This window comes from Vicugna pacos, chromosome 25 (genome assembly GCF_048564905.1).
Source record: "Vicugna pacos chromosome 25, VicPac4, whole genome shotgun sequence".
NCBI lineage: Eukaryota > Metazoa > Chordata > Mammalia > Artiodactyla > Camelidae > Vicugna > Vicugna pacos.
The window spans coordinates 1135930-1205570 of NC_133011.1; the positions used below are offsets into that span (position 1 = coordinate 1135930).

Sequence of the window (69641 nt, forward strand, 5' to 3'; positions counted from 1 at the left end):
AAAACCCATCAAGGAGAACTCATACCTGGGGGAAAGGACACTCAACAGTGATGCAAGAAGGTGACAGAAGTCTCTGAACTAGTCGGGGGGGGTCAGGATTGGGCGGTCGGGGAGCTCTAACTTAATAACTGAAGGGTGAGTGCAAGCAGGAAGCAGGGCTCTGGCAAGCAGAACATTCAGAGGGCACAGAGTACACAAACTGAGCTACTGCTGAAGGGAGCAGAATGTGCCCCATGACATGAGGCAGCCAGGCAGGCTGGTGTGTGTGCCAGATGGGGAGGAGCTGCGGCAGATAAGGTCCCAGTGAGAGGCAGGGCCAGATGACTCAGGCCCTTGCAGATCCTGTGAGGTTTGTGGGTCCTCATCCCAAGGGCCAGGGCTTGGCCTGGAGCGTTGGTGGAGGCCAAGGTTTTGAGGCCGTCTGCCTAAAGGATAGATGAATAATTAAAGTAGATAGATTTTTTGTTTTTGAGAACAGAGACCATTATGAGCAGAATAAAAGATGTAAAGTTAGAAAAGAAAAGGGCAGAGGGCTCTTTAAGAGAAAAGCCAACTCTGGCCTCAGGCTGAAGGCTGTGTCACTTGCTAGATAAGGGGCTTTAGACAAGATTCTGTCCCAAACTTCTTCTAAAATCTGAAGACATTGTTAGTGCCACTCATACAGGGCTGTTCAGAGGATTAAATAAACTAACAGATATCACACATTGGATACAGTTCTTGGCATGTAGTAAGTGTATTTAATTAAAGAAAAAACAGAGGGAGGATATAGCTTAAATGGTAGAGCATGCACGAGATCCTGGGTTCAATCCCCAGTACCTCCTCTAAAAATAAATAAACCGAATTACCTCCCCATCATCGCCAAAATTTTTTTAAAATGCAATACTAATTTTTTTAAAAAACTTAAAGAAAAAAGAAAAGAAATAGAAGAATGAATGGAAGAAAGATAGACAGAATAGAAGTAGATTTTTGTCTATGTTTTCAATACTGAATTCCCAGTACCTTGAAGAGTGGCTGGCATAGACAGGCACCCGATAAATACTGGTTAAATAAATAAATGAATAAATGAGTGAAAAGAATCAGTATGGTTTATCCTAGAAGACAGTAGAAGAAAAATTTCAAAGATGACCATATTATGTCAAATGTGAAGATTCTTTTTTTTACACTTTACATATATGCTTTTGATTTTTGTTTATATTGCTCTGATTCTCGAAGAAGCTAGAACACATTTCTGTTTTATTTGCAATAAAACAATAATAATAATAAAGCAATATATTGCTCAAATGTATGGAGGAAGTAATAGCTCAGCTCACCTGAAGGCAGATTTCCTAGTGCCTAAGAGGCCGAGGGAAGGTCATTGGCCTTGGGTGTGAGAGTCAGGGTTGTTTTCAAGAGGGTGAGATGGACTGGCTGTGCTGAGGTCAGATGGTACTTCTTCCCTGACTGGTTCTAAGATCACTGAATTTAAGCTGTATTTTGCCTCTAGCATTGGGAGGCTAGGAATGAGATCTCTACCACTGTTCTTTAAGAAACAAAAAACAAAAATAAATAAACTAGAATAGAATAGAATAGAATAATAAAATAAATAAATAAATAAAATGAAATAAAATAACATAAAATAAAATTCCTTACAGCCTTACAGGCTGTTTGTGCAGGTAAGTCGTGGACTGGATCATAAGTAGATGTCATTGTATTGACAAATGCTATGTGAAATTCCTAGCTGAGCCCTTTCTTGTTTAATAGGGTTGGTCTAAATTAAATTGGTATATCCTCGTGATGGTTCTTCTGAGGTGAATAAAACACATCCGGTTTGTTTTGCTGACACAGTCATATTTTGGTGCACCCTCTCCTGTATTTTTACCCTAACTCGATTCTCTGACTCATTTAAGGGTTGCATGGCTCCAAATCTTTTAGTTAATGTCCTCACCGCCTGCCATCATCCGTCTCTGATAATCTACTCCGTATGTATCCTGCCTTCTCTGACAGTACAGGATCCTCTGCCTCTGACCATCCCTCGCCGCTCACCTTTCCTAACTTCTCTTGGCATCGTGGCTTTGAGCTCCTGAAACCGTCTCTCCAGGGCATCCATATTTTCTTTCTTAGCCTGAGTCTTTTTCAACAAGGCTCTCAGCTCTCTTTGGCCCCATCCTTGCCTCAGCTTTGGGGATTCAATCTCAGCCCACTCTGTAATAAAAGAAAAAAAAAAAACCAGCCAGGACAAGCCTCAAAAGCAACTGACACAGCCCTCTTCTTCCTGCCCGTGGTTTTCAAAAGGATCTCTGCTGGTTTTCATTTCAGCAGTTGCATCCTGCATTTTTATTGTTCCTTTTCCCCTGAGGCTGTATTGACCATTCCCTGAGCTAAGGCTATCTAACGTCCTCTGTAGACACAGCCTCAGCTTTTGCTGGCTGGGTAAGGGGTGCCCACATCCAACGTGCCTCTGGGCTTCTGTGGAAGGAATTCAAAGAGAAAGCTTGCAGTGGAGGAGGCTTCCTGTGAGTGAGAAGCAAGGGTTTCTAAGACACTGACGGGTGCAGTGGCAGAAAAGCTGGCGTGCTTCCCAGCACAGGAGCTCTGATCAGCATGTGTACCTGTTAACAAAAGTAAATTTATTCAGTCATGTTATATTTAAGAATTTTTTTTTAATGATTTGATGGGTCCAAGGACAAGAATGTATATGGTTCATATTTTCATTTCAAAGTCCCTGCACTCTAGGACTGGATAAGTAAGGGCCCACTATAGCTTCTGGGATAAATGAATACATGCCATGTCTTGTGTGAGATTTGCAGTCACTCTTGGAAGGAGGTGTTGTAAACTACACGCACACATTAAACATGAAGAATTCCAGATGTGAGCAAAAGCAAGGTGTAGAAATGGACTCTGTCTTAACTCCAGTTCTGGGTCTAGTGTGAGATGATGCTTCTGGTGTGCTCTGCAGCCCTCAGCAGGACCCTCATTTTCTTTCTGCAAATATGCAGGAATTACAAAATCTGGATTTGGGATCAGATATGAAAAACCACCCCACCCACAACCCTGGCCAAGAGTAGACTGTTAGGCAGTCCATAAATGGGGTTTAATTCTTTTTCCAAAATTTAAACAGCGTGAGAAAAGACCTATGATGTAAATTAGCCATAAAATTGTCTGCTAAAAAAACAAGGTTTACAGACTATATGAAATGAGCTGCAAATATGCCAGGATATAGGTTACAGAGTCGTAATTCAATTACACTGTCCCATGTGTGGGACACGCAGGAAGCTTGTAAGGTAAGATTAGGAATCTAATTCTGGTAGACTGTACTATAGACACTTTAAAAATATATTTTTTGTCTGAACTTTCTTTCCTCCTTCAAGTTTTCTAAAAAATATGTACGTGAATCATGCAACATCATTTTATGTTGAATATGTTTTAATTATACTAATTAAATCAAACATCAATAAATGATGAATTATGTCATCCTACTCCCGTCAAACCATTGTGTTTATGTAATTCACTGGTGAATTCCAATGTGTACATGAGCCCCAAGCACATAGTAGGTACTAAATGCATATTTGCTGAATAAATAAGTGATCAGAAAAACAACCAAAGTGCAATTTTAATTTTTTTCCTTTTTTATTTATTCAATCTTTTATTATTTTTTTAAATTAAAAGACAAACATTTAATTTAATGATAAATATTAATAAATGTGGTCTTCTTAATTAGACAGACTTCCATACACGTGCATTCTTTTTTAGTCCTGTTCTATGACGGATGGGTTTATGAACCTTTTCTTTTCCAACTCATGTCCTAATACTCAAAGTCAGATACTGCATTTTCTTTGTTAAATTGACAGATTCACACTCACAATGAGCTTGCTTACAGATTGCTTCAAATGAATAAATGAACTACTCCGCAGTCATAACTTTTTTTTAATTTACATCTGTAATTTAAGTTTGATGGAGAAATGCCATTCAACAAAAAGCAGCTATCATACATTCAGTGCTCAAGCTAGGTCACCCACTAATTATGTGTTTGCTAGTTTTTTTTTTTAAAACACTTTTTTGTTTCATTCAATTTTTAGTTCAGCATAACTGGGACTCATCCTAAATTAAATTTTTAGAAAAGCACTTCCAAAAGAATATAAGGATCGCATCTCTCCCAAGTGTGTTACTGACATCTAAGCCTCAGTGGAAAGAGCTGAATCTCAGAAGGTTAGTTCCATTGTTTATTAACTTGACTGGCAAATTACAGAAGAATATCTGGGGAACAGGATTCTCAGAAGGGCCAGGTCCCCAAGAAACCCAGAGTTACTGAAAGGAGATGTCTGCTCAACCCCGAACCAAACTCCAGCTGAAGATGGCAAATTCCTGCCCGCATGGAAAAAGCACAGTCCGCATTTGGGTTACAGGAAAGCAAGGCAGATCCTGGAGCAGGAACAATTTAGGGCCCTCCATCCTGGGGAGACTGGCAGGTAGGAGGGATTCGTGTGGACAGGCGTGAAGTTTTCCAGAAAGAAATCCTCATGCTCTGTGTGTTAGTGTCAATGACACAAATTTTGTTACTTTGGTTGCTGTGGGTGTAGATGCTGAATTCTAAAAATTACTCCTCACTAAGGCAATTTCAGCCTTTGCTAATGCTGATCTATATGGAAACAAAGTAAATGGTCTTGCCCAAGTTATTCAGCATATCAAACTGTAATAACTGAAAAGTAACCAAAAACGAAGTTTTAAGACGCCAAAGTCCATTTGGTTGACTCTAGGCAAGATGGCATGCACGAACAATAACATTCTTGATCATGTAATTCATGTATATAATTTATACAAAAAGCTAACATTAGATCTGAGGCTACACTGGTTATTCTGGTACTGAAGTAAACTCAGCACAGCATTTTAGGAATCAGATTTTTTTTTAGTCCAATGTAAGTAAAGTAATTCTAGCAATTGGAAATAATCAGTGAATATTCAGTGTTTCGATAGGTAGTGAGTTCCTCATTACTGGAGGTATTTAAGCAAAGAATGGTGATTAATAAGGTTCAGTTTCCTTGTGCACTTGCAGGTGCATTATGGGAGGGATTTTAGACGGCGAGGAAATTGGGCCAAATGCCTTGCAAACTTAGTCAATCATAAAACAACGCTGTTTTGCTTTCCTGTGGTCTCCCAAAGCAGGCCCTCATTGCTCTCCATGTTTAAATTATTTTTTTAATCTACCCATTGTTTATTTTAAATTGAGTCCCGTGGGAATATACTTAACAAAAAATGAGAGAAAGATTGGAGAAGGAATGGGAGGAGAGAATAAATAACGCTTACTTATTCTCTGCAAAAGCTTTGGCATTTTTTTCCCCTTTCTAACGCCTTAAGAAATCACATACCATACAGTTCAACATATATATAAGACAAATCCAGTAATGTGCTCCAGGTAACAAATGCACAGATTTTCAGATTTTGTTAAAATACCGTTTTTTACTCTATATGAATTTTTCATGGTCAAATGAAGAACGATATTCCTGGTGATTTTACCCAAGTATGAGAGGAGGAAACAGACCACAGCAAAAATAGTGAACTGAAATGCAAAGCAATGAGTTAGCAGAGCGGTGGAACCCTGAGTGTGAATAAGCTCCTTGTTTGGCTACATTGTTCTATTCACTGGGCGTGTCCATGGGCTTTGAGCAGAGGAAAGGCATACATACTCTGTTCTAAAAGGTTCACTCTGGCTGCTTTATTGAGTGTTTACTGAAGAACAGGTGCCTGTGGAGGGGCTGCGAAGAGACTATTGAACCATGCAGGAGAGAGGAAGTGGAATTTTTTTTCCCCTGGAAAGACACAATGTTGTTGTTAAATGGTGATCAGCTTCTGGATACATTTTCTGGTGGAGCCAGGTGATTTTGTTGAGAAATCAGATCCTAGTTCTGAGAGAAACAGGAATCAAATTCAAAATTTCTGGCCTGAGACAGTGGGAGGATGGAGTGGTCTAATGAGATGGGGTGCGGTAAGGCAGAAATGCAGACTAGTTTGTGTTGCTTCACATGTTGATTGCACATGTCAGTGTGCCTTTCAAATAGGGCAGTTGTTTACATAAGGCTTATATCTGAGCTTAATTCACACATTAGGGTGCTGAAGGCCAAGTGATGGCACTTGAAGTCAAGAGACTGCATGAAACCATGAGGGAAGTGAAGTAGATTGAGAAGTATTTAGCCTCAAGGTCATTTGCAGGTTAGAGGATGTAGAGATGCTAGAAAAAGCATGGATAAATTGTGAAAAGACAAGGCTGCAGTGGAACTCAGAGAGCACGTAGTTGTGCACGTTAATTGACAAGAGCATACCCAGGAAGAGGGAAGGATCAACTGTGCAATGCTGACAACACATCAAGAAGACTGGGAATGAGAATGTACGATTGATTGGAGGGCAATGGTGCAGCAGAGTGGTTTTGGTGTAGTGGTGAAGGAAAAAACATAATTCAGTGGATTCAAGTGGGCATACAAATAGCTAGGGAAGACAACACTTTTAAGAAGGGAAGGAGCAAATTAGGGGTTGGGGATTAACAGGCACACGTTACTGTATATAAAGTAGCTAAACAACAAGGACCTACTCTATAGCACAGGGTACTATATTCAATTACTTATAATAACATAATGGAAAAAAAAATCTGAAAAAAGATATATATAATTGAATCATTTTGCTGTACACCTGAAACTAATATTGTAAATCAACTACACTTTAATAAAAAAAATTTAATAAAAAATAAATTTGAAAAAAGAAAAAAAGGGAAGGAATGAAAATGAACAGACAAATGCAGGTAGAATTTGGAGACTAGAATAGAATCAAGACCTTTTTTCTCTGTTTTGTTTGTTTGTTTGTTGTTTTTAAGGGAGAGAAAAGCAGCCTGCTGATATGCTGAGGAAATGATGCAACAGAGAGGGGGCTGTTGTTGATTCAGGGGAGTAAGAGGCTGGAATGCCTGCAATGGCTTCCACCGTGTGGGAGGGTGCGGGACTTAAAGCATGTGTGGAGGGGTTTGCCTCAAGCTGGTATACACTGTGTATTCAGAGGAAGATGTAGGAAGCAGATACAAGGGAACTAAAGGTGGTAGGTAGTTGGATATTTCCATTGGAGGATCTCAGTTTTTGTTGTTACTGTTGCTTTTTAATAATAGATCTCTTGCTGAGGGTATAGATACACAACAAGGATGTGTTAGCCGCTTGAAAAGAAGAGAACTCATAGAAAACAATCACGGAGGAAATCATTAGCGTAAACAGATGAAGGGACTGCCGAATGGTTGCTCCGGGCATTAAGGACACGCGGGAGTTCATTGGTTGTGAGTTTAAAGTGGCTACGTTATGTGTTGTCTCCCACATTTTTTTACTGTGTGGCGGCTCATGTATGGTACATGGATGCTGACTTTTATCAGAACTGGGTTTGACAATGAATTAAGTGAAAGCAAAGGAGAGATTTATTGTTGAGTGTACACAGGAAGGAATGATTACAGTGGTTGAGTATGGCATCCAACTGACAAGAAAGGACAGCAATTGAGGTGCAGATTAGCTCAGCACAGGGCTTCACACACACCCACAGCCATACACACACGTGCACACAGAGAGCAGGTGATCCATTAATATTGTCTGAGAGGAGAGTGAATAAACCCTCATAGGAGTTATGCTGTGTCTGATTTTTTCAGACAAAGCGCACACACGAGAGAAGAAAGATATTTGCCTCCATATGTGCCTTTTCTCTTTTTTTTTTTAGCTTTATTGTGACTGTTGCTAAATTTGATTTCAATCAGAGTCCTTTTGGGCCTATGTCTTTGGTCCTGAGACCTCTTCTAGAATTTAGAGGACCCCACAAATGGAATTTGCTGAAGTTCTTTCCAAGCCCTAATTATCCACGTTTAGCTTCTGGTATCAAAATGTATTCTTTAAAAGCAAGATTAAATTCTGTATTCGCTTCTCTAAAATGTGGTACATAAATATCCAAATTAAGTTAAATATTAGTCTCTGAAGTTCCAAACACCCATAGTTATAAATATTTTTATGACTTGTGTACAGTACTTTTCCAAAATGTTTTCCGCCCTCCACAGGCAATGAAGTCCCCAAATGTGTCCACTGTTACTGAATTTCAGCTACTAGGATTCCAGAACCTTCTTGAGTGGCAGACCTTGCTCTTTGCGATCTTTTTATTCATCTACTTCCTCACGTCACAGGGAATATTGTCATTATTGCAGTGGTGAGCCAGGAGAAGCGACTGCACTCACCTATGTACACATTCCTCAAACACCTCTCCTTTCTGGAGATTGGGTACACATCCACCACTGTGCCCCTTCTCCTGGCCAACCTGCTCTCCCAGCGCCAAGCCATCTCCTTCCCGGCCTGTATAGCACAACTCTACTTCTTTGTGTTCTTCGGGGCTATCGAGTGCTTCCTTCTCGCCATGATGGCCTATGACAGATATCTGGCCATTTGTAGCCCACTGCACTACTGTTTCCTGATGAGTCCTGAGATCGGTACCAAGTTGGTGGCCATCTCCTGGCTGACAGGGCTTGGCACAGGATTTCTGCCCTCCCTGATGATTTCCAAGTTGGATTTTTGTGGACCCAACCAGATCAATCATTTCTTCTGTGACCTCCCACCCCTCATGCAGCTCTCATGTTCCAGCGTTTATATCACCGAGATGGTCATCTTTATCCTGTCAATTGCTGTGCTGTGCATTTGCTTTTTTCTTACACTTGTATCCTATGCTTTTATTGTGTCCTCCATATTGAGGATTCCTTCAGCCTCTGGCCGAATGAAGACCTTTTCCACGTGTGCCTCTCATTTGGCTGTTGTCACCATCTACTATGGAACCATGATCTCCATGTACATTCGCCCCAGTGCTCACCTGTCACCTGAAATCAACAAGATAATTTCCATCTTCTACACCGTGGTCACCCCATTGCTGAACCCTGTGATCTACAGCTTGAGGAACAAAGACTTCAAAGAGGCTGTTAGAAGAGCCATGAGAAGGAATCGTGGCATCTGTGGAGCAAGAGGGAAGGGAAGTTTCTTTGTTAGATAAAGAAGATCAACACAGAATACAAAGTGGATCAAGTTCAGGGATAAGTGAGTGGCAGGTTCAGAGCCTTCAAAGCTGAATGTCATCACCAGCACTACATTAAATCCCACAAATCATAAGAAAACAGCTTCTTCATGGCCCGTTGCCAGCAGTTGCTCAGAAGAAAAATTGCCTCTATCAAAACATTTTGGGGACACTTTTGCCCTGGACACTTTCTTTCACCATCTGATGGGAATCGGATTGTGTAATTCCAGGGCATAATGATTACATACACATTATTTTCAGATTCCTATTTCTGAGTTCATAAAGCCTGGATACAGAAAGTTAGGCATCTTTTAAGTATGGTTTAGAGACTGGCCTTGTAAACTCAGTTCTTGGTGCTATTTATGCTTGTTGAGTATCTGTGGAATGAATGAATGGAAAAAAGAAAAGATAAATGGTTTATGCGTTAACCTAAATCATCTTTTAGTGACAAGAATAAACAGGGACTTTTGAAGTGCCAAAGATTTAGTATAATAAATTCGAGTTTTTGTCATTGTTTACTGAAATTCTAGGAAAGGAAAGAAAGATGGAAGGGAGGGAGAGGAAGAGGGCATGGAGGATGGGGAGGGACAGGTAGAAAGAGAAGGAGAGGGAGAGGGGAAAAGACAAAAAGAAGGAAAGAAGGGAGGGAAGAAGGAAGAGAGAGAGGGATAAGGAAAGGAAACGGAAAGGAAAGGAAGGGAAGGGAGAGGAAAGGGAGGGAAAGAAAAATCCAGAGTACTGTATGCTCTTGTGAGCCCTGGGAGTCAAAGCTGCACATTAAAAGGCTTAAAACACTCATACTTTTTAAATGTAGCCACTATTAAGACCTCTACAAATCCTGCCTACTATTCCATTCCTTAATTCTACAAATATTTCCAATCCCATGGTGTATGCTAGCCCCCTTGCTGCAATCTGGGTTACTCAGGGAATGGCTGAGGAAGACGTTGCCTTAATGGAGCCTGCAGTCTTAAAGGAGAGAGGAATATGTCCTGAGTCATCAAAGGAATAATTGATTTCTTCATATCTCTTTATATTGCCTGTGAAATAAAAATGTACGCTTGTGCATGAACATAGAAAAATAAGGTCAAAATCAAAAAAGAAAGTTAACAAAACTTTCCATTTTTTTGTAGTGCTTTAACCTATGCTTCAAGGATAAGGAGAATAAGAATGGAAATAGTGGTCCAGGCAGAGAACACAGCATGAAACGTGGAAGCAGCCAGGGGAAGCCAGGGATGGAGGAATTAGATGAGTCTGGAGAGAAAGGCAAGAGCTAGTCCGTGCGGGTCATTAACAGTCCTGCAGGGTTTTGGATTTTGCACTGAGAACAATGATTAATTATCAAAAGGTATCCATTTGGAAATGACATGATATATTTTGCACTTGCAATTCTCCCTACTGTTTAGAGAAAAGACTGAAAGAGAGCAAAGATTTGCTAGAGCCATAGCAGTAATCCACAGGAAAGAAGAGATTGGTCTGGTCTAGATTTAATGATGCGACCCATCACAGGAAATGTCTCACAGGTGATGAGATCAGGAGTGGAAAACCGGGACCCATTTATTCCTGTGCAGTGGCACCAGTTTGTAGTCTCTTCACAGACTTGTGACGTGCTCCACATCTACCCCTGAGCTTCAGGGGCAGGTGCACTTTGACCCTTTAGCTCATAAAGTTTCTTCTCACCACATGTCCTTGGCTCTTTTAACCCTTCTCCTTCCAGCCCTCACGTTCACACTTCCTCCTGTAACTCGACTTGTGAGGACTGTTGTTGGTCCTTAGCATATCCATCAGTTTCAAATGTTGGGTAGAAGGAAAGTGATGCATTGGAAACCGAGATAAGACAGGAAATGGGTGATATAAACAGGAGAACGTCATCGGTCTGGACCTTGTGGACGAGTACCAAAAACAATCAAATGTCTACCTCGTAAACGTTTGTCTCTGATTAGTATATTGACTGTGCTTTATATTTAACCAGACTTCAGTTATCTTACCAAAAGCGCCTTTCTAATTTTAAACTTGATAGGTGCCTGGCTTTGCATGTAGGGAGGAAAAGATTACTGATTTACATATGAGAGACGTCCAAAAAAATAATGACAAGTGGATCCTTGGATGTATAGATCTGGAGCTCAGAGAAGTCACCTGACTGAAAGTTACAAATTAGAAAGTTTTCAACATATAGATCACATTTGAAAATATGGAAATAGATAAATTTCTCAGGAAGAGAGTAAAAACCAAAAAATAGTGAATGACAGAGCATGGAGGAATTTTAAAACATAATTTTTAAGAGAAGAACTTGAAAAGGGAATAGGAAAATCACAGAGATGGAAGGACGTTTGTGAGTTTGTTGCATAAATTCTAAGGGAAGAGAATGTTCTGGAAAGAAGAGGCATTGAGCAGGAAAGGTGAGGATTAAGACATTTTCCTCAAAGTTCTCAATACAGAGATAGGGCCCTGTTGTCCTGGGAAGGGCAGCATATTTGGACTGGGAAGAGAGTGTACACCAAACTGATTACAGCAGAGGAGGAACTAACTTCTAAGGAACTAAATTGAGTTGTGTGTGTGTTTCTCAGGGCAAAACAATTACCCTGAGAAATGCAATTGTGAAAGAATGAGATAAATAAATGTACCTATATTGGTGGAGTCATTGTACTTTTGTAAGATGTTAAGATCTTAGCATCCAATTAAGTTTGAATTCTTGTAGTAAGGGTCCACTAGTAAGCAAACATTTTAAGGAATGAGTATAGAATGTGATAACTGACAGCTTGAGGTTGAAAAGTAAGAGATCTGGGGACAAATGTGACATGTGGTGATACCAGCATTCAATAAGGAAAGCATTTTGATTTACCATGAGAGGCAGAAGGGAGAAAATCATTTTAATCAGAAGACGATTCAAAGAAATAAAGTTAGGACCTGTACGAATTCCCACCAGAGCACTCATTTGCTTTATGTTTCCCAGACAAAGTCAACAGCTCTTGTTTATCATAAAGAATGGAGGCTAAGGTTTGAAGAACGTGGTAAGGCATTCCAGACTCATTTTGTAAAATGGGACTGATAGCTGATGGAAGACAGATGGGCGGGTCTGTGAGCAGAAATGAGTGCCTGGTTGAAACGGGAGATCACCAATTTGTGACAGTGAGCTGCCTGTGTGTGCACTCTGCCTTGAGACCACTCAGCTGTTTAGCTCGGGCCCATATGGGGAAAGACAAGAGTCCCGTTAAGTGGGGTTTAGTTCTGTAGATGGAGCTGAAGACAAAGGCAAGGAAACAACGGACTTGGGACTCTCAGATTGTCAGCAAGAGAAACAAATATACAAGAAGGGAATAAAGCAAACATTGACTCGAAGTCCAAACTTAAAAAAAAAAAAGAAATGCAGTTGTAATAAGATTATTCGTACTGTGTGAATTAATAGGAAGTGATATATAGAAGTTTAGTGGCTTAAAATAGCAATGTAAGACAGGGTTTAGTTTTAGATCACCAAAAAAACAGCCAAAAGTATAAGAATAAGTGAGATAAATCAGATCATGAGAAGAAAGATGAGTTGGCCACAGGGCTGAGGGCAAGGATTCTGGGAGGAAAGAAAGTCATGATTCTAGTGTCGCCTGCACATGAAACGGAGTGGCCGGTAGGTTAGTGAACTGTCTCAATGAGGGGAGAGTGGGTTGTGTATTTCCTAAGCATGAGCCTTAAAGGATGTTTTTGTTTTGTTTGTTTGTTTTAAAAGGAGTGGAAGAACGGTATCCAGGGCAAAGCATTACATGGCAAGGAGTCTATCGTTCCACAGACTCACCCCGAATACAAGGGGTGGGAGACGTTAAATAATTCCACTTGAGAGAGTTAGGGCTCAGGTTCCATTCAGGCAAGGAAGAGGGGTAAGATTCATAAAGAAGTGATGGCTCAACAAGAAACATGAGTTCCAAAGGGAGGAATTCCTGTGACTGACCCAGAGCCATCAGAGCTTCTCAAGAACCCTCCTGGGGTGAGACGATCACATTTCTCTGAAAGTGTTACTCCAGCCTTGAGTGGAATCTGCCAGGTGAAATATCTCAGAGTCCCTGACTTTGATGAAAGTAGATTCAACACGTTTTACACTAAACACAATTTGATTCTCAGTTCCCTTTAAAACGGCCCCTAGACCGCTGTTATAAAGATAAAGGAGCCAAAATCACATGCTTGTTAATTACTTATGTTTATTCTCAGTTCAAGAGCTATGTGTTTTATATTTTAAGGAATCATTTCAGAAATTTGAGATTTCTTTGTCACAGCCTGGACCCAGAAAGTTGTATGGAAATATCAATAAAGTCTGTCGCTACTACTGAGAATAAATTTCTGCAATTCCATTTTACCAATGGAACCAAAAAATACATCATTTTTCTAATTGTTTAAAAAATAGAAGCATGTGATTGACTTGTATATTAAGTGTATAGATTGAAAAAGAATACCTTCACTCTGACATAAACATAACTTTTGTTTAAATATACCACCTTATTAGCAATTTAATAATCATAAAGAAAAGGACACATGCAAATAGAAGAAACAATCCATTTTTATTAAAATGATGGAAAATAGGCTTTATTAACTTTTTTTGTATTTACTCTCCTTTTTTTCTTTTTCAGTTTTATTAGGTAGAATTATTACAGTTTGCAATACACATTGTATTGTGTGTAAATACACATATACAGTATACTGCACTTTTTTTAGTTTACATATATGTACTGATCATTGTTTCTAAGAACAGATTAGAGCGTTAGCTTTTTAAACTTACATAGTTATCAAAGGAATAAAGCCATCTACAAATAAGAATCAACATAATATGATAATCCAGTCATAAAGGACAGTCAAATGTGCTTACACATGTTTAAGAAATCAATCATCTAAGTTATCAATAATAAGTAGTTCATTTGTGTCATTATTATTATTATATTTTAGATTCCTCATATAAATAATGTCACATGGCATTTTTCTTTCTCTTTCCGGCCCACTTCACTTAGAATGATGATCTTCAGGTCCATTCATATTGCTGCAAATGGCATTTTTGTTCTTTTTTATGGCTGAGTAGTGTTCCATTGTATATATGTACCATATCTTCTTACATCCAGTCATCTGTTTTGTTTTCATGTCTTGGCTGAAAGACTATGGCTGTCGTAAATAGTGCTGCATGAACCTTGGGGTGCACGTGTCTTTTTGAATTTTAGTTTTCTCCAGATATATACCCAGGAGAGGGATTGCTGGATCACATGATAAGTCTATTTTCAGCTTTTTAAGGAACCTCCATACTGTCCTCCATAGTGGCTACACCAATCTACACTCCTATCAACAGTGTAGGAGGATTCCCTTTTCTCCACACCCTCTCCAGCATCTGTCATTTGTAGACTTTTCAATGGTGGCCATTCTGGCTGATGTGAGGTGGTACCTCACTGTAGTTTTGATCTGCATTTCTCTGACAATTAACAATGCTGAGCAATTTTTTCTTGTGCCTATTGGCCATTTGTATGTCTTCATTGGAGAATTGCTTGTTTAGGTCTTCTGCCCATTTTGGGATTGGGAGAAAATATTTACAAATGATGCGACTGACAAGGGACTTATTTCCAAAATATACAAACAGCTCATTCACCTTAATATCAAAGAAACAAGTGACCCAATCCAAAAATGGGCAGAAGACCTAAACAAGCAATTCTCCAAATCATTAGATTGTATAAGAATTTTATTTTTAAAACACCAGAGGCACAGGAAAATAGAAATAATAATAATCACGTTATTTATATTTATCTACCTGTCAGTATGTGTATTACGAGTGTATTTTTAGACATAAGTTAATCACTATTAAGTGAACTTGGACAGGGATTAGAAATTAATGTATGTTTTACTAAATTTTTCCATTATGCAATAATATTAACTTTTAAATAGATACATGATAAAATAACTTTATTGCCAGATATGACATCTTTGCTGTAAAGATATCATTTTTGAGATCTTAAAGATCTTAAATTTGTTACCATGCCTACATATTTATTGAAGGTGTCCCTCAGGGAATCTTTAACTTTCTCATTTCGAAGACTGTAGGTAAAAGGATTCAGCATTGGTGTTACAATGGTATTTAGTACTGTGGCAAATTTGTTAACATTCATCGCATTGCCCTTTTTTGGACGGACGTAGATGAAGATGGAGCTTCCATAGTAAAGTGTTACGACTGTGATATGCGACACACAGGTGGAGAAAGCTTTCTGCCGTCCCTGGACAGAGGGAATTCTAAAGATTGTAATGATAATGTACGTGTAAGACAGTCCGGTCAGGAGCAAGGAACCCAGTAACAACACAGCAGAGGAGACAAAGTCAGCCAGTTCAGCCAGAGAGATATCCGCACAGACCAGCTTTAGCACAGGGGCACTGTCACAGAAAAAGTGATTGATTACATTTGGCCCACAAAAGGGCAGAGGAGCACTTAATATTGCTGATGCCAAAATTGACAAAAATGCACCCCCGTAAGATCCCAGAAGCAATGATACACATGTTTTCTTGCGTGTTAGTGGGTTGCAGATGGCAACGTACCGATCGAAGGACATGACAGCCAGGAGGAAGAATTCTGTGGATCCCAAGAGAAAGTAGAAGAAAGACTGTGCAAGGCACCCCATGAAGGATATTGCTTTGGTGAGAGAAAGTGTGTTGGCCAGCATCTTAGGCACCACTGTGGACATAATGGCAACCTCGAGAAAAGAAAGATTGGATACAAAGAAATACATGGGTGAATGCAGACGGTAGTCACCACACACCAAAAAGATAATCATGGTGTTGCCAATCAGAGACGTCACGTACATAAGCAGGAATGCAGAAGATAGAAGAATTTCTACTTCTTTTTCATTCTGAAATCCTAGAAGGATGAACTCAGTGACTGTGGTCTTGTTTATGTGATCCATAATGTTCTTACTTGCCCCTGGTATAATACAAAAGAGGAGGATATGATTCATTGTTTCATCTTAACTTTGGAAGTACCCTACCTATAGAAATTAAGTATATTTTATGGAATAATATTAACAAAGACAAATAGTTATTTTTCCAGTGTATAAACAGCTCCTGATATAAACTATGCAAGAGGTAAGAGGTCAAGTGTGACATTCACTCACAATAGTTGAATCAGATTGTCCCACAGTAGGAGTGTGACAACTGTCCTTTTGAAAGACTTGTGAACCTCCCCTCAGGGTAGGGAATCTAACAGTGAATTCAGCTCTTTGCAAGTCGTGTGAACAGGTAAGCAGAGTGTCCTTTGGGACAGATACATCCATTCAGATGCAAAGACATTTATTGAGAATGCTGGCAGACAGAATTGCAGTGGAGTCTAGGCATGTGCAAAAGGCTTTTTCGAGTTGATTTATTACAATTGAGAAGAAAAACATGTTAAAAAAAAACAACAACTAAACATGATTACGTAATAGGCTCATGACCCTGACTTACAGGTTCCAACCTCTATGTTGTCAAATTAACCATCATCAAGTCAGTCTCCTGTAATATCTATGCAGAGTCACATCTCATAGCAAATGAGGTATTCATGATTAAGATTAAGGTATTAAGGTATTTGAGATTAAGGTTAAGATTAATGAGGTCTTTCAAGATTAAAGGAAAAGGATTAAACATATGACTCTTGTTTGTCACTTGATTATATTTATCTTAAAATACAGATAAAGCGAATGATCAGCAAGAGGGGTAGAAAAATTGAACTTGGAGGTTTTACCTATTCCTAAGAGAAGAAGCAGAAGCAGAATTTTGTAGAGCTCACGCTAGGAATCTAGGGCCACAGGCACGGAGAAAACAGGAAACTTGTTAGAGAGAAGGAATTTTTTTACTTGCTGGCTCTGCTGGTATTTTGGGTAGGCAAAAGGAAAGGTTTGGATAAAGGACTAATGTCAAATCCCACATTATTAGACACATCAAAACTTGATATTGGTGTCGGAAGGGCAACTTCTATATAAGTGGGAATTTTTATTGCTACTTTTCAATAGATATAATGGATGAGTGTGGCAGGGCCACGAAATTTATATAACAGTTACATAACAGAGGGTTGGAAATAAGACAATACCTGTGTCTTTTAATTTAGCTTAAGTTTTTCTTTCTGATCATAAATATTTATTAACTTATTCATTCACTGACTTTTATCATTATCTATTTACTGCATCGTGAGGAAGCACTTAAAGACACAGATACATTTATGACTCATGCATGTTACACATTTTATGCTATGGGTAAGAGAAATAATTTGGATCCAAGTTAAACCCCTGTGATTCTTTATAATGCCCATTCTGAAGACAGTAACACAAAGTCAATATTTAAGCTAATACAAACTAAATTGGTGAATACAGTGACACGGTATGAGAGACTGCAACCAGTTTACTTTCTTACAACCATGCAAAGGAAAGGAAATACTGATGGATTTGATGGAGAAGGAAAAAAAATGGTGGAGTAAGGTATGTTACTTGAAAGAGGCTTTTTCGTGGTCTCATTAACTAGTTGGTTTGAATATGAGCAATTGATGTTTATCTTTTTTTAAAACTTTTTTATTGAGTTATAGTCACTTTACAACGTTGTGATGTTTATCTCGAGGGCACTAAGAATGCGAAGGCCAAAGCTAAGTGCTCAGATGGAAACAATAAAGATTTATTCAGTCAATTCCAAAATTTTGCCTTAAGGTTGGCAATAAGTGAAAAAGAGGAGAAAGGACAGGAGAAAAATCATCGTCTGGGGAAAATTAGAAAACAAAACAAAAGCAGCGTGAGCAAAGAATATCAGTTAAAAAGAATATTGTAAATGCTCCGCTTACCTGCTAAAACATACCTCAAAATGTTCATGAATGTTTAAGCACATGTTTTCTGAATATTCCTTCCTTGTAACTGCAGGATCTGGGCATCGTGCATGGGAGGAATCACATTTATTGATTATGTCCTTCTTCTGACAGTATCAGAAGTTACGAAACATAGTTTGGAGAATTACAACTATGGCTATAGGAGGGTTTAAAAGGACTTTGCGTGAGAGTGAACGATTCAAAACAGTGAGGTATTACTGCACATCTGTAGATTATGAGAATCTGGAAAAAGAAGGGAAGGCTGAGTTCATTATTGCTGCTTCCCTAGGGGTAGGGCTTCGAGAAGATCAATAGCCTCCAGAGAATAATTTATTTAAAAAAAAAACAACTCTAATTAAAAGAAAAGTAAAAATGTCCCAAATTAGAAGTGAGAACTTATAAACACAACTTCTTTAAGGAATACACTGAGCTTAAAAATCCTAGCAAAATCGTTAGAGACACTTTGGTCAAGAATCTGTCTTTTAATTGTTGTATGATGTCACATGCAGGCATCAGGTCGTGAGAAGGGTTTTGATGCTTAGCATCACCATTGCAGTAGTATAATCACCATCTGCATTTATTGAATACCGACTGTGTACTTGGTACCCTTCTAAAAATTGTGCTCACATTTTTTTAACTTTGTAAAAACCGTATGAGGTAGACTGTGTTATTACACTGACTTGTGCTATTTCACATAACTAATAAAGAAAAATATCAAAACGTCAGAGGATTCTAAAATATAAATTTATCTAATATAAAAAAATATTTAAATAATAAATTCCTTGCACGTTGAATATTTGGTACATATTTTCATTCACTGAGACATACATATAATCCATGCCATCAGAATCATATAAGTTGGTCAGCAATGAAAAAGACACACATAAAAAAAACAAAACTGCATATTATTATGGAGTAAATAAAAATATATTTTGGATGTAAAAACAGTTGATATAATGCACTCAAGAGAAAATTCCAGTAAACAGATGTCCAGATTACAAGTCAGTGGTGAACTGCTTATTAAAACAGAAATTTTACATAGAAATTATCCAAGCAATTCACATCATCCTTCTGGCAGGCATCTTCCTGGTCAGATAAAAATCCAGGATATATCTTTTTGTTTGGATTGAACATCTAACATTTATTCTCATATAATTTTCCCCATTTTTGCCTTTAGGATGAATTAGCAAATCTCGATATTGTTCTTGATTTTTTTTGTTTTTTCCTTTTTTTCTGCTATATTCTGCCACATTTCCTGTCTCCCTTCCCTCATGGTCCACTTGCAACTTTATTGGATTTTACTTATTTCTTTATGTAGCCTAGGCTGTTTTTCAAATGATGGTTGACCCATTTAAAATATCCTCTTCCTGCAATACTCTTACTACACCCACCCATCTACTCCAATTCAAAAATCTGTGTATTCCTATAATTTGAGTTTAATCATTTTTCTTCTGAGCACATTACCAGCTTCTCAGCTATGATGAATTACCTTCTGTATAAAGTTATTGCATTTTTCTTGTTTTTGGAATGTTTGTAATACTTTCTATTAGTTATGCTATATTTTCCTTCAGCTAATCAAACCAGTCCACAAAATCAGGGAATATGTTTGTCTTCCACATGTTGTATCTCAAATATTAAGTCCATTTTTTGACTTGTGGCAGCAAGTTAGTAATCATGTGTTGAATGGATAAATGAATACATGGATAAAAAATGCGAGAAACAAAATAAATGGGAAAAGAAATCTAGGTCCATTCTGTAGATGTCGAGTTTTTGGTGCCTGTGATGCAACCGAGTTTGCATTTGATTTATGCAGAAAATATACACATTTGGAATTTATGTCAGAATAGAAGTTGGAGAGTTCATGAAAATATCCATGGCAATTGAAGTCGTGGGCACTGAATAGGTTAACAATTCAATTCTGACATTACTTACGTGGAGTTAGCTTCAGTTTACATAGGTTAAGGGCTTAGACCCACAAGACTGCCTCACTCCATCTCAGAGGCCAATCACAAAATAGTGCATTACTCACACTTCTGTGTGTTTTGGATATAAATTGGGAGTGAACTTGACCACTTCAAGTTTGATAATTTCTTAGAATGGCGCACAGTAAATAGTTACTGAAATATTTCGCACTGACTGTTAACTTTTCTAGTAAGAGTATTGTAGCTCTGGTTTTAGAACTTCTTCATCTTTTAGAGATACGTCATGAAATACAAATGGGTGAAATGGTACTAGGTCTCAGGTTTTCTTTAAAATTAGCTTAGGTTGTGGCCAAGTGAGTGATGCAGGTGAAAACTTTTTAGAGCTACCTACTTGAAATGGGCCGATAAACACACGGGGATTACTGTCTTCATATGTTCTAATTTTTTCATAATAAAATGATGCTTTAAAATTATGGGTCAGGGTTACAGTTTCAGTTAAAATATAGTGAGGCTGACCCCTACCCATCTCTCCCAGTGAGTACAATTAAAAATCATGGAAAGAACATGGATGTGAGGGCTCTGAAAAGCAAATAGTAGCAGGTGGATTGGGAAAAATATATATATATATATTTTGAAGTGCCACCTAACAAGGATGCTTGTCCCTTTGTTTTCCTTCCAGGTTCTCCTAGCCTGGACAAAAAATAAAATACAGTAAGTAAGTGCCTATTGCCTAGAACTTCACACTGACAACTGCCAGAAGGAGCTCCAAAGGCAGCTATCCATTTCTGTGCTGAGAAGTGGAATAGGGAACTTTTCAGGTCAGAGTGAATTGGGGGGGGAAAACTTTTTTTTTTTCTTCTTCCCCAGCTTCTAGGCAATCCTGCAACCCCACAGTGACAACAGTGGCCAGGCAGTCACCCTAAATATAATAAAAGGAAAACGCTTCTCGCTACAGGAGCTGTGATCTCCATAGCATGGGAAGCAAGCATCCCTCCTGACCTTTCGCTTTACAGCCTCTCAAGCTTGGAAGGGAGGCAGACGCAGTCGTGCGGAGTGCATGTCAGAGCAAGACAACTAAAACCCCAGTTTCTAGTAAGAAACCCAGGAAATGACCCCTAAGAGCAGGAAGATGTAGGGGAAGCAGCTGAGGTAAGAAAGTTCAAGAAAGCCGTCCTAGTAATGTATGCATAAACTCCGAGACTCATCTCCAGGCTGCAGACACTTGCATCTGCATATAAAGAGCATATCCATGTCTTGGAGAACAAAAGTATGCAGTAGGAAGCCAGAGAGACCCCAAACTGTCCAGCACTGGTGTACACATAGGATATGTATCAAAAGCACTGGAAACTCTTTAAAATTGAACTGACATAGGAAGCAAAATCCATCCATCCATCCATCTATCTATCTATCTACACTTCAGAGTCCCATATTATGGAACTGATCAGAATACAATTCCAAATTTTGACACATAAAAGATAAGAAAATCTTAACATATCATAAAGAAAAGACAATAAACTTGATTTTAAAAAAGATTATTTAAAAGTGATAAAGAATAAGTCAGCTCAGTCTAAACAAACAGAAACACTTAACCAACACCATACCTTCTTTTCTGCTCATCCTCAGGCCGTAAGAAAGCAATGCTGCTGGGGCGGGGGTAGCTGTTCCTGATAAAACTAATGTTGTTATTTAAGGAAAACCAGAATGGACATTGGGTAGACATCTAGCAGTCTCTGCTAAATTCTCACATTCCTCAATTGAATAGTCGTAAGTTAGAAATATTTGTGCTTTTCCAGCCCCTGTACAAGATGAAGGTGTGAGGACAGACAACAGATTCTTTATCATACAATCCACCAGGTGTACGAAATAGCACGTGTAACATACATGTATGGATTAAAGAAAAAAGATCAGTATTTCATTTGAACCAAGATGTCATCAATTCAAGATATATCATTGTTTTATGTGCCCTTAAAAAGCTGGCAACTATATTAACTCAATATCTTATCCCTGCAAGTTTGTATTTTGTAATTATTAAGATAATCCTTCAGATTTGATTTTTAACACATATCACTCTTGTGAATATAAGAAAAGTAAAGTTACTACAATGAACTGGTTATGTCTGTAACAATGATAAATACAGAATTTAGGACCACCTGCTTTCAGAAGTGTTAAAAGGTGAAATTTAATTTCAGTGTCCATATACCCAACACCTTGTTTATGAAATAGGACATTCCAAACACTATTGAATCTTTTGTGTATATTTTCCAGATGACATCTCCTTTTTCACCATAGAGATACCTGATTTCCTTGAGACACTACCAACCATGGAATTGCTTTGTTTGGTCTCATTTTTGAACTGTTCAGTAACTCTTCTTGACATGCTTTGTTTAATCCAGCAGTAGGTGTGATTCATCCACACCAATGTGTATAGCTGTCAATGCTGTATCATATCCCACTGCACATATATACCACAATTTATTAATTCTTCAGTTGGTGAACCTTGGGAGATACTTCCTGGGCTTTGCTCCAAAATTCTCCTGGAATACATGTGTGAGTTTCCTCCGGGTATTGACTCCAGGATGTGGAACTGCTAAGTCTAGATGGTAAGCTTTTCTATCCCGAATACTACAAAATACTTCCTCTCCCTTCCCTGAATATCCTGAGTGTTCACAAGTCTTATTCTTCCTTAATTTATGGATCTGACATGACATATAATTCAGGGACCTTCAGAGGGAAGGGGAGGAGGAAAGACAGTTGGTAGTCCTTCCCATCCCACAGAATGTGACTTTCCATCCTAGCCTGGGCAACCAGAGGCAGACAGTGACGAAGGCAAAGAGCAGCGCTCTTGTGGGCTCTGTCGAGCAAAGGTGTGAGGTGGGGCTGTGGCAGGAAGGAGGACAGGGGTTTCAGGCTGCAACTCAGTTGATATCACAGAATGTTCTGGCGTCAATAATATGCTTTGGAATGAGCACATTCAAAATGACCATAGATTTCCTCGTGAAAAGAAAGGTCTTGTTTATTCAATACAAAAGGGAAGTTACCTGGAAACAGCTTGCTCCCCATGCCCTGGTGCCTCTTATGTTGGGCTTCCAAGGTTACTGCCCTGCCCCCCCCCTTTTTTACTGCCTCCTTACATAGTGGTCACAGTACCAGTGACTTCCCAGCCCCTCCAAGCTGTCCTCCTGCAAACCATCTCTCCCTCACCTACAGCACACTTCATTATTTCTTAGCAATGTGGACCCACCCTTTTTAACCATGGTGTCTCCAAATGTCCCCACCCCCCACCATGGGCACACTGTACTTCAGCCAAACTTGACTAATGCCTGTCTTTCAACCACATTTTCTCTTATCCTCTAGCATTGGTTCCGTGAAGGTGTTGCTCACATTGTTATCTCACGCTGTATGTACTTTTATTTCCTTGCCACCTCTTATCTCCCTATGGAGGCTGTGAACTCCCTCGGGGCTTTATTATTCACACAGGATGCGCACCCCACCCTGCCCTGTGCAGAGCGGAGAATCTGGCACACAGTCAGCACAGAGTCAATGTAGACTTAAAATAAAACTGAGTCACCAGACCCGTTCTGTTAAACCGGAACATCGTGAACTACAAAGAGGAAGTCAGATCTGCCCACACTGAGTGTGTTAGTGCTGGACCTGCTCGTCCTCTCTTGCTTCCCCACCTCTGTGAATTGCACTATCACCTGCCCAGACCGTCCAGCAGGAAACCTGGGGGTTACTTCATATTCTCCCCCGTCCCTCACTCCCTTGTTTAACTACTATGCTCTATGGAGTCCATGTCCATACCCTCTGTACATGTTATCATCTCTCCCTTCACGGCCATGGTCCCAAGTAACTTCTCTGATTCCAGGCTTCCTTCACTCCTTTGCGCAGTTATCACTGTAAGTATAGGTATGGGCAAATCACTTCTTGGCCCCAAACATCTCCCCAGGCCCCAGCCCATAACTGTCTGAGCATATCTGTCCTACTGCATCTCCTGCTGCTCCAAGTACCTTGAGCTGTGATCTTCCCGAACATACCCAACTGCCTTGCAGCCCCTGCCTAGGCTGTACCCCGCATCACAGCTTGCATTCCCCACTCTGCTTGTGTCTTTGTATACACCAGTTGTTAACACAGGTAAAAGACAAGTAGCAGGCATTAAAGAAAAGTAGTAGGCATTTATTTGAGGAAATGAGTTAACTGATCCGCTTCAGGAAAGTTATGTTTCTCCTGCCCTGAAACAGGTGAGTGATGACTTTTGAGATCCATTCTCATCCGTATCCTTGGTTTCCATGAATGGCGAACCTATGCTCCCTCCTAGGCTAGGATGAACCTTAGGAGAAGAGGAGGGACAAGGAAACCAGTCTCTGGATTATGGGACCCCATCTGGCCTAGTTTTAGGTCGGCTTCTCCTCAACTTCTGAGATACCCTGGAAAACAAGACAGAACAAATCTCGCTAAAACAAATACCGTCTAGTGCCAAGATTTTTATATATATAAACACCCTTTTCCAGTGAAAGAGTCAGACTTCCTTGGAGAAATGGTTGGCTGCAGGACTAGGCTAGGGAACTGATGAGGGCCGGCACGGAGGAGGTGAGAAACAAGACTTCCAACTGTTCTCCCCTGGGGAGCCCCCCTGCACGACGCAGTCGGTCTTGTCCATGCACGTCCCTCTCTTTATGGGGCTCGCAGATGTGGGAAAACCACACCAAGTTCATACTGCCCTTTTCTTATCACAGTGCCCGTTTGCCTGTGATAGCCCTGGTTTAGCGTTTGTAATTCTCCAGAGGAAGCGAAAAAGATAAGGAAACGGGAAAAGTCTGCAATCCCTTCGCCTGGACTGCGAGCTGCTGGAAGAGAGGTTAGTGCCTCATTGGTCCTAGTTCACCACACGCATCTGAGCACAGAGCATTTGAAAGTGAAATAAGAAACCAAAGCCAACAGAAAGGAGGGAGGGACATCTGGTCACCCACCTAGATTTGGCCCCTTTTCGGGTGGAGCTGAGGGTGGTGGGCTCCTCAGAGGAAGAGCCTTGTCCTCTTCTCCCTTTTACGTCCCCAAGTGCTTCTGCGCGATTTCGAGACTGATTTGTCTTCCCTGGAACTCCGGAGAAGAGTAGCCTTTTTGGTGTGTATCCTCTCCTGTTTCTTCCCGTGTGTAAGATCTTCGGCCTGGAGTTGAGACACCCTCCGGCCCACATCCTGTGCACTCAGATTGCTTCTGCTCTGCATGGTGGACACAGAGGGCCCCGCTCTGGGACCTTCAGCAGTCTTTGTGGCACGTCGGCTGATCACCTCTTCTCGGGCCATGTTCACGCTGCCCCGAGCGCTTACCACTGTTGCCCGAGATGCTGCCGCCCGGGATGCTGCCACGTGGTCAGGTTCTGAAGGTACCGGAATTAGGAAAGAGTGCTTTTTCCTAAGCAAATGTGTGTGTGAAGCATGCTGTTGGATCCCTTCCCCACCAGCATAAGCCAGAGAGGTGTCCTCAGACGGCTCAGCTACCATGGGAAGGCTCCTGACGCTGACCTGATCTTGGTCTACGTCTCCACAGAACTCCACAGCCTGTGCCAAGAGGAGAAACGGGGAAGCAAACAAGAAAATCAGTGACACGGAAAAGAGCTGTCACCTGTCTTCTTGAGGCTAAATCACTCAAGAGCTTATAATTAGAACCTTTGCGGTCAAGTCATCTCCCAGTGAATGCAGGAATCTCCTCTTTAGCCCCCCCCAACACTCCAGTTTTGCTTGGACAGTTCTGGTGCCCCTGTGGGCATCCCCACACTTTTACTTTATACATTTGTCTTAGCATTTCTGCAAAATAGATTCCTAAAAATCAGTCTGACAGTCAAGAGCTATGCTCATTTGAGCCACCCTCCCAAAGCACCCTGGCCCCTTCTCCGAGAGTCTCTACAAAGCCTTACTGCTGGACTCCGCTTATCCTCTGCGTCCAGCACAGGTATGTCCATCATGTCGCCAACTGGTTCAGCCTGGGTACCACTGTAAGCCTCCACCGGAGGTCTCAGAATGTACACCAGGTCTTCCCAGTGTGCAAACAGGTCTTCTTTTGTATCTGAAGGGGTGCACAGTTGTAGGTAAAAAGAGCGACCAGTGACAATCTTCAAGCAGATTTGTTGTTTCTCATAATTATAGATGGATAGCTTTACAAAGCTCAAAGGAAGCAGCCTGTGAGGAGCAAAGGAGTGCGGGGGTTAGGTGGGGATAAAGAGGAAGGAAGTGAGTCTCTTGGTCCAGCCAGAGTCCACTCCCTCTGTTAGAGGATTTACCGAATCCTGTCCGTTTGACCTCAGCTCTCATCTCCACCTCCCCATCACCGACAGGTGCAGCCCTAATTCTGAGAACATCACTGTGATGTTGTCATGTCTCAGTCCAACACCTGTATGGCTCCTACCAAAACCAGCAAGTGTTAAACCCTCACTTACTCTGCCATGCAAGATCCTCCCACTCACCGTATGTCCCCAGCTTGCTTTCTTGTCTTATTCCCACAACGCTCCTTACCTGGTCAATGGCCACTTTCCCCGTAAAGTCTTGGTGAACCCCTGTGGCTGTTTCTGGTCTCTTCTCCTCTGAATTCACACCACAGGTGCTAGTCATGCTGCTGAGACCCCTCTGTCACTGTGGGTTCTATGTTATGGTGAATTATGTACCTTGTGGTCTTATCCCCTCCATGTACTTCTAACAGGAAGAGACTAAAGCTCCTGGACTCACCTGGTCAGCTCCAAGCTCTCTGCCGACTTGAAGCCCCTTCCCTGTCTGTGTTTGTCATGTCTGGCATTGACTGCACAGCTCATCACTGGCCTTGCCAGCAGCATGACATCAGGAATTGTGAGGTTGGGGCTGCTGAATGTAATGCCCACTGTCACCATTTGTACTCTGTTGTGCACGTCAATCACTTCTCCTCTCTTGCTGACCTGTTGTTGGAAGAAAGAGGAAAGGAGCATTGTCTTATCTTCTCCCCTATCTGCTCCACTCCCGAATAAAGTGTCCAGCACAGTTCTTGGTGTGTGCAAACATTCAGAGGGCTGTTAGTTTTCCCACACATGTAATTCAAGCCCTGTACCACAGCTTAGCCCTGACTCACATCTCCCTCTCCAGTGTGACCTCCTAGAGAAGCCAGAATCTTCCTCAGCACATCTATGTGCCATGGTAACATAAACAGATGTCCATGTTCTTAGAAGACGCACGAAGGATTCAAGGGGTGAATAGCATAACGTGAACAACTCATCAAGAATAATGATTTGTACCTGTGTGCTTACTGCGTCTCCATCCTGCCTACACATGACAAGGAACTGAAACTCTGAAACACCCTGCTGTCTCGACTGACTGAGTCATCACACTAGGGTTTTGTGAGGTAGGCCCCAGGCATCAGTGATTTCAAAACTTTCCAGGTAATTCAGAGGAGCAGCCAAGGCTGAGAGCCGGTGATAGATGGAAAGCCATGGAGCAGCCTGGAGCCACTTGATACAACTGGGCATGTACATCTACTGAAACACAAAACAAAACGTTTCCGCTATCCGGTGGAGATGTCACTCAAAACATCTCTGCACACTCAGCATGTACTAGGTCTTCAATTAATTTTGGGGAAAAGCGTGGAAGGATGGAAGGAAGGGGGAACTATAAGAAAGAATCATGCAGAAGAGGGGGAGGAATGAGATCATTCACCTGGATAAAGTCACTTTCAAATACGGGCATTTGCTTGAATAGATCATACTCTCCCTTGTCCAGCTGCTGCTGCAGTTTCCCCTTGGAGCTGCTGAACATGGGTAACACGTGGCAGCTTTGGGAGCTGCCATAGGACAACATCATACTGCTGTCCATGGCCATCTTCTATGAAGACAGCTGAAAAGAGGAGGCAAGTCATCTCTTGCCATTGTTCCTTAGAAATTGTTTCCCCAACTGCCGCCCCTGGCACATAGAGTTAACCCCACACATCATGCATGCCATGTTGATTCAGACAAAAGGGGTCCTCTGGACAGATGCAACCTGTGCCCACATTTTGCTAGCAGGCAGCACCCCTGTTGGAATTGGAGCAAGGCTCCCTTTTCCTCCTGGCTCGGGTGGGCCGGCACCAGGATGACTGCACAATCGGATGAACAGGAATGCAGGCTGCATGGCAGACCCCTTACCCTCACCCCTCACCCCGCTGCTGCCTGCGAGCAGAGAACAGCTTGCCCAACCTTGTGGGCGTGGCCCTGCGGGCCCCTGACTGCCTCACAGAGCTCGGCGTTTAATTCCCCCTCCCTTCCTTGGCCCAGGACTAACACGTTCACTATTTTCAATGCGGGTTCGTTGCAGCTGGGAAAAGTGGCCATCGCGTCTCTCCCGGCAGAGGCAAGCGACCCTCACTCTGCCTCAGAGCTTTCTGGACGGCTTTCACCCTTGGGATGGCCTTTCCGTTTAGATCAGTGTCTGTCCCCCCTTCCCCATCCTGGTCGGGGTCCAGGTCCTGACGCTGGGACGCCCGCCTCACCGCACGAGGCGCCCTCCGCAGGCTGCGCGGCGCGTCAGGCCGGGAGCCGGATGGAGAGGCCGCGCCGAGCCGCTCCCGCGTCCCTGCCGCTCTCGCCCAGCAAAACCGCCCCCGTGTGTCTCCTGCAAACCTCCTCCAACTGCCGCCCGCCGCAACCACCTCCTCCCCCGGCGAGGGCCGCCTTTCAAACACCCCTGTCCTTTGTGACCTGGCGGGTCACACATCATTGTGTCCTCACCCCCACCGGCAGCCCACCCAAGGGCGCGGTCAGGATGAGCGGGGCCTGCCGCCTCCTGCGCCCCCCCCCCCGCCTTGGGCTGGGAGCTCTCTGACAGTAGACGGGGGCAGGACCACCTGCCCAAACCTAGACTCGTCGAGAGATGGGTCCGCTTTGGGCGATGAGACGGAGTGGCCGTGCACTGCCACTCTCCTATGCTTCGCTGCATGCAGGGGACAGGGATGGTGGCGGAGTGGTGTTCCCGCCTTGTCTCCTGCCCCCGTCCGTATGATGGCAGGGTCTTACCTCCCCATTCAAGGTCTGGTTTATGGGACAGCAACCCCACAGTGGAGCCCGAGAGCAAGCCCTCCTTACAGAGAGTGGGGAATCACAGGGAAACAGGCCAAGTAAATCCAGGGAGGCATGGCTTATGTTCCTGCTAAGGAACGGAGTATGAAAGCAGAACCAGCCCAGGCTCTGGCTCTGGCTGCTGACGAGCCAAAGCCCTTTACACGGGCTGCCACAGACCTCCGAGGCCTGAGGCTGCCTGTCGGTGAGGAGGGAAGTTGCTCCCACTGTGCCACTCCTTCCCCTTCGGTCAGCATCGCAGGCACACCTAGCTGGGGTGGAGGGTTGGGCAGGGTGACATTTTAGGAGCCGGGCCCCAGCATGACCACTTAACTTTCGGTTTCCTTGATTTCCTGTATTCTGGGACTCGGCCTTTGTTGACTGTTACTAGTCCCCAAAGTCTACTTGTTTCCTGTTTCAACATCACTGATATCTTTTAGCATCTGTATGATCAATGACCACGGGCTAACATAGAATGCCACATTACTCACTAAGTATAAGAATTTCAGTAACATAAATGTGTGTATTATGCTTCGTAGGTAGACTGTGAGTAATCACTCTCTAATGTAGGCAAGGAGCATAGATGTTTTTTGAATGAGACCACCTTGTAAGTATTAGATACGGAAATCCATCACTCATTTAAAATAAAACATACATTTATTGCAATAAGGAAACCAGCAGCAAGTAATTCTGATTGTAAAAGTTCTTAACTTCATGTGCAGAACAGTTATTTTTTAAAAATTACAAAATTCTATTGGATATGAATGTCTGTCAAGCAAATAAATCAACTAGTTTATAATGGTAAAAGCAAAATAATGGATAGTAGATTACATCATAATTCTAATATTTCCAGAAATATTTGTTGAACAGTAATTATAACATTACACTATACTTTAACTATGTGTTTATTTCTATGTATTTCATTACATAGAAGGCAAGGGAAGTTAAGAAAATGTCCCAGGGGGATAACCTGACTTTCTCATGATAAGTCTTAACAGAATATTTACTTTTGCCTAGAAAATTTTTAAAACAAGAAAACTCTGAATTTATGTAAAACACAAATAATATTATCAATCACTCAATGTAGACTTAAGTGTAGAAAAACTGAAGAAAGCACTTAAATTTGGGAAGAAAGAAAATACCTTCATTATTTATTACTTTCTCCCTAACTTTAGCTGAAGGTAAGCATCAACTTGTATCACAAGAACGCCTAAACTTGACCCCAGAAGCTTTACAGTTTGCTGAGTGGTCTGAGACATTTGCTTTCTATTCTATTCAAATATTCTAAACTTTAATCTCAAAATATGCATAATCAAATTTTAGTTCTAATTACATTTCAGATAATACTGACTTATTCTCAAACAGTTCACTGTATGATGGTGATAATCAGTTCTGAACTTGATTCAGCTCAAAATTGATTCTGATATAGAATACAGTGTACATTTGAAGGCCACCTTTGAATGGTTAGAAAAGATGATAAAATTTTGGTCTTTTGAATTTGTTGCGTTAACTTGCCACACTGTAACATTTTGCTTTAAATAGTTGACTTTGCTGCTTATAAATCATTTCAGTTGTTAATACGACTTCATAATACTGCTATAGTTACATCATCCAAACAAGTCATGAGATGTAATAATTCAATATACAAGTTGAATTAAGAAAATAAATTAAGACCATTTTAAAACATATATTGAGAAAACTTATTAATTGGCAACATTTTTATCAACTTTGTTTAATGTAAATAAAATATTTAAGTTAATAACACATTAAAAATGTCTCAAGGTTGTATGCATCTAAATACTTGATCAAATTAAAAAGGACTTGGTTGATTTCTGATTTCATCTCATTTTGATTTATGAAGTTAACTTACCTAGTTATTTCTTTTTGAATGGCCCAAGAGTAATTTATAGGTAGCATAAGTATAAGTGTTAAAGAATAACACATGCTAATAATTTTCCATATGATAAAAATTTGTTTCAAAAATTCTCAGTGTGGAAGAAGTCTATACATTTCAATAGTTTACATAGAAGGTAAATAAATATGTACCATATTTTAAAAAAATAACTAGAAAGAATCAAAAAGATTAAAAAGCAAAGTGTGGAAAATAATTGTTGACCGCAAATATTTGAAAAAGACCTAAGTAGAATTCGCAAAAATAGAAGCAAATTATTATTAAAATTAAAAATTCAGTGAAAGCTTAAAGATCAAACTGAGTCAATGGATTCATGAGAAAAAAATAATCAGAACATTTTATAGAAAAGGAAATAGAATTTTATACACACACATAGGTACACAAACCAACACACACACACACAAGTATAATAAGTTAGAGATACAGAGAATAAAGAAGGAAAGAGGAAATAAAAAGAAGTGGTCATTTGGTAATGGCTAACTTTTTAAAAAAAATTTGTAAAATATATCAATCCGTGTGTTCAGGAGAACAGTTTGCCTCATCTAGATAGAAATTAGCATACAAATTGAGTGTATGATATCTTTTAAAAAAACCCTCTAAATCCCCTGTTTATTCATATTCAGACTGTGTCCTGAAGTCTAAGCTCTCTGAACTTCATCAACAAGTTTACTGCTAATTCCAGGCTAAAGCCATTGGCAGTGAACTTCTGGCTAGATTTGGCCAATAGAGGGACTTGTACTAGAGTAGATAAAAAGAATTAAATTCTGCATAGGGTGTTAACTATTCAGTTCTCTTTTTGTAAAGGTGTCTCAGGCTGGAAGACTAGACTCCCCAATCAAAATACACAGAGTGGATAAGTGCATAAACAAAGAAACTAGGCCCAATTTTATTTTCTCTACAACAGAATTACTTCAGCCTTATGGACAAATAAAGGCTAAAAATCAAGGCATTGTAAGATATTCTATGAAAATGGAAATCAAAAGAGACAAACAATGCCATGTGATGAAAAAGGGATCCATTCATCAACAGGCTATAACAATTTAAAATATATTACAACCCAGTATCAGAGACCCTGAAGATATAAAGCGAATATTAACTAATATAAAGGGGGGGATATAAAACAATAGGATAATAGCAGATGGTTTCAATATACCACCTTCAACAACAGACAGATCATACAAACAGAAAATTAATAAGAAACCAGAAGGTTTGAACTACCCTTTAGTCCAAATGGGCCTAGCAGACATATACCAAGCATTGCTTCCAACAGCAGCAAATCCATATTTTTCTCGAGTGTACATGGAACATTCTCCCAAATAGGAGCACATGGTAGACCGCAAAACAAATCTTAAGACATTTATAAAAGCTAAAGTTATATTAAGCATCTTTTTCAATTACAGTGTTATGAAACTAGAAATCAATAAAAGGTATAGAATTGTAAAATTCACCAATATGTGGAAATTAAGCAGTACACTCTTACAGAAGAAATTAGGTCAAAAAAGGAGAAATCTTTGGACGAATGAAAATACAATATAGTAAAATTTACGGTATACAGCAAAAGCAGCTCTAAAAGAGAAGTTTTAAATAATAAATGCCATAGCTGAGATAAAAACCTAAAAATAAAAAACTAACTTTGTTTTTCAATGAACAAGACAAAGAAGAGCATATTAAACCCAAGTTAAGCAGACAGAAGTAAAAAATATCAGCAGAAATAAATAAAATAGACAATAGAAAATAACTGACACACTGAATTAATTATTTGAAAAGATAAAACCCACAAACCTTTAGCTACATGAACTAAGAAAATGCGAGTGAAGATTTAAATAAATAAAGTCCAGTTTTAAAGAGGAGAAATTACATCTGACCCCATAGAAATAAAATGAATGATAAAGGAAAATTATGAACTATTTTACACCAAAGAATGAGACAACCTAGGAGAAATGTATAAATTCCTAGAAATATTCAACCTACCACCTCTGAATCAAGACACGATAGAAAGACTGAACAAACCAATAACGAATAAACAGATTGAAGCAGTAATCAAAACTCCCAAGCAATGAAAGCTTAAGGACAGAAGGCTTCAAGGATGAATTCTACCAAATATTTAAAAGAAAAAAATCAATACCAAACCTTTTAAACTCTTACAAAAAATAGAAGAGGGAGGATTAACAAATGATAGTATAAGGCTAACATTAGCCTGATATTAAGACAAAAACACCAGAATAAAATAAAATGTTCCAATAACCTTGGAAATTTTATAGCATTTTCTTATTAAATTAAATAGGCACAGCACATAAATACTCAGCACGTGGGAAAAAGCCTTTCATGGTATGTGACACAAATGCTTATATAATGTGATTCCATATGGATGAAAACATAGAATAAGGAAGCTAGGCCATAAACGAAAAAAAAAGGAGAAAAGTAATTGCTTGGTTCTAAGGGAAGAATTAGCATGAGTGCATGGAGCATGAAGAAACTTTGTGGAGGAGAAAAGAATGCTGGGTTTCTTAACTGTGGTTGTAGTTACATGTGTGTATACATTTGTCAAAACTCATTGCTTATAATGAGTGTGTATTATGCTATGTCAGTTACAGCACTAAACGTTTATAAAAATTGTATTGTCTATTGCCCTAGGATAGAGTTACACAGTGTGATCACTATTAATACCTTGGATGAGAGATTTGATATCCTCAGATAAGCTTTCTCACCTGAGCATTTTTCATGCCCGTATCAATACATGAAACCAACATCCTATGTTACTGAGAAAAAAAGAGAGAGAGAAAGAAAACTCTCTCCACACATTTTGAAATATCTCTTAATGACTTCCCCTTCGTCATTTACCACTGGTTTACAATTTGTTTCTTTAGTGCGTTAAGTGTTTGATCTGCTCTGCATCTATGCAAATTATTGAGTTTATTTTATTTAACATATGTGATAACCAATGTTCAGAAACCAATAAACTGGACATTCTTTTTATTAAGTAATTTAAGCAAACTCAAAATTACTTTGCAAAGTCTCTTTCACTGCGTCTATGTGGATATCATCTATATTTATTTTATTCATTGTTCTAGGTTGTCATTTTCTTCTTCTGATACCACGGTTTGCCCTACTTTCATACTCTCTACACATATTCACTGAGTTGTAATATAAACATTTTGTGAAATGGCTAAATCTTGGTGTCTGGTTTAGTGGGCAGCATTGTTTTCCACACACACTCAGTAAGTCCTGTTTTAGTTGAGTTATTTGCTGTAAAGAGATGCCAAGCCAGCGTTGTTTTGTTTCTTCCTTTCTTTCTTTTGTTGGTTTTGTAGCCCTGTATTGGAAAGAAAGGCTTTTCAATTCTAACCTAGTTTGTACTTTTTATGCTGGAGAATCCTTTCTTCCGCTGTGGCTGAATCATTGAGAGATACAATTCTGAAATTACATTTTGAAAGGTGAATTTCATGGGCAGTGGCAGTTAATGAAGCCACCGAGGAGACTAGTTCCTGTGGAGATGTTTCAAATGCTTCCCACGCTTTACTTTTCCTTTGGCCCCAAGAGGAGAATACTCTGATTGTCACCAAAGGACAGTCCTCAGGGAATTTCTGTGGGTGTCTCAAGGTAGAGGACAGATCTCCAAAGCTCGAGGCTGATGAAACACTAACATTTCTCATCAGGGGGATCTCAGACCATGCCTTTCTCTGCATCCTGGTCACAGGGACAAACAAACTGAGGAAAAAAAAAAGTTTTGTGTTTATCTGTAGCATAGATGGTGTGTCACAGCCAAGGGCGTAACAGAGAGCTGATGTCTAAGCTTACTTCCCTTATGTAATGTGCTCTAATTCCTAGACATGTTGAAAAGGAGCATTTAAAGAAAATATCAGTAATAGCATTTAATTCCTGAAAAATAACCATTCCTGTGAGTATACCTGGGCAGATATAAGCAGCGCTGTTTCTCACTTTTCTAGAGAATGATAGAGTTACATGATAGCACTTTTAACGGTTTGGTTATTTCTGTAATCTGAGACAGCAGTCTTGTTCAGATACTCATTTGGCATTTAAGAAACGTTTCTATAGCTTATAAAATGAAACATTAAATAAATAAAAAATACATTTCTCCTTCTATTTCAATGTTATTTTATTTTATAAAAATGGTAAATAATAGGATATTAGTTTTCCTAGTATTCCGTTTCCTCCTCAAGCTATATATAGCTAGAGTGTGTATAATTATTTTTTTCTAAACACAGAATTAGGTAATTTGGGTATCTATTAGAAAAAGAAAAGTCATTTTCTTTTGGGGGATGGCATTCACTTGATTCTGTTGTCAAAGTTCTACTTATATTCCTTTCAAATAATTTTTCTTACTTTCTTTCTTTTTTCTTAATGCCAGGAGACTAATAGTATAATAGTACTAATAATAACTATAGTAGAAATAGTTATGTGATAACCTTTAGCATGACTAAATAGGATGTTATTAGATATATAGATGATAGCAATGAGTTACTTTGGATAAATGACCTTACATGAGTAATATAACTTAATGTTTTCTTATGAGGTCAGAGTACCAAACTCAGTAAATATATTTTTAAAAAGTTGTCCCAGTTATTTCCTTCGAATGGTTCTCTTAAATTACATATCCTAGGTCAATTTCTCCTCATATTTTGAAAACTATTTTTGAATAGTGGTAGAGCCAGCAAAAGCACAATTTTATTTGTGGTATTCAAAATAATGTGGTAAGAATGTTAGCATTTTGAGGGGATCAATATCAAAAGATTGGTTTAGTGGGACACATAAAATATTCCCTTGACCATACTAACCTAACCATTTAACCAGGTCTAAGTAATAATTTCTATGATGTATATCTTGAAAAGCTCTACTTTATCAACAGCACATCACAGGGAGCATGAATGTGGTGTCATAAAACTTATACACAGTTTTCTATAGAGGTTTATAATTCAAAACTTCCATAAACGTTTAATACAGGAATTTGTGGATTTGAACCACATTGCTTTCCTGTTACAATTCACCTACTTTTCCATTGTGATTCTACAAGAGATATAAAGTCTGTATTTTTACTGCCAGGCATTTTTTTTTAAATAGCAAAAATATACATTTTACATATAGAAGGACGTTTTTATCATGGGTGTTAAGATTTTTTTTCTATTGTATAATTTGCACTTATCAATTGGATATTTTGGTACCAAAACACATATATACATAAATACAACCATTAAAAACCCGTTTCTTTAAAAATAAGATTTTTTAAATTTTGTCAAGAACACTTATCATAACTATAGTTATAAATACTGTATTTTATACTTTAAAAGCTGTGTCTATTGAAAGACAGCTGGATTTATGACTTCAATATTATTTGCTGGATTGTTCTTAAACAGTGCAGGAGAAATGGATGCAATGATTCTGAAAACAAGCGAGCCAAGATTATAACAGGTGGAGGAATATTTATGAAAGAAAACTTTTCCTTGGGTGTTGAATTCACACTTTTTGTTTGCTTTCTGGAGATACATTTTGTTCATCTACCAATTTCCCACCAAGCTCTAAGTGATGGGGTACAGCAGGGTTCATAAAGTTAAAACTGTAGACAATTCTTTGCCTTCATAAGGCGACTAGTGTGGTCCAGGAGCTCCATTCTGAGAGCGCCCACCCCCATCCTCTGTTCTGCATGTGGTTTATGTCTTCACCAATCTCTAATGTCCAGGATGTGAAATCCTCAGTGATGGGACAATGGCATGTCCTTTCAATAGTCACATTTTATGTATTGTCTGGACTGTGGTCTTTTAAGACAACCTACCTGGGTACAATATATGCCCCATCATTTAAATTGATTTGACTAGGAAAAATATTTCGTTTCTCCATTTGCAAAGTGCATTATTAAATTATTTACCTTTGTAATTTTTTTATAACTCAAATAAACTAAATCATATAAAATATTTATGAAGATGCCAATTATGTTGTTTGGCAGACATTGACTTTTTACTATTCTTGTGTCCGTTATTATCATAAAATCAATATGTATGAAATATTCATCTCTTGCTCCTCTGCCAAATTCTAGGCCTTGTTAACTCATTCCAGACAACGAGGATGAGATATGAATATGGCAAACCAAACAAGAGTGACAGAGTTCATCTTCCTGGGGTTTTCTGGCATGCTGTATCTGCGGCTTGTGTTATTTGTGATGTTTCTCACTGTATATCTGCTCTCCCTCATGGGAAACACCCTCATCATTTTCATCGTTCTGATGGACTCCACTCTCCAAACACCCATGTACATTTTCTTAGGAAATCTATCCTTCCTAGAGATCTGGTACACCACAGCCACAGTGCCTAAGTTGCTGGCCACCTGTGTCTCGCGGGTGGTCACCATCTCTGTTTCTGGCTGTGTGGCCCAATATTACTTCTTTTTCTCTATGGGAGCTACGGAGTGCATCATGCTGGCTGTGATGGCCTATGACCGGTACCTGGCCATCTGCAGCCCTCTGAGGTACTCACTCCTCATGCGTCTTCCCGTGTGCCTGCGGTTTGCAGCTGGATCTTGGGTTGGGGGCTTCGTTGCCCCGCTCCTACCTACCATACTCATCTCTTACCTAGACTTTTGTGGACCCCAGAAGATCAATCATTTCTTCTGTGACTCAGACCCAATTTTTAAACTCTCTTGCTCAGATACATTCTTGGTGGAGGCCTTGGGCTATACGTGTAGTTCTGTTGTGATTCTAAGTTCTTTTCTTCTCACCATGTCCTCCTACGGGCACATCGTGGTCACAATCATCAGGCTGTCTTCCCGGGAAGCCCGGAAGAAAACTTTCTCCACCTGCGCGTCCCACCTCACCGTGGTCACCATCTACTATGGCACCATAATCTTTGCCTATGTTCGCCCTCCTGCCAAGTACAACTTCACCATGGGTAAAGTGGTCTCGGTGATCTACTGTGTGGTCACCCCATTGGTAAACCCTCTGGTATACACCCTAAGAAATAAAGATGTAAAGAAAGCTTTCAGAAAAGTTCTAACAAGAAAGACATTGCTCTTGACCAAAAGTACGCAGGAGATTTGAGAGATTAACTAAAATGAGCAATTTAGAATGGATTCTCAAAGCACATTTGCAAATGGTAAGTGTTGAAAATTTTAGTATTGGATGGATACCACCCAATATGGACATCTCTGCACTTTACATTTTGGTTTGAATTCTACTGAAATAGGTACTCTGTAATTACTGTGTTTAAGAATGACTCAGTGCAATATCATAGTGATAAAGAGATAAATGACACAAATGCCCACAAGGCATTTACAATGGGAAAATTGACTGATTTTTGTCCCAAACCAACAGTTCACTTCACATTTTTTATAATTTACACCTTAATCGTAACCATCAGCCAACAGTTTTTTTCCATTATATAAAGCGGTGTTACTACATCTAGTAGATAGACTGTTATAAATGTATTGCTTTGTACTGCAAAATAATTTAATACACAGTTAAAGTACATAGGGTGAGCCAGGCAATATTATTAAGCATGGGTGTTGATTTAATTACAAATATACACATAATTGGAGAATTTCATTAGAAAAATATCAGGAAGATGTTAGCTAATTGAAGTTTTTCTAAATAATATTACAAAATTTCAAAGTATTGGCAGTGGTAACAAGGTTAATAAGGAGAAGGGGAAAAAAAACTTAGAACCAGACTACACAAGAATGGAACATCTCACACGGTGAAAAAAAAGCTTATATTCTTACAGAATATTCAAGCAGACAGTAATTTGAGCATAAATTTATACAATTCAGCTGGAGGGGGAGAAAAAAGGTGGTAGAAAATAGGTTTTCTATTATTATGGCCACCTTTCTATGTTAATGAAGAAGCTTTATAATTTTTAATTATTTCAGTACTTTTTAGTAACCAAGAGATGGCAAGCTTGTTAGAAGAAATAAATTCTATCAAAGCTTTCTAAGATGGTGTTGTCTACCCGATTGCCTCTGAACGTCTTGCTCTCCAGAGTGTGGTCAGTGGACTGGAAACTGGAATAATCTGAGAGCTTGTTGGGAATGCAAATCTAACCTCAGCCTCTTCAATGAGATTATGTCATAGTTGACTGATACTCAGATTACATCACTAGAAACTCTATTTTAGCGACCAAGATTTTTAAAAGTCTTTTTTTTTTAATGACAGTAGTAGTGAATATAATGAATTCAACAGTTTCTTGCAGATGCCAATGCTTGACATTTTTCTTAGTTTCAATTTTGGCATGCCCTTTTCTGCATATATTTAAACCATAGCATTTTTTTTTTAATTTTTTTCCTGAATGCCTAATTAATTTTTCTTTTTAACCCAGTGCATTGTCATGGAGACCAAAATTACCCGTTTGTGTAAATGAAAAATGTACATCACATTTCTTTTAACATTTCTTCTTTTTTCATCTGAAAAGCCATATACAAACTCTCACAATAATAGGGAAACATTCTGTATCTTCACACAGGTATTGCTGTGTATTATTCTGCAAGGGAGGAAAAAAGTCATTTCACCCTCTTAAGATCTGTGGTTAAGCTTAAGTGTTAAACTAACAGAAGGTAGATTCACAGGATAAAAGCATATACAGTTTGCTTCATTTTTTTACGTGCAGATAGATGTCCTCAAATGAAAACAAATGTAAAAGAAAGAATGTTGCTCATCTTGCAGTTCTACGAGGATTAAGTTGTTAGCTACTGTGTTTGCTGAAGACACTGCACCCAGAGAGGGATTCAGGATGAAAAGCAGGATGAGGAACTTCGTGTTTTGGAAAAACAGGCTCTTTGATAGTTAGCTGTTTAATCTTATGAAGAATTTTAATAAACCCAGATTCTTGCATTATCCATACATAGAAAAACAGCAAAATAATTAACTGAGGTATCTATTCCTTGTGAGTCACATTTTTCCCCCAAGATATATGCCTAACTGCATGTATCCCCTGGGGAAAAAAAAAACATACCTACTGGCTTCTCCCCATCTCTTCAAAGGAGATTTCTCGGAGCTGCTGTGAGGCTATGTCCCAGGCTACAGCCCTTAATAAGACCTTGAATAAAACTTCAATTGAAAACTCTTATGTTGTTCATTTTTATTTAAGTAAACAGAAACTAGAAGAACTTATTGGGTCCAAAAGTTGATACAACTTCGTAACAAATAATGATAAGTTGTGGGGATGTGACAAGACAAAGATGTTTGGGCTAGGAACACTAAATTATAGGAGAGTAAGAAATAAATGGAGAAACTAAAGGACAGTAAAAGTTATTTGAGTAGATTGTGTTTTTACAGGTTCACTTTGATGTCAATGATCAGCCTTCAGTGATAAGAATGACATTCCCCTCCTGGGTCATGGTGGGCACCTTCCAGTAGGAAATGTTATGACCTGCTTTTAGGTAGAAAAGGGAAGTCATGGAGCCCTTCCTACATTTGCTCTTTCTCAAGTGCTTTCTGCTCAAAATAGTCACTTATGCCACAGCAACATATTTTGGGGTGGCATGTTCTTAAACCCTCACAACTGAAGACAGATTCTCGTATTCTGTTAATGGCAGTAATCTTTCCAAATCCAATTTCTTGGCACAGAATGTGTATCTAAATCTTCCTCAATTCATCACATCACTTATCCCAAAACACTAACTGTCTTTTATTTGTTTGTTTGTTTGTTTGTTATTTTTGTGGCTAGGACAATCCAGGAGCTGTGGGTAGTTTGAGTTATTCAAAAAGGAAAAAAATGTGTCACTTACTGCAAATACAATTGAAAGATATATATAAAATGTTACCTATTCCATTTATTCATCTTCATCCCATTTTTACACTTACATAAACACTTTGTGCTTACTTTCAAAAATGGCAATAAAGTTGGTTTCATTGGAAAAGGGCAAATTTGATACTATGTATCACATTTCCTCTTGGCAGATTTGTATTAAAGCTGATTATCATATAATCAGAATTTATGATGCTGGTGATCTTTATAAAACAGTGTAACGGTATAAAGCAAAAGGGAAATGTGAGCAACTTTTAGATAACCCATGAGAAAAGTTGAAATGGAAGCAAAATAATATTTCATTTTATTTTGATTATAAAACTTGAAGAGTATTTGATAAAATTTCACAGAATGTAAAAGAGATAGGAGATATTTTTATGAAGAGAACAGCATTTACTTACAATTTGTTCTCTAAATCTTGACAATACACTTATACATGTAATTTGATGAACCAAAATGACAATATATATAAAGATCATTTTTATAAGTATTTAAGCAACTTCCTGACTTAGAAAAGTATTTGTAAACATCTTGTTTGTTTGCTTGAACCTTCTTCTGTGTGCTGTAAACTTGCTAAGATAAATGTTACCATTTATATTTTGAATATTAAGTTTGTGTTTATGTGTTCCTTTGAAATACTATGTACTGAATTCTATTTAAAATACCTACTTGCTATCTCATTACTTCCTTGAGAAAAGAGGCTTGAAGTACGGACCTTTAAATGTAGAAAACCAAAGTCAACATTATTTCAATCAAACTCAAGAGAAAAAAAAAAACTATATGATAGAGTGACTCTTCATTATATAAGTTGGGGAGTCTGGCACCTTAGAACTTACCCTGCCAACCCCTAATTCATCACAATTCACAGTCAATCTATCAAAATTCTCATTTTTTTGCTAAAAAATTCTTTTCAAATGCATCAACATATTTTCATCTCTTTAGACAATATCAGAATGTAAGCTGCACATGTCCACTTTTAGATACCACAGTGATGCCCTTCAAAGATCTGAGCCCCTTCCCTCAAGATAACATCCAATGATGCCCACATGCCACAATCAGAGTGGACATTTTACACTGTCCATCAGAACATGTTTCTTTCCTTCCTAAAATAGATTAGCCTATTCATCCTGATTTAAGAATATAAAATAAATCACTCATTCTGAGCTAGAAACATTGTATGGATTGGCACTCTCTTATCTTCTTGTTCCTTCTTTTGTCAAAGCATTACTAGACCGTCTTATCACCACATCACCATGTACTCGCCGTGCGCTTCCCCCCACATGTGTGACACGTTTTACTCACTCAACTGGACTCTCCCTCTTGCAGCAATCATGCTGCTTCTTCTTCAGGATCTCCCCTAAGACACCACTTTCCTAGGGTAAAGTCCATCACTGAACTCACTGGAAATATTCAAGGCTCTATAAATCACTGTCTCCCAATCACCAGGCACCTTTCACTCAAACTTTGCTCAGTTACAACTTAATTTATATGATTATAAGATCATGGCATTGAATTCATGTAATTTTATTCTTCTTCTAAGAATGACTTATGGGTCTTAAAGTCCAAAACTATAAAAGGTAAACATTTAGAAACTACAAGACTTCATTTTTTCCTACCTGCTGCATTTTTCTTTGCTTATGTAGATGAACAATTTCTTCTCTATAAATTCAGTGCTTACTTAGCATTTTTCTGGATATTCGTTGTAGGTGGGTTGAGACAGAGGCATGTTAAGTAAATGGAAATTTACAATACTTCCTATACAAAAATCAACTATAATATGTACAATATATTGTGGCTTCTTTTCAATTTATAAGTAACTATCTTGAAGTATGGTTGATGTCAAGAGTCAGAAGACTTTTTATTTATTGTTCTATGTGCATAGGATATTTTATATTTTTAAAATTCCCCTAATATTAGACATTCTTTCTAGCCTTCATACCTTGTGATATGTTTCCCTAAGCGACAATTAAGTGAATATCTCCTTAAAAGACAAGTGATATGTTTAGGAAATTTGAGGGATCAATATAAATAGCTCAGAACTTATAAGGAAAATTTATTCATAAGAAAGAGCCCCAAAATTATACAATGAGGAAGGAATGGTCTATTTAATAAATGGTTTTGGAAAAATTGGACAACCACATGCAAAAATTCACCTTACACATGTATTAACTTAAAATGGATCAAAGACTTAAACATAAGGCCTGAAACCACAAAGCAACAAGAAGACATCAGCTTCTTGACATTAGACTTGGTGAAGATTTTTTGGATCTGACACCAAGCGCAATAGCAATAAAACCAAAAATAAATATGGTAGACTGTAGCCAACTACAAAGCTTTTCCCAGGAAAAGGAACCATCCACAAAATAAAAGGACAACCTACAAAATGAGAGACAATATTTGCATACGATATATCTGATAAGGAGTTAATAAGAAAAATATGTAAAGAATTCACACAACTCATTAAAAACCAAAAAAAGAGAAACAATTAATAAATCTGATTGAAAATAAACACTGGAGTTAAATAAATATGCTTCTAAAGAAAACATACAAATGTCTAATGTACATGAAAAGTGGTTTGAAATCAATAATCAACTGGAAAATGAAAGTCAAAACCACATTGGCGTATCATTTCACATCCATTAGAATGTCTATCATCAGAAAGACAAGAGATTAAAAGTGTCCACAAGGATGTGGAAAAAAAGGAACTCTTGGACATTAATAGTAGGAATAAAATATGTGCAATGCATATCTTCAATAGTCAAAGATTTCTTACAAAAGTACAAGAAAATAAACTAATCCTCAAAGAGAAAGATGGGAAAGAACATGGAGAGAAATTTTTCAAATTAAATTATACACACAAAAAATAAAAAGGAAAAATATATTAAAATTCAGTAATAGTAGCAGTGGTACTTGTTCTATACATCATCAATTTTCACGAATGGAAAGTAAAAAAAAAATCAAAATAGTAACTTTGGAATCTAGTTAAAATGCAGTGAGACAGACACATTTGTACCTGTGAGTGGCATTTTCAACTGAAATATATCACATGACATGATGATATTCTGGGAGTTTCCACTTTGAATATATAACAGTCAATTAAAAGTGCTCACATTCAGTAGCCTGAATATTATACTTTTATGCAGCAATCCTAAATCTTAACAGGAATATAAATAAAAATGTTATGCATGAAAAATTATTTGGACATTTATTCATATGAACAATAAACTAAATATAGTCTCTAATCATAAGAGTAGGTTGACGATCGTGGAATTTTGATGTATTGTTAGACTACTTCCTACATTACACAGTGAAATATATTTTTTCAAGAAATGTTATCAAGTTATAATGATACACATGACATTGAAAATATAGGTTAAATTAAATAATTTTCTTTGTATACTGGTATTTGGGATTATTTTGTTGAAAGAAAAAATAAACATTTGTATAAAATAAGTATATCAGAATTACTCTGGTGGTGGTTGGAAGGAAGGTCTGAGCTCACGCTGAGGAAATGCAATAATGAAAAGAAAAGATATTTGCTTCAATAATGAACAGAAAAGATATCAGGTGATGAATTCAAAGCTCAGTATTAATGTGCATATATTTAAAGGAAATGAAAGACCTTTCAAAACAGTATACAGTATTTGTGGTTAAATATAGTATATGATTTGTCAGTATAGAGCTTTAGGTTGCTAATGTGATTTTTTATTTTTTCCCCTCAGTACCAGTTATAAAAATGACTAAGGTCTGCCTGGCCAGAACTCTAAAATCCCAGAAATCCGTTATGAAAGAAAACTTAGCGAATATTAATCCTATGCAAACTAACTCAAAAAATCCTCCTAGATGTAAATATATGCTATGGTGCGATCATTCACCTGTAGACAGGAGAACTGATTTCATGGTGTGTTACTTTGTTTAAACCTTTGTGTTCCCTGTAACTTAGAGTCACCAAGTTTTCCAGTGGATCGCAGACCAAGCTACATATCCACACTGAGTTCTGCTTCATTTAGCATGTAAAAGCAAAGTGATGTTTGGAAAGCACCGACAGTGGAACAGATATCTGGGAGAAGAGCGTTGCAGCCACAGGAAGCGTCAAGGACAAGGTGTGCCTGAGGAAGGAGCGCTGGGGACACGAGATTTGAGTGAGGTGACAGGGGGCAGAATTCAGACCAGAAGCGCTGATGGTGGGAAACACTGGACACAACTAGGACTGACCTCCACTTGTGGTGACATGGGGAGCCATCAGTACAGATTCTATACTTAAATGCATGTCTAGGTTAAAGTGAAGGAAGGCAAGGGAGGAAGCTGATGCACAAGGTCTGGGGCTGTAGCAAAATTTTAGTGACAGTTAAATGGATTGTGACCTATTTTAATTTGTAACAAGTATCAATTCTTAGATATAATTTGAGAAAAGAGAGAAAAGTATAACTCATTGGCTTAGTTATTTTAGGTGGCTGAAAGAAAAGGCGATTGAATTAAAAATTACACCAAGCAACACCCAGAAGAACTAGAGGGATAAAGAAACCAAAAGCAGAAAGTATTTGAGTGCAAGACTAGAAGAGACTAAAATTGTAAATAAAATAATTTAAAATGAGTACGTATGGATATAAAAGTGTCATATATGTAAAACAAATAGGAAAACACAGTGTTTTTGCATATGTATTTTTTTTCCTGGGGTCTCCTTTTAAAATGCTCAGAAATATAATGCTTTTAAAAGTCATTACATTAAAATGACAGTGCAGAGAAAGGAAAATGATAAAACTAAAGGAAGATGTTGTAATATAAGGGCAGCAACAAGTTTAAGCCAGTTCCATTCACTAGAGCAAGGCTGAATAGCCAAGTTCAACAATTTGATCCAAAGATTCAGTGGTGTTAGTTTCCGCACCAAGGTTATCATGAAAAAAAAAAAGTAAAAGTAAGGTGTTTGGGGTGTAGGAAGTGTAGTATCTAAGTAGTGTCAATGAAAATTCAATTAACAATCAAGAAGAAAAAAAAGGAAATTTATTCAAGTCAAACTAAGCATTTTAACCTAGGAGGCAGACTGTTAGGAAGCTCTGAGAAATGTCCTGCCTGTCAGACGTCAAAGACACAGTCATGACATTTTCAAGACAAAGGATCACACATCAAAATGACATGTTGATACTTTACATAAAGCTCACCAAGAATACATAGTCCAAATAAAGGTGTACAAACTGAGCAGCAAGAGGCCATGAACCCCTTCAGAGTTGGGAAAGAATGTTGTCTTTTTAAGAAGTTACATTGTTAGCATTGGAAGAAAGGAAAAAATAAAATCAAATCTTATCTTTGAGGAGTTCTGAAGTCCTAAACACAAAGAGAGAATTTTATGTCTAACTTTTCTTATCCTGATTTTTAAATATAAATTTTATTTTAGCATTCCCCCTCTTTTGATTATAAACCTTCCAATAAAAGTAGAATCAGCAAGTTGATTTCCTTTAGTATCCACAGTGTCATGTTTGGAATGTCCTGATGTTTTAATAATTACTAACTGTTTTGGTAGCTGTGTGACAATGACTAACGCTGCAACCTGTTTTCCATTTTTAATAGATTCTTCTGAATAGGTTAAAAAACCTCATTGTTTTGATTGCACTCCAAAGTTGTGAGCCACTCCAGAGACAGAGCAACCGTCAGTATAAATATTATCTGTTCTTTAGCTAGTTGGCAAGCTCCGATGAAGGCAATTAATTTGCCTTGTTGTGCTGACTTTGTTTCTGGTGACTAAGAGATTTTAACTATGTCCATGGTGGACATTATTGCATATCCAGATCAGTAATATCCCTGCTCATCCCTGAAGTAGGACCCAGTGTAAAGCCAATTATATCAGCCTTATCAGTAGAGGCTTTTTGTAAGTCATTTCTGAGGGCAAGAAGATAATCTGTTAACAAAATGCAGTCATGATCATTTTCTTCCTGTGATTCTGGAAGCAAAGTTGCAACTTATGGTTATTACGTCGAACCAAGGTAATATTAAAGACAGAAAGCAGCAACGCTTTGTAAGTCGGCTTAACAGAATTATGCTGAGTGTGGTGAGAGTTTCGAAGAGACTTAACTGAGTGTGGAACATAAATAGTTAAAGGAGTCTTTATTACTGTTCTTCGGTAATCTTACGTAAGGGAGCCATTACTGAAATAGCCTTTATGCAAAGTGGAAGCCTTTTGCTATGGAATCTAATTTAGTTTTGGAGCATAAAGCAAGTTATCCCCATGCATTTTTGTAAAAGCATCCGAATAAGACAATAACTGTCTATAAAAGACAAAAATACTTAAAAAAAGATTAGAGACCTGAATATAAAGCAATTGTCAGTGAAATTTGGCTACTTCTGTGACATACAACATTTTAAGATAATAACTAGAATTATGACTGGCAACATACCAGGGTCTTTCAAATTTTAGGAATGTCGTTCAATTTTTGGAACCTTTCTATTAAGAATATTTACCCATAGAACATAACTTAATAAGGTTAATATTATTTATTTGATGATATTTCCCACATAATTTAACAGAACAAATAAGCTTAATTAGTTTAATTTCTCTCTTTGAGATATCCAGGGGCCCTTAGACGTAGCCCCAAATTAGCTAAAGGACAAATGAACTTCATTTAGAATTTGATTTGAGAAAGTCTGACAGAGATATCAAAGGGTTTTTAATGTTTGGCCAAGTAAGATCATATGTCACTGTGAAACATTACTTACTCACTTAACCAAGTGACAAGACAATATTTCAAAGGCAAATGCAGAAAGTTACTAATGCAGAAAATTTATAATTTGTTTATCAAAAGCAGATTAATATTTAAAGAAAAATTTGTTTTCTTAACAGAAAAAAACCAAATTCTAGTTTTGTACCATTTCACCTTTAAATATTAATAATTCATTTAATTGAATTCAATCTAATTCTCGTCCTGACCATGCATAAGACTCTTTTCTCAGGTTCTGTTCTTAAATAGAAATACATCATTTCATGCTACAATCTTTCAATAAAGCACAAAATATATTTACTAATAGTCTCAAACATATTTAGTCTCTCTGTAATAAGAGGTCAAAAGTAGGTAAACAAAACTTCTTTAGCAATTAATGTTTCAGTATTTTATTATAAGATAGACATTCAATGAATTTCCATTTTTAACTTAATATAGCAGAACTCTAAAGCTTCAAATACCAAAAATCTAGAGAAAGTATTTTTACATAGACATACCATAAACATAATTTTTCTTATAGAGTTTACCTAGGAATGTTTTTACCTCATGTATCTCTATTTCATTACATATGAAAATATTATCATAGCAAATCAATTTTTGGACAAATTTTGTAACACAGATAACACGAGCTTATTGACTCTCAGTAAACTAGGCACAATAAAATTGTTACACTTAAAGCTGATGACTTGAAAGACATGTTTATATTATTTAACCCATCAATTTAAACTTATTTTTATCCATTAAAGTTTAATCCTAGATCACATTATTCCTTAAAAATTGGGGCTAGATTAATTTACAATTAGAAATATTTGATTTGTCCTGGGCATAGATCCACAGGGAACCTTAATTCAAAAAGACACCTGCACCCCAATGTTCATAGCAGCACTATATACAATAGCCAAGACACAGAAACAGCCTAAATGTCCATCAACAGATGACTGGATAAAGAAGTTGGAGTGTATTTATACAATGGACTACTACTCAGCCCTAAAAATGATAAAATAATGCCATTTGCAGCAACATGGATAAACCTTGAGAATGTCATTTTAAGTGAAGTATGTCAGAGCGAGAAAGAAAAATATCATGAAGGTATCACTTATATGTGGAGTCTAAAAAAAAAAAAAAGACAAACAAACTTAATAAGCAGGACCAAAAAAAATCGACAAGTCAAGTTATAAGATTTGTGCAACCTCATTTTAGCCATGAATACTTTAAACATAAAGTATACTTTCTGGAATCAAAGTAAAATGTGCTCTTTTGTGTGACTGCCCTGAAAATGTTGTAAGATTGCTGTGTACTTGTAAACAGTGATGGTGAATGTAAACCATTCATGATTTCAACTGAATAGGACATTGTGTTATGAAAATAAAGCTGGGGAAAAAAAGAGGCACTTAATTTAAAACTAGAGGAAATGCTCCCACACTTGCCCCTCCTGTGGTCCCTGGGAGGAAATATAGGAGTGAAGCAAGTTTTACTTAAATTTAGTCTTTCTTGGTATTTTACATGAACATTTGAATATGTAATAGTGTGAAAATACAAACAAAAAAAGGAAAATAAAATAGCATTCGTGTTTTAATATGCGTTCCTGAATTTAAATTTCAATACGTGAATTCAAATGGTCTATTTTCCACTAAAATCTTGATGTTATAATAAATGAATAAACAGAAGGCCACAGCTTGAATATTTTCACAGAGTTGTGATACACTCGTAACGAAAGCTAGTAGGGGCAAGCAAAGCACCCTTCTAAGTCATCTTTAGTCTTTAGTCTTCAGGGGTTTGAAGTTGCCTTCTGATCCCTCAGGGAATAAACGCTCTCTCATCAGAACCCCTGGTCAATTCCTTTAGTTAATTTCTACCTCGATTATATGACTGTAAGTTCATGTGACGTGTAAGATCATTAACCGTGAACCAATGCCAGAGGCTGAAAGTACAGCTTAAAACTCAGCAACCATGCAAGCATTATAAAGCTACTTGAGCACACTTGGTCATGCAGCAGGCAGCTCTTCTTGAATAAAAGCGTCATTTGATGACAGACACCCATGGCTATCCTTTCCTTACACGTTTATAGAGACACATGCAAAATGGAACGGGAAAATGTGCCCTATCACGCCATAGTTATTGGGAACTTCTCTTCTCGTTTCATGTCTGACTGCAAGGTCCAAGGAATTGGAAGAACAAAATCTCTGTTAATTTTAATACATTAATAAAAGCTCTTCTTAATCAAGAGCTTTTCTTCTTCTGGAAGAAGTTGGGACGTTGTCATCGGCATCACTGGAAGAAACCTGCACTAACTGGTAAGAAAATTATCCAACCGATTTGTTTCCAGGACCAAAATGATCAGAGAATGATGATGCTACTTGTTCTCTGAATGCCTAGACAACACCACGGTCACTTGGTTTAAATGAGGGCTAGTGTCATTAAGAGGCTCATTTCATGGCCACGGACCGGCCACTGCTGATGTGGCGGTTTGAGGGAATTGTGTAAGTGGGCTACCACACAAGGCACAGATCTGTCGTAAATAGGTCAGGAAGTGTTACTCTTGGTGTCTTATATTTCTATTATGAACATTTCTGCCTAATATCAACTAAAAAGTTAGCACCACAGTGTGACACTAATTCATGCATCTCCCACATTCTGCCTGGAATATATTCTGTATCATCTTTAATTACATTTGACAAACCCACACATTATTTTCTTTATGTCTTATTTTGTTACATTTTTACCATTTTTATTTTATTTTTCTCTAGGTCTAAAGCCATGTTTGACAAATAACTTCTGGAGTAGGAAAAAAAAAAGAAATGTTTTCCTTTTTACCCCTGTACCTGTAAAGTCTGTTAGCTGCTTCACACACAAATTTGTCTCAAAGGGCGTAACAACCATCTGTTAGATTCCTAAAGCACGAAATATGGTAAAACTCTTTTCTGTTCTGTGGGCGACCAGAAGACAGCATTTGATTTCATTTTCAGCCTCTCCTAAACTCTCCTTAATATCAATCATATTTCTGTCTGCTCTCTGTTAATTTTATAAGAAGGGAAGCCTGTATGATGCATTTTTCCAGTTACTCTGATGAATTATGCCTCATTCAGGAATAAACTATATTAAAAGTTAAGTAAAGGTGATGGCTACCGTATCTGAACAAACTAATACCAGCGTAATCTTTACTTTTAACAGATACGAATCAGCATGGCTGAGAAAGTAACAAATGTGACCAGCATAACGGAATTTTTGCTCATGGGACTCCCTGATGACCAGGTGCTACAAACACTGTATGTTACATTCTTCTTCCTGATTTACCTGGCAGCACTGATGGGCAACCTCCTTACTGTCACCCTCACCTCCACTGACCAGCATCTCCAGTCCCCCATGTATTTCTTCCTAAAGAATTTGGCTTTGAATGATATCTGCTATATCTCCGTCATTGTGCCCAAATCCATCGTAAACTCTCTGACCAAAAGCCATTCCATCTCTTTCCTGGGATGTGCCTCCCAAATTTTTCTTTTTATTTTTTTCGCTGGCACAGAGTACGCCCTCCTCATAGTCATGTCCTATGACCACTATGTTGCCATCTGCCAGCCTCTGTACTATGAGGCCATCATGAATAGAGGCACCTGTTGGCAGATGGTGACGGCGGCATGGTCCAGTGGGTGTGTCTATGGATCCATTCACGTGGCAGGTACGTTCTCTGTCCGCTTCTGTGGGCCCTACATAGTGCATCACTTCTATTGTGATGTCCCGTCGCTGCTCACACTTGCTTGCCCTGGAGAGCACACGCTGGAATATGCATTTGTGATTGCTAGCTGTACTTTGGCCTCTGTCTGCTTACTTTTCCTGACTGCCTTTTACATCTGTATTTTCTCAGCTGCCCTGAGAACTCCAGCAGCACAAGGCAGGTTCAAAACTTTCTCTACCTGCGTGCCACACCTCACTGTGGTGACCTTGTTTCTCTTTTCTGGTAATGTCACTTACTTGGGGACCGGCTATAAATCGGCATCATCACTAAATGTTTTCATGTCTGTGTTATACACTATGGTACCGCCCAGCCTGAACCCTCTCATCTATAGTCTGAGGAACAAGGCTGTGAATGCAGCCCTGGGCAAAATACTGCTGTTAAAATGTTACCAAAAACATAAATACCCTGCTGTCCTTAAGCCACCTGGCAGGCACACTAAATAAAGCAAGTGGAACCATTTCTTGAGATTTCGATCTATTAACATTTTATTATGTTCTCTATTTCTCCAGCAACAGCTACACCAGATTTATGTATCTGCAGCTTCATATCCAATAATACATGCTTCTTGTATAAACTTGAGGAGGGTTTTAAGAAACACAAAATGTATTGAATGCCTTCCATCATTAATTTCACGTCACAAGATTCCGTTCAAGTTCTTCTAATGGCTTCACTTCTTTTGTCAATACCATCACACACTACTTCTTTACATGATTATTTTATTTCTTCAAAATTTACACATTATATTTTTATTTCCTAACACTGTATTTTGCTACTTTTTGATAGAAAATATCAACAAAGGGAATCTTTATTTTTCTTATCATCATGAATTTTCTCTTTTCAAAAACTTAGAATAAAAATAACTTTACCCACTTAGTCTTCTGTTTAAAACATATGCATTACCTAGAAAATTATTAAGTAGCTATCATCAGTAATCAGCCATAAAGAAGAATCTTACGGAAGGTGATGGCAAATGACACATCTTTCACTACACGCTTCTGCTTAAAATCTAATTCTAACAAAAATAGTTTAATACCTTTTTCAGTCATGAGGAAGCTTGTGTTTTATTTTATCACCATACCTTTATTTACCTTATGTACTTTCATATTCTCTAAATATCATTTCCTGTTTCCATGGATGCCTTTTCTTATTGTATTTGTATTTTTGCTTCCCTTTTCTCTCCTTCCATTCTTATCTCATTCCCTTTCTTCTTATCCTTTTAACTCCCATGATCACAATCTCTTTTTCTCTCTTTACACCTTTTCTTTCTATCTCTAAAACAATAGGATAAGCGGAATGTTGCTCTGTGTGCCTTAGCCAAATAAACTGACATGTGAAAAAGGGCTTGTATCGCATCTTGAGTACACGTCTCTCCCCAAAACCCAGTCTATCTATTGCTTTACACTTTTAAAATTTCTCATCTTTGTTTATATCACGTAACTTTCTCTTTTAACAAATTAAGTATATTGATGAGTATTTGCTGTGAAATAAAAATACAATTTTTACTAAAATTTTATATTGAAAGAAATGAATGTTCCTTTATCAATATTCAAAAAAAGAGAACAAAGCTGGAGGAATAACCCTCCCAGATTTCAGACAATATTGTAGAGCTACAGTCATCAAAACAGTGTGGCATTGGCATGAAAGCAGACATATGGATCAATGGAACAGAATAAAGAGCCCAGAAATAAACCCACAGACCTATGGTCAATTATTCTTCAACAAAGGAGGCAAAAATATACAATGGAGAAAAGACTGTCTCTTCAGAAAGTGGTGTTGGGAAAACTGGACAGCAGCATGTAAATCAGTGAAGTTAGAACACTCCCTCACTCCATACACAAAGAATAAACTCAAAATGGCTTAAAGACTTCAATATAAGACAAGACACTATAAATCTCTAGAAGAAAACATAGGCAAAACATTCTCTGACATAAATCTTACCGATGTTCTTCTAGGGCAGTCTTCCCAGGCAATGGAAATAAGAGCAAAATTAAACAAATGGGATTTAATTAAACTTAAAACTTCTGCACCACAAAGGAAACCATAAGCAAAACAAAATGACAACCTCCAGAATGGGAGAAAATATATGCAAATGATGCAACTGGCAACGATTTAATTTCCAGAATATCAAAATAGTTCATACAAATTAGTAACAGAAAAAATGAACAACCCAATCCAAAAGTGGGCAGAATACCTAAACAAACAATTCTCCAGTGAAGACATACAAATGGTGAATAGGCACATGATAAAATGCTCAACATCACTAATTATCAGAGAAATGCAAATCAAAACTACAGTGAGGTATCACCTCAAACCAGTCAGAATGGCCATCATTAAAAAATCCACAAACAATAAATGCTGGAGAGACTGTGGATAAAAGGGAACCCTCCAACACAGTTGGTGGGAATGAACTTTAGTGCAGCCATTATGGGAGACAGTGTGAAGATTCCTTAAAAAATTAAAAATAAACTTACCCTATGACCCAGCAATCTCACACCTGAGCATATAAACAGAGAGAATTCTAATTTGAAAAGTCATATGCACCCTAATGTTCATAGCAATACTATATACCATAACCAAAACAAAGAAACAACGTGAATGTCCATCAACAGATGACTGGCTACAGAAGCTGTGGTATATTTATACAGTGGAATACTACTCTGCCATAAAAAATAATAAAATAATGTCATTTGCAGCAACACAGATGGATCTGGAGATCATCATTCTAAGTGAAGTAAGCCAGAAAGAGAAAGAAAAATATCATATGATATCACTCATATGGCATCTAAAAAAAAAGAAGAAAGAAAAAAAGAAAAAAGAGGACAGTAATGAATTTATCTACAAAACAGAAACAGATTCACAGACATAGAAAACTAATTTATGGTTACCAAAAGTGTAGAGGGGATAAGGACAAATTAGGAATGCAGGATTAACAGATACAAATTATAATAAAAAAATAGATAAGCAACATGGATTTACTGGATAGCACAGGGGATTTTACCAGATGTCTTATAATAATCTAAATGGAATATAATTTGCAAAACAAAACTGAATCACATTGCTGTACACCTGAAATTAACCCAATATTATAAATCAACTATAAGAAATATACATATAGACATGTACAAAACCCTCCACAATATTAATAAAATAAACTATTAGACTATAAAAATCCTGAGCATTCAATGGTTTTTTTTTAATTAATTCAAACTACATGGAGTCACATATATTTTCTAATATATTGAATAAATTATAAATCCTAATGATAGATTAGAAGAACTGTTTGTAATATATGCATCTATTATATTCTGAGAGAGTAAACATGGAATTAGAGCCCACTGCATGATCTAGCATAATTTACCTGATTATAAAATTATTATGCTTCAAAAAGAAGTTTCTAAAAATCATCTGAGAATACCTCTCTCTCCCTTTCTTTCTCTTTCTCTCCAGCTCTCTGTCTTTCTCTCAATGTATAAAATCCAACAATGTTTGCAAAAGATATTTTTATAATGAGGAAGATTTTAAAAGATTGGAAATATCCTTTGTATCTATCAAAACAGGTAAGACCTTACGGTATAATTTTATTCACACGGTGGATATAAAAATGATAGTGTGATCGCTACATGTGGACCTAAAACACACCTATGACACAATTGTTTTGTGAGAGGAAAGTCACACGAAACAGTTTATACAGATTTACCTCACACTTGTAAAATATATATGTGCACATAAATATATCTATTTCTGTGTATTAGAAAAAATGTTCAGCTCAAAAGATGAAAAGTAATCTAGCTATTGGTATCATCAGAAATCTTTATTAGCTTCATTTCTTTTTGACTTCTGATTCAGTTGTTAAAAATTTTATATATCAGATAGGTCTTTCTTCCCTAATTTTCTTTTCCATCCATTTTTTTTGTAGATAACATCTTCTCAATCACACAGACTGTTTCCAGATCTTAGAATCTTTCTCTGTGCATTAGGCTTTTCTGGTCATCATATGCTTTTTCTTGTCATAATTCAGTAAAAATCATTCTATCTTGCTATGCTTCACCCTTCAAAATTTATATAAAGTTTCCCATCTATCAGGAATATGCCCCTGACTGCCATGGTCCTCTTCATCAATTGTATCCTTTGCGTAAAATTACTACAGTGTTTTTCACACTAATAAATTTTCTTCTCTTCAGCTGCTTATGGCCTAGAATTTAAGGTATTTAGTGAATATTTTGTGTTGTACAAATTTCCTCTTCCTAGACATTCATTACTGGTTTGCTTCTGTTGTTCTCAACCCCAAAAAGTAAAGATTCCAGCCCTCTGCTCATTAAATAAGGTTTTATTCTCTCTCAGCTAAGCCAATGAGAAGGTTTAGGAAACCATTATGCATTCAGTAGAGATGCATTTCAGCTGATCGTGTGTTTAGGAGCGTGCCCCTGTGAACTTTTTCTACACACTCACCAGACCGTTTATGATCTTGTAATATTGGAAGACTCCAACTCTTAGAAAGAAGAAGGTGTTGATAAAGTCAGTCATTACCACAGGAAAATGTATTTGGCATTCTCATTTGTTACACTGGTTAGTGTTACAGGCAAAAACTTAATATGACCAAAAAATAAAATGTACATGTAACAGTACATTAGCATTACAGTAATCTGGGTAACGTCCACTGGGGTGGAGCAGCGTGGATCTTGGTCCAGAGATTTCCATATGCAAGGAGTGTCCCGTTACACTGTTCCTTTAAATCAAAATCAGTCTGATACTCTGCCACACAGTGTTTCTGTCAGGATGGTGAGAAATGGATTTGCAGTCATTACTCGGGGGGGTCTTTGTCCATCCTGATCATTCAATCCTCCCTGGGCACCAATACGATCTTTGTTGTCTAACAGCAGTTGGCCTTTTTTATTTGCCACATTTTGTGGTTCCCTAGTCATGGCGATCTGTACCAAGGCCAGGAAATTCTCCTTGCTCAGATATATACAGAGGCTCCCTATCCATTTTCCGATTGTTCCAAAGAGCAGACCGCTGCCTATTACCACTGGAGAAGAAAGACTTTCCTTACTCTCCTGCCACTCAAGGAGCTTTATTTCTTTGATGAAATAACTTAGGATTACTTTACAAAAAAAGAAAGTGCGAGGACCCCATGAAAACAGCTGGGTACATTTTCACAAACTTCACACATCCATGTTATTTTCATCTAGAACAAGAAATAAACCAAAATATATGCAGAACACAGCTCTCAACATAAATGTTATTCTGACTTCCGGCAGCACAGAACCTGTTCTTATTTATATAAGATAAATGACAGAATCCAGGGTATAGTCTTTGTCTAACTTCTTGAGTTCAGTACTATCTGTGAGATTCCTCTACAATGTTGGATACAAGTGTAGAATTTCCATCCCAGTTGCTGTCTATAATGTTCATGTATTTGAATATACAAAACATTATCCATTCTATAGTACAAATGTGATGCACTGATACTGAAGCACTACATTTATTCAGTGTCTTAGTTCTCTATTGTTGCAGGAACAGGTTCCTGCAAACTGAGTAGCTCAGAAAGCACAGTTTTATAGGGCAGACTAACTGAGCTAAAAGGATGGTGTCAGTTAGGGTATGCTCCTTTCCGGAGGCTCTCGGAGATAATGTGTTTTCTTGCCTTTTCCACCTTCTAGAGGCCTCCCATCTTCCTTGGATCATAATCCCCTTGTTCCATCTTCAAAAGCCAACATTAGCCAGTCTAGTTCATCTCACACTGCCATCTCTGATTTTCTGACTACTGCTGAGAAAGGCTTTCTGTTCTTAAGGATTTATGTGATTACCTTGGGCCCACCTAAGTAATCCTTCCATTTCAAGGTCCATAACCTTTATCACATCTGCAATGCCCCTTTTACTATATAAATTAGCAGAGTCATAAATTCTGGAGATTAACTTGTGGCCATTTTGAGTGATTTTTATTTCCCCTACCACATAAAGAATTCCAAATTTTCTCCTTTCTAGGAAAACCACCTTTCACATGCAAATCCCCAATAATCTCAACAGATACATCATTAAATTTCACTTGGTGTTGAAGGGAAGAGACACTCAAGTATAAAATGAGACATGCATGTAAGGAGAAATGAAGGAATATCTTGCATTGTATGGTGTTATTTTATATGCTGTGGGACCAGCATTTATATGATACGTATCAACTGCTTGAAAACGATCCAGTGATACAAATCATTTTTCCAAGAAATTCAAACATAATTATTGTCATAGCAATGCTTTTTCTCTGTATATTGCTCAAGTTTATTATGAAATGCACTCAGTTACAATAAAATATGGTTAAAACTAGTATAGATTTATCATAATCTAATGCCATTAGAATGAATTACAGAGACTCATTAAAATGTAGAAATATTTTTGTAAGCTTAGATTACTGATAATTAAACTGAGTCCATTAATTCACTTTCAATCAATTTTAATTTTAATGATGAGTAAGATATGATTTTTTTTTCCATTAGAAACTTGGTACTTCCAGGCTGACAAATATCTTTAACAATCTCTATGTATGCACAATATATCCAACATGGAAAGTACAAACAAGATGTTAAATTTTTAAGGTGTTGCTAGTAAAAAAATTGATGGGAATTGGAAAAGATGTCTGCATTGTCTATTCTTCCATTTATTAAATAAGTACTTGCTGAATGTCTGCTCCAGGTTACACAATAAGCTATTCACGGAAGATATAAACCTGCCTCAAGGATACGATTTAGTCAAGGAAAGAGACGTACATCAAAGACTTAACAGAAATAAATCTCAAGTTACAGCTAAAATAAGCACTGTGATGGAGAGGCAAATAATGCGCAGGAAGCATATAATAGGAGAGACTGAGTTAGTCTGAAGTAATTTAGGCAAAATAAGTCTCAAGGACAAATGCACTGAAGTTGGAAAATTGATGACTAGATCAGGAGTAAAGAAAGAAAAAGATCATAGTGGGTTGTACTTCCATTAAGTTATAAAGTCTAAAACTCACTGTTTGCTAACTCAGTTTGTGTGTGTGTGTGTGTGTGTGTGTGTGTGTTTTACTTCCTTAAACATACCTAAGTCATTACATAATGTGATAGACATTTCCTGTCTCTAGTTTCTCTTCATGGCAACAGTTGATCAAAGCCTCATCTTCCACGGTGGGCTTTGAGCCTCTCGGGATCTCGTCCACCCATTTCGCCTTTCTGCCTCTCTAGTCCTTCCCTTATCTGTTTCTCGTTGTCTTTCAGGACAAAACGCACTGTGGTTTCCAATCCCAGATCAGTCTCGCATCTTCTCTGAGCCTTTACTGCCCTTTGTCTTTGTTTGTTTGCTTTCACCTTCCCATCAGCTTTCACTTTGGTTCTCCTCCTTCTTTCCCAGATTCATTGCTCTTTATCCTTTGAAGCACAGCTTAAGGATTTCCTTTAAAAAATGTATATTGTCTCCCTACAACTGCCACCATTCTAAGCTTTTTGTGTGTGTGTGTTTGGACCCTTCACTCCATGCACCCAGAAGCTTGTTTTAATCCTACTTTAAGCATATGTATCTGTATATAGTAAAGTCACATTTTAGTATATGTGTCTCTTCTCACTAGGCTGCAAGGACACAAGCTATGCCAGAAAATGCCATATAGTAAGTTTGAGAAAGAAAAGAGGAAGACAAATGAATAACAGACTGTTGTTTGGTTTTGGGTTTTGTCTTGTTGGTGAGGTGAAAATCACAGAATGTAGAATTTACCATTAGAATTTGCACAATTCAGTGGCATTTTGTATACACACAATGTCCTGCAGCCATCATTTCACCTCTATCTAGTTCCCTTAATTTGAGATTGAATTATACGTATCAGCCCACATGGCATTTCAGATATCACCTCCATGAAAGGTGACCATGCAATTGGTTTGCCTGGGAGAGTCCAAGCTGATGTCTGATGTGCCAGCATCCCGCCCAGTTTATCATTTGTCACAGAAAAATCGGAAGTACCATTGGGATGACAAACGTAAGGGCAACGTGTATCTGTCCAGTCCCAAGAAGCACCTAGCTGGCTTTGCCATCCACTTGATCTGGACAGGCAGTGTGCTTATAAGTGGCATTTTAATCAGTACAACCAAATTGTTTGGTTCATATAGAACCAAATTGTATACACATTATTATAGTCGGAGTATGCAACAGATGTCTCAGATAATTATGTCAGTGAATGAAAAGATCGCGATGTATGTGAGGTTACTCCTTCTAACTTAGTTGACAAACTCTGGTCATTCTCAGTTTCTTTAGGGCCGTCTTCATATCCTTATTTCTCAGACTGTAGATGAGAGGGTTCATGGTGGGTGGCACCACAGTGTAGAATACTGAAATCAGCAAGTCCAAAAGTGATGGAGATTTGGGTAACGGGTGTAAATAGGCAAAAAAACCGGAAGAGAGAAACAGAGTCACAACGATGAGGTGAGGCAAGCAGGTGGAGAAAGCTCTGGCCCTGCCTTCTCTGAAGGGCATCCTCAGCACAGTGGAGAAGACGTAAATGTAAGAAATATCGATAAACACGAAACACACAAAATCGAACACTAGGCTGAGTCCGATGACTACGAATTCCCCAGGGTTGGGTGAACAGGCGAGAGAGAGCAGTTGCGGGACATCACAGAAGAACTGATGGACTTCAGGAGACCCACACATGGGTGTGGAGAAGGTCGAAGCCGTATGCAGGATTGCATTGAGACCTCCGCTGAGCCACGAAGAGGCAGCCATCCGCACACAGGATCCATGGCTCATGATGCTGTTGTATCTGAGTGGGTGGCAGATGGCAACATAGCGGTCATAGGACATGACTGTGAGGAGCGCTACTTCTGTAGTAGCTAAGGAGAAAAAGAAGAACACCTGCGAGACACAACCAAGGAATGAAATGGTGTTGTAATTCATCAGAGAGTTCGTGATGGATTTGGGGACAGTGATGGAAATGAGGCCAAGATCCAGATAGGACAAGTTCTTCAGGAAGAAGTACATAGGGGTGTGAAGGCAATGGTCCTTGGTGGTGACTAAGATGATGAGAAGATTCCCAAGTAGGGCTGCCAGGTAAATTAGCAGAAAGAGCACGGCGTATAAAATCTGGATCTCCCGAATGTCAGTAAACCCCATAAGAAAGAATGTGCTCCCAAAGGTCAAGTTGTCCATTTCTTTTGACATTTAATCACTTATTCTAAAACAATAGGAAAAAAAAAAGTAGGCAACTTGAGACTCAGCCTGAGGTTTGCTGTTCTATTTTAACTTCCCTTCCTCCCACTGACATGCACATCTGTTAGAAAATTTGAGACAACATAAGATTAACACAAGAAGTTTCCGGTGAGGTCCCTAACCACAGTGACCACACTGCCATATGACTGAGGGGGGTGCCAGTCCAGTGCAAATCACATACCTCGTAATTTTACCTAGATTAACGTCTATACGCTGTATCTCAGTGAAAGGAAATTTTACAAACTATACGTACATACACTACAATATGGAGGAAGAAAAGCCATGGACTTCGAGCAATCTGTCCCACATACAAATTTCAGCTTAATCATTTTCATTTGCCTTTTAATGAATAAATTTTCTGAGTACCAGTTCATTCAGTTTCCAGAGAGAACTTTCTCATCTGATCATTATTCTGATTCAGCTGAACAATGTATATAAAAATGACTAATTTTTTTTACAAGAAGACCTTTACAGAAAAATACCATATGAAATCACTCATATGTGGAATCTAAAAAAAAACAACAAAAAAACAAGAACATAAATACAAAACAGAAACAGACTCATAGACATAGAATACAAACTTGTGTTTGCCAAGGGGTGTGGGAGTGGGAAGGGACAGACTGGGATTTCAAAATTTGTAGTTACTGACAGGCATATGTAGAATAGATAAACAAGATTATACTGTATAGCACAGGGAATTATATACAAAATCTTGTGTTCATTCACCGTGAAAAAGAAGGTGACAATGAATATATGTATGTTCAAGTATAACTGAAAAATTGTGCTCTACGCTGGAATTTGACACAACATTGTAAAAAGACTATAACTCAATAAAAAAAACTTTTAAAAAAGTAACAAACATCATTTTCTCTACTTATTCAATCTTCCTTCCTTCGGACAGAGTTAGGAAAAACTGAAAAACTTTGAAATGAGAAAACGCTGTGAGTGTCTGTATGTTTGTAGTTGTTTCCCCAAATTATTTTTACTTTTCTTCTTATCCATCTTTAAGTTTACAGTGAAGGCTTCAGAAGTCAAAATAAGTTCTCAGCAACAATCCCCACTTTCCTCCAGAGATCCAGTTATTTACCTCAAACTTGACTTAACTCTGCCTTTATGTTTTAATTACTCGACAAGTGAGAAGATAATATTTCTCTACTATACAATTATAATCAACATATAAGATGATATTTATTGAACCAAATGAGGGGAGGCATTAAATGCTTCAGGAGTTCTAAAGGAATTGCTGTGGTTTGGATGGAGAAATGTGAGGAAGGGAATAGCCCTTGGAATATTGGTACTACTGAGGAAGGGCTAACAAAATTATATGGCTTCAAAGACAGTGAATGGTGTGAGAAAAGCAGGATGCTGGCAGCTGAAGGAATGCGTGTAAGTAGCATCCTTTACAGCAAAGCTGTGTGGATGTGATGTGAAGCAGGAGGGTGTGGAATCATGGGACACGAACTGAGCGGTTCAGCTTTCACTATGTGCTGACCACAAAGGGCACTTCAGGGCTCGAAGAGGGTGATATACTAAACATGGCACTTCCAAGAACTTAACAGTTCTTCATGCTCAGTAACCTTGGCAAGGAAGATTTCTTGGAGGAAGCAATAAAAGGAAGCAGAGGATTTTAATAGTACATCTATGAGTTATTAAAGGAAGGTCCGGAATGATATAGATATGAAATGAAAAGAGAAAACCCCAAATAACTTAAACATGGGAAGGAAGATGTGTGGAGGTTTTGACTGTGTTACTGAATGGATGAAAGGTTAGAATGTAAAATTCCAGACGCAGAGGTGTGGTTATGAATGGGTCCGTCCTTGGTACAAAACTAGACACAAGGTAGAATGTTCTTATCTGTGACTGCCTCACTCTCTGCCTCTTTCCCTCTGTGGCTCTTCTGGTCTTTGTCCTGAACTCCAGGGATATAGGACACTCTCCTGTTTATCAAAGACTTGGCAGAAAAGGTCTGTAAGAGAGCGTTCTTACTTCAGGGAGGATGGACATGCTTTATATCTCAGCATAAAATGGTTATGCACGTTTGTATTAATTAGGAAAGAAAATGTAAAAAATCTTCACTGGTATTATTGAAATGTTAGAAGGGTTTTGTAGGGGTGAAAAAAAAAAGCCATTTTTGTCTCTTGGAACATATTTGTCTCTTCCCACAGCTTGATGTACCCTGGCCCCCATGCTTGAAGTTAGCTGCCACTGCACTCTCTTCCTTTCCTTAAGACTTGCCACCAACAGGAAGGCTCCAGGTTCCACACACATGGGAACGGTCATTTAATCATCGTTGACCAAGCCAGCATATTAAGAAAGATTTTTTTTTTTGGCAGGGGGAGGTATATTTAGGTTTTTTATTTGTTCATTTTTAGAGAAGGTACTGGGGAAGGAAAGATTTGGTTTTTTAATGATTCAGATAAGTCAGCAGATTTCTGTCAGAATGAAATTAAAGTCTCTTACATTTTGATAAGGCTCTTAAAATATTTCTAGGGCCATCAATAATTTTCATGTTAACCGCTCACATTTTTTATTTAAATTGTTCAGAAATCAAATCCATGTACCCGTGAAGGAGGATTTACTCAGCATTACCCTCTCCTACTCTTTTCCTCCCACATAAAGCAGCTTAAGGTCTGATTTTCTTTGGAATAAAGGGGCTTGAGAAGGCGTGCATTTTGGCAGGCAAGCTCACGGCAAGAATGATTCACAGTTTGTGAAATGGGCTATTGGGGATGTGCGATCTTGAGCGGTTAGCTGCCCCAGCCACGTTTTAAGAAGTTTCTGTGCATTATTTAATATGATTTACATCTGTGCTCAAAGAAACCCATTATATACCCATTATATGGAGGTATCAGACCTAGGGTGAGCTTGAGAAATGAATGCCATGTCACACAGGATAGAGGCAGGATGTGAACACAGGTGGTCCCATTGCAAAGGTTTATACAGTGGAATGGTTTATGGTACATTAACATTCAGACTTACTTTATCCCCGGTTGTCATCATTAAGCACTTCTGCAGAGGTGATTACTTTAACCCTCTTCGTCAGCATGGTGCTTCTCTTTATGAAAACAGACTTCATATCCCATTGCTTCCCTATTCCTCTAGAGGATGGGATACATCAGAGTTTAGGGGCTGGCAGAGGTTTGGTTTAGTGGAGTCTTTTTTTCATGGGCTTCCAGAGCATTATACTAACTAATTGTTCATTACACTCTTACTCTGTCTACTTCACTTATATTATCTCTTCTGAGCTTCAAAACACTTTATTGTACACACTTTAAAAATAAGAAAATAAATACTTACAGAGTGTACATATAAAACAAGGGTTGCCAAATGAAGTAGGAGGTAGGAAAAGGTTCAGAGCAAGGATGGCATGAACTTCACTGGATATTTTTCAGCTGTGGAACATGATCTCATACAAAAATTTCCCAGACACAGTGCAATAGGAACCATGAGTTCCTGCCCTTGCTTTACTTTTTGAAGTGATGCTCCTTCAGTTGGGTAAGTAAATACCGTGGGAATAGAACCACATTAAAAAAAAAATTAGTGTTCTTGGAAAGAACAGTATTTCTATAAGGAATTATCTCATTTATCGCTAGAGCTGTGACAAAATCTCAAAAGGAAAGGATTATTCCCACTTTTTATCTGAGGTCATCTTTTTTTTTTAATTATGTTAAGAAAAAATAAGATGCTTAATTATTTTAATGTGAGATATTTAATTGTCAGTCAGGCTTGGCAAGTTTTAAATGTGTATGAGCTATTTGTCCTGATTTCTGTGTGAGATGTCTTTTTATAACTTCTCCCTTTTTTATTGGTCTTTATTGCTTTCTTTAAGCTTTCTATATATCAGGAAGTTTAGAACTTATCAGTCTCATGCTTCTCAGATATAAGAACAATTTTCTTCTTTTTGGTTTGTTCTCATTATTTGGTAAAGATATTTGGCAATGATATTTGGCCCATGAGGTTGTATTTAAACTAGTCAAGTTCTATTTCTTCATGGCTTCTATCTTTAGGGTCTTGTTTTCAAAGGATTTTCTCTTTCTCCTTATTTTTGGGGTCATAGTATTAAAAAAAGGACCAAAGCATAGCTTTCTAGTTTTTTTGAAGCCTCCATCCTTTATCCCACTTCATTCATGAGTATTAATTTTTTTCATAGCATCACTTTACAATTCTTAGCTCATTTTCCAAGCAAGTTCTCAAGTAATTTATTAATCTTTTGATGTATAATTTCTTCCATTATATTCCACAGTTATTAACTGTGTAATTATATATAGATTACAACTACTTCACTAATGTAGGTATTCTAACAGCTGATTAATAAATTATTGTTATAATATGTTATTTGTAGTTTTTTGGACATGCAGTAATCTTCTGAGAATAAATATATTTAAAGCAATTCTTCCAATTTCAAAATTTACATCTATTTCACATATTTACTTATATTGGAAAAAATAAAGTATATCTACTAGCAAATGCACTTTTCCTATGTCTGACATTTTTGGAAATATGTTGCACACTTTATACACACTGTTGGGATAAACCATAGCTAAATTATTATTAAGATTTACTAAAAGTTACTGCTTAGGTTTATGATGACATAATTTTTTAAACATAATTAATTATGAAATATATTAGCAGATTTCTTGACTGAAACCAATTTGACTCCTGGAATAAACCAATCTGTGTGCTGTAGTTTTTATCTGCCTTTGGATAACACTTAATATTGCTTTAGCTGTGTGTGTAACATTGGTATTCAGAAATATACTGTATACTTATATACTTTTCTGAGTATACATTTTATAAGATTTTTAAGTACAGAATACAAAAAGTTATACTTAGCCCCATACCCATACAATGATGTCAAATCAATCAAGAATATGTTTTTAAAAAGTAAAAGAAGCTACCAATACAGAAAATCTTACAATCAAAATCTTCTTTTAAATTTTTTTAATTTGTCTCAATTTAATTTTTATTTCTCTTGGTTTTGTTCTTCTGTTATTGATTATATTTTGTTTTCAGATCTTTTTTTTCTTCTTTATTTTATTAATTTGTCTCAATCTGATTTTTATTTATCTTTGTTTTGTTCTTCTGTTATTGATTATACTCTGTTTTCAAATCTTTTTTCTTCTTTTAATTTTTTTAGATTTATTTCCATATCCACAAAAGATAGATAGATAGATAGATAGATAGATAGATAGATAGATAGATAGATAGATAAGTAAACAAACTCCTTCAGGACCACAGTATATAACTGATACTCCATAATCCATAGTGCCAGAGAGACAAAAGTTAAATGAAGAAGCAGAGGAACCACTCCCAACTAAAAGAACAAGAGAAATCCCCTGAAATAATGATCAATGAAATAGACTTTGATAGTCTACTAGATCATGATTCCAAAAAAGGAATGATCAAAGTACTGAAGGAATTAAAAGAGATTGTGAATAAAGACAGAGAATACATCAAAAAGGAAATTAAAACTATAAAGAGGTGCCAATTAAAGTTGGAAAACTCATTTGCTGAGATAAGAGCTCAGCTAAAAGCTGTAAAAAACAGGCTAGATAATTCAGTCAAATAAGTGACTTAGAAAACAGGACAACAGAAGTCACCCAATCAGAACAGCTGAGAGAAAACTGAATAAAAACCAATGAACACAATAGAAGAGACCTATGGGATAATATAAAGCATGTCAACCTACGCATAATAGGGGTCCCAGAAGGAGAAGGAAGAGCAAAGGGGACTGAAAAGGTATTTGAAGAAATCATAACTGAAAACTTCTGAAACCTAAAGAAGGAATCAGATATCCAAGTACAGGAGGCACAGGGGGTTCCAAACAAAAAGAACCCAAACAGACGCACACCAAGACATACTATAATCAGGATGGCCAAGGTTAAGGATAAAGAAATGATTCTAAAGGCAACAAGAGAAAAACAAAGAGTTAGTTACAAAGGAACCCCCATCAGGCTTTCAGCTGATTTCTGTCTGCAAACACTGCAGGCCAGAAGGGAGTGGCAAGATATATTCAAAGTCCTAAATGGCTAGGATACTCTAACCAGCAAGGTTATCCTTTAGAATAGGAGAGATAAAGAATTTCACAGACAGGCAAAATTTAAAGAATTCAGCAATACTAAACCTATCCTAAAAGAAATATTGAAAGGTCTACTCTAAATAGAAAAGAACCAGGAAGCTGTAGAAATGAGAAAACCATAACTGGAAATATGATCATTACAAGGAGTTGCAAGAGAATAAACATGAAGATTTTTTCTAAGTGACATTAAAATCATAAAGCGTGAGAAAGGAGATCAAGAAAGTATAGTTTTTTTCTACCTTCTTTTTTCTTTTTTTTCCCTTTGTTCTTTTTAGAACATGTTTGAGCCTACGTGACTACCAGTCTAAAGCAAATAGATACAATAATGGGTTAACATATTTGAAAAACAGAGTAATGACAAATCAGAAGCATACAGTAGAGTCACAAAAACCAAAAAGAAATCAAAATAATACAAAAGAAAATTATCAAACCACAAAAAGAGAAAGAAAGAAACAAAGAAGAAATACCAAATCAACGGGAAAATAAAGTTCAAAATAACAATAAACATACATTTATCAGCAATTACTATAAATAGCAATGGACTAAATGCTCCAATCAAAGACACAGAGTGACAAATTGGATAGTAAAACAAAACCCTACAATATGCTGCCTATGAGAGACACACATTAAAGTGAAGGTCAGAGATAGATTTAAAGTGAGACGATGGAGAAATATATTTCACGCAAATGGAAATGTCAAAAAAGTGGGAATACCAATACTCATATCAGAGAAAATAGACTTGAAAACAAAGGCCATAAATAAAGATACAGAAAGACACTATAGAATGATCAAAGAAGCAATACAAGAACAAACAAAACCTGAAGTCAGCAGAAGGAAAGAAATAATAAAGATCAGGGAGGAAATAAATAAAATAGAGATTAAAGAATAGAAAAAATCAATCAAGAAGAGAAATCAGAAGAGAAGTGGTAAAATTGTCACTATATGCAGATGACATGATAGTATGTAAGGAAAACCCTAAAAGTTTCACACAAAAACTACAAGAGCTGGTACAACAATTCAACAAGGCAGCAGGATACAATATTAACATACAGAAGTTAGGAGCATTTCTTTATGCTAAAAGTGAAATATCAGAAAAAGAAAGTAAAGAAACAATCCCTTTTAAAATCACATCCAAAAATATTTAGGAATAAATCTGACCAAAGAGGTGAAAGATTTGAAATTGAAATGAAGGAGGGTTTTATAGGCACAAAGCAAGTCTCCATGTAAACAGTCAGTATCATATCTAGACTGTAAACAGGACCCAAAAGTTCTTTTCCTCAGAAGCATAAATTTAGCACCCATGAGGAATTTTGTGTCCAGAAACTTCTTATCTGAAGCTCTGGATCTTTATTGGAAAGTGAGATTGTCCATGTCAAAGTGAATTAAGTACTCCCAGAAAGGTGACATCGTTCATTCTTACCTATATAATTTAATATAGGAAAATCTTTGAAAACTTCATAAAGAGGAACCTTTCTCAGTCAGTAAGAGAACACTACTCATTCAAAGAAGGAAGATGTTATGATGCTCTATAAATACAACTTGTCCATGGGCAAAATTATTTTCAAGTGTATTTACAGCTGTTCTTTTTCTTTTCCTATCTTAGTGTGATGGACAGCCAAGGACATTTTTAATTTTCTTATTCTGAGTTAATTTTTAATTTATAGTTACATCATGCTTTACATTACTTAATTCTTTTAATTTAAGATTATTTGTCTAATTGGACTCTGCTCGATTTGCTTTAAAATGTTTTCTACAAATTCTTTGAACTTATTGAATACGTGCATTCGCTAGGAGCTCTCAGCAAAACAAAAGATCCATATTAACACATTTAACACCTAAAGAAATATTTCTTTTCCATCCAGTAACTTTACTATTTAGTTTTTTAAATCAAATGATTGAAAAGAATCTGAAACCACCCATTTTTTTTAATTGAAGGATAGTTCATTTACCATATGATGTTAGTTTCAGGTGTACAGCATAGTGATTCAGTATTTTTACAGATTATACTCCATTATAGGTTATGATAAGATAATGGCTATGATTTGGTGTAGTATACAATGTACCCTTGCTGCTAATCTATTTCATACATAGTAGTTTGTGTCTGTTAGTCCCATACCCCTAATTTGTCCCTCTCAGCTTTCTTTTCCCCTTTGGTAACCACAAATTTGTTTCCTATGTCTATGAGTCTGTTTCTGTTTTGCATATATGTTCATTTTTATTATTTTTTAGGTTCCACATATAAATGATATTACACCACCCATTTAGAAAGATCTAATAAAAGGTCATGTCTTCTTGAGGTGGCCCTAAGTACCCAAGAGAGAAAATTAATCTTACTGTCTCCCAGAAGATTTATGCACACGTAAGTTAGTACTTAATAGCAAACTGTTTTCAGTATGGAGTTCACTGCACAGAAGAGTGAGGTGGAGAAAATGCAAAATGCCAAAATGAAAGCTGAATGTGACTAGGACAAGACAGAATCAGAGAGAGATTTAAAAATGAAATAGAAAAAGACTGAGGACAAGTTTAAAAGACTATGCAAGATTGAGTTAATCAAAAAGTAATGATTAAAAGAAAGAAGTATACCATAAAATAATAAGATAAAGAAGAAGAGAGGGGAATAGAGAGAATTACTGAAATCAAAATATAGTATTTTTAAATAAAAGAAAATTATGGAATAAAAAACGAGAAAGATCAAGTCAAAAGACACTTTATAGGGTTTATGTTTATGGCAGGAAGAAATGCAACTGGGTAAGTGGACAAGGTTTTTCTGTATTCATTATGCTGTATCCAATGCTTTATTCAATTAGCGGGTAAATACTTTATCACAGTTTATACTATGTGATAGACCCATAATGATTCAATCAACACCGCAACTATCCTTTGATTTAGAAACAGAATAAATGTATTTATTTTTATAAACTATTGCATGTTTGCATAAAAGATGTGTCTTACGTATGCAAACTCACTTTCAAAATGTAAGAAATTAAAATTACTTGTTAAATCTATCAGTAAATTGTTAAATATGTAATCCTTCTTATAAAACAGATCAAAGTTACTTAATTTTTTAAAATCAAAAGTTGCTCATCTAAAGCTAGCAAATCAAAATATTACTTTCTCTCATTTTTTAAAACTCAGTTCATCTGCATAAAGTCCCACACAGGCCATCTTAGAATTAATGCTACAAATACTCAAATCTAGAGCAATATATACAAGTTTTAAATTGTGGAGCATGATCATCACATACTTTAAGCAAAGATTATTAGTTTATGTTATCTGACAAATTCAGCAACACAACTGAAAGTAAAATCTGAAAATGCTATTTCATAATATGGTAATTGGGATTCTAGTCTCCAATTTCCAGTTATCACAAGTTGATTCTTAAATTTGGGAAATAGAAAATGATAAACACAATTATTTATT

General features: G+C 37.5%; 5 protein-coding genes, 1 long non-coding RNA gene and 1 pseudogene across 7 annotated transcripts; 3 read left to right on the forward strand and 4 right to left on the reverse strand.

Annotated features, from left to right (window-relative positions):
• Positions 1–8047: 8047 nt before the first annotated feature.
• On the forward strand, positions 8048–9018 carry LOC116279907 (olfactory receptor 11L1-like; annotated as a pseudogene).
• A 5972-nt stretch (positions 9019–14990) lies between these two features.
• Positions 14991–15944, reverse strand: LOC116277952 (olfactory receptor 6E1-like). Its single transcript, XM_031672676.2, has one exon. It carries the CDS (start codon positions 15942–15944, stop codon positions 14991–14993), a length of 954 nt encoding a protein of 317 aa, XP_031528536.2.
• A 7990-nt stretch (positions 15945–23934) lies between these two features.
• LOC140689088 (uncharacterized) lies at positions 23935–24841 on the reverse strand. Its single transcript, XR_012063961.1, has 2 exons — positions 24750–24841; positions 23935–24206 (listed from the first exon to the last, which is right to left on the reverse strand). It is a non-coding gene; the product is annotated as an uncharacterized lncRNA (long non-coding RNA).
• Positions 24842–24866: 25 nt separating this feature from the next.
• On the reverse strand, positions 24867–28363 carry GARIN6 (golgi associated RAB2 interactor family member 6; the record flags this gene model as incomplete). Its single annotated transcript, XM_072949392.1, has 5 exons — positions 28264–28363; positions 27456–27632; positions 26502–26704; positions 25697–25958; positions 24867–25340 (listed from the first exon to the last, which is right to left on the reverse strand). Coding segments are annotated over exons 2-5 (1101 nt in total), but the record flags the coding sequence as incomplete, so codon positions are not given.
• Positions 28364–36825: 8462 nt separating this feature from the next.
• LOC140689367 (olfactory receptor 6F1-like) lies at positions 36826–37785 on the forward strand. Its single transcript, XM_072950102.1, has one exon. It carries the CDS (start codon positions 36826–36828, stop codon positions 37783–37785), a length of 960 nt encoding a protein of 319 aa, XP_072806203.1.
• Positions 37786–44492: 6707 nt separating this feature from the next.
• On the forward strand, positions 44493–51421 carry LOC140689186 (olfactory receptor 14A16-like). 2 transcript variants are annotated; one of them, XM_072949400.1, is made up of 3 exons: positions 44493–44589; positions 49353–49490; positions 50368–51421. In XM_072949400.1, exon 3 carries the CDS (start codon positions 50380–50382, stop codon positions 51367–51369), a length of 990 nt encoding a protein of 329 aa, XP_072805501.1. In that variant the 5' UTR covers positions 44493–44589; positions 49353–49490; positions 50368–50379; the 3' UTR covers positions 51370–51421. The 2 variants fall into 2 exon arrangements, with proteins under 2 accessions (XP_072805501.1, XP_072805502.1); XM_072949401.1 differs by lacking the exon at positions 44493–44589 and adding an exon at positions 44619–44670.
• A 7728-nt stretch (positions 51422–59149) lies between these two features.
• Positions 59150–60082, reverse strand: LOC140689137 (olfactory receptor 14A16-like). Its single transcript, XM_072949393.1, has one exon. The coding sequence runs from the start codon at positions 60080–60082 to the stop codon at positions 59150–59152; it is 933 nt and encodes a 310-aa protein (XP_072805494.1).
• Positions 60083–69641: the final 9559 nt, after the last annotated feature.

Coding starts and splice junctions, on each gene's coding strand:
- LOC116277952 (XM_031672676.2), bottom strand. CDS start 15,944: ATGGATCACATAAACAAGACCACAGTCACTGAGTTCATCCTTCTAGGA.
- LOC140689186 (XM_072949400.1), top strand. CDS start 50,380: ATGGCTGAGAAAGTAACAAATGTGACCAGCATAACGGAATTTTTGCTC.
- LOC140689367 (XM_072950102.1), top strand. CDS start 36,826: ATGAATATGGCAAACCAAACAAGAGTGACAGAGTTCATCTTCCTGGGG.
- LOC140689137 (XM_072949393.1), bottom strand. CDS start 60,082: ATGGACAACTTGACCTTTGGGAGCACATTCTTTCTTATGGGGTTTACT.